The sequence below is a fragment of the Aplidium turbinatum genome, chromosome 15, assembly GCF_918807975.1.
Source record: "Aplidium turbinatum chromosome 15, kaAplTurb1.1, whole genome shotgun sequence".
NCBI lineage: Eukaryota > Metazoa > Chordata > Ascidiacea > Aplousobranchia > Polyclinidae > Aplidium > Aplidium turbinatum.
Genome location: NC_137486.1, coordinates 19,435,935 through 19,487,093, shown reverse-complemented (window position 1 = coordinate 19,487,093; position 51,159 = coordinate 19,435,935). Strand labels below are relative to the sequence as shown.

At 38.4% G+C, this 51,159-nt stretch overlaps 4 protein-coding genes across 4 annotated transcripts; 1 reads left to right on the top strand and 3 right to left on the bottom strand.

Annotated features, from left to right (window-relative positions):
* Nucleotides 1–2,363: 2,363 nt before the first annotated feature.
* Nucleotides 2,364–10,164, bottom strand: LOC145784045 (carbohydrate sulfotransferase 11-like). Its single transcript, XM_082595802.1, has 5 exons — nucleotides 9,516–10,164; nucleotides 4,320–4,471; nucleotides 3,893–4,112; nucleotides 2,881–3,046; nucleotides 2,364–2,562 (listed from the first exon to the last, which is right to left on the bottom strand). Exons 1-5 carry the CDS (start codon nucleotides 10,162–10,164, stop codon nucleotides 2,364–2,366), a joined length of 1,386 nt encoding a protein of 461 aa, XP_082451928.1.
* A 9,410-nt stretch (nucleotides 10,165–19,574) lies between these two features.
* On the bottom strand, nucleotides 19,575–26,319 carry LOC145784044 (uncharacterized). Its single transcript, XM_082595801.1, has 10 exons — nucleotides 26,250–26,319; nucleotides 23,983–24,076; nucleotides 22,832–22,929; nucleotides 21,957–22,028; nucleotides 21,630–21,779; nucleotides 21,399–21,491; nucleotides 20,938–21,031; nucleotides 20,266–20,507; nucleotides 19,989–20,164; nucleotides 19,575–19,703 (listed from the first exon to the last, which is right to left on the bottom strand). The coding sequence occupies exons 1-8, from the start codon at nucleotides 26,274–26,276 to the stop codon at nucleotides 20,470–20,472; spliced, it is 666 nt and encodes a 221-aa protein (XP_082451927.1). The 5' UTR covers nucleotides 26,277–26,319; the 3' UTR covers nucleotides 19,575–19,703; nucleotides 19,989–20,164; nucleotides 20,266–20,469.
* An 8,171-nt stretch (nucleotides 26,320–34,490) lies between these two features.
* LOC145784783 (peroxisome assembly protein 12-like) lies at nucleotides 34,491–38,327 on the top strand. Its single transcript, XM_082596634.1, has 4 exons — nucleotides 34,491–34,622; nucleotides 35,376–35,866; nucleotides 36,241–36,459; nucleotides 36,998–38,327. Exons 1-4 carry the CDS (start codon nucleotides 34,491–34,493, stop codon nucleotides 37,146–37,148), a joined length of 993 nt encoding a protein of 330 aa, XP_082452760.1. The 3' UTR covers nucleotides 37,149–38,327.
* A 5,222-nt stretch (nucleotides 38,328–43,549) lies between these two features.
* Nucleotides 43,550–49,205, bottom strand: LOC145784043 (uncharacterized). The gene is made up of 4 exons (XM_082595800.1): nucleotides 47,883–49,205; nucleotides 46,878–47,206; nucleotides 46,186–46,320; nucleotides 43,550–45,801 (listed from the first exon to the last, which is right to left on the bottom strand). The coding sequence occupies exons 1-4, from the start codon at nucleotides 49,181–49,183 to the stop codon at nucleotides 44,762–44,764; spliced, it is 2,805 nt and encodes a 934-aa protein (XP_082451926.1). The 5' UTR covers nucleotides 49,184–49,205; the 3' UTR covers nucleotides 43,550–44,761.
* Nucleotides 49,206–51,159: the final 1,954 nt, after the last annotated feature.

Sequence of the window (51,159 nt, the reverse complement as noted above, 5' to 3'; positions counted from 1 at the left end):
TAAGAGATATTCATGGACAATATTTCCAAAACCAGCATCTTACTCCATTGTAATTGCTTTTACCTGAGATGCCTTGCCAAAAAAACTCACCCAAATTTAAAAATCATTATTGCGCAATCTGTCTGGAATAACCCTATAGCCTAACTATTACCCTACCAGTAGGCCTACATAACAACTACAAAATTACAAGCAAGATAATTGTACAAAGTGACATATGAGAATCAAAACAAATTAAATATAGAAAGTTTAGGGTCTGGGATTACTCATTTGGAAAACCAAATGTAGCTTGCCTGGCAGAGTTTGCATTGATGAAGTCCCTTGATATATCGTTTACATTCAAGCTAGAGACTTCCTCTTTGTGTAGGGGCCTACATGCAAGAGCAATAAATTGTACAATCTGTCATGAGACATAGATGTTCTTCAGTGTTGTACGCGTCATTGAAATAATTTGACGGCGTCAGCGTCAGCGCGAATTGCCTAAAAACTTTACGGCGTAAAGGACTGCGTAAGCTCTTGAAGAAATTGACGGCGTCAGCGCTAATTTCTAGCGCTATTTTTTGCCAGCGTCTCATAAAACGAAAATATTTCAATCAAGTTCAGGCTAACAATAGCTATAAATAAAGAGCAGATATTATGTTTTGAGACTCTATTGTAATTAGCTGCTCAGCCTATTAGTTATTTCCTTGCAGAAAAACAAGCATTTCAAACCGTTTGTCTGACAATCTGCTGCGTTTAGGACGCATATTCAGGGGCGCCGGAGCGATTTTTGACTGGAGGGGCAAGAGTATGAAAAAAGGGCACTTTTGTTGCTGAAAGGCCAATTTGTTTTTAAGTTTTAAGATAAGATATAGCGATAATGCTCATCTATCAGCTCATTATCGAGTAATGATACAAGTGTCCGCTATACAAACAACAATGGCACGGAAGGGCATCATGCTATTTTATAATGATGTAATATAACTTACTGTGATGGAGAATTTTGTGTCGTGAATATTATTTTGAGGCAAAAATAGAACATTATAATTAGGCTAAAAGCGAATAGCATAAATTGTTATATTGCAAAGTGTGCAGTAGCTTACATGACCTTAAAAGGGCACCATTGCCCCCTCTTCCCTCCCCATCCACAGAAATTTGAGTGCAGGGGGGGCATCTTCTCCCCCCCCCCCCCGCTTCCGGCGCCCCTGCGCATATTGTCCTTTCCAAGTGAAAACATGCGTTCCACAGCAGCGCTGGTTGGTATTGGTGTGTTGTATTTCAAAAACAAGTTGAAAACGTTTAGTCGGAAAGATATCACTGTTCCAAACGTGCTGTGATAGTTTAGCATGTATAAATCTTTTAACGAGGTCCACTGCACCAACATCGCTCTTTTCAGGGGCATAGAGCTCTTGAAATAAAGTATATTCAACGTCCGCGATGCCATTCATGGATTTTTCGCTTTCTGTCTCTGATCCCTCGTTCTCAATACATGGGTGATCACCATTTGGCGAACTTCTTCCGCGTGTATTCCAGGGAGCCATTCCAACCAACGCCAAAGCCAGTAATTCGGATGAGTCGCGCTGGCCAGAATACATTGTGAAACTCTTATTGTGAAACGTGATTTTCCATGAAAACAAAAAATGACGCTTAGCGCTTGACGCTTAAAATCAGCAAAATATTTGACGGCGCCATCACTTCCGTCAACTGAAAAATAAATTGACGGCGCTAGCCTCAGCGTCAACAAAAAGTTGACGCCGTCAAATTGACGGCGTCAACGTACAACACTGATGTTCTTAAACAAGTTTTTAAACGCTTCATTGCTGAAAATGAACGCTCGCTGCAAGCATTAGTTGATGGTGCTAACAGAATCATTTTCACCAGTTTTTTGACTTTTCCCAACAGATTTGAAGAGCTTGAAGTTTGGCTAGTTTTTAGAAATGCCAATATGTCCGACAGTTTAGTATGCTCAATATCTAAATTTAAAAGGGGAGGGCTACTCAAAATAATTGTTGTTCAGTCATTTTATAAAGGGAAGAATTGAAGTAAACGTTTTAGCTCAGTCTACAATAATGTATCTCTTACTTTGAGCTTGAGGGGGCAATGCCCCCCCAAGCCCCCCGGCAATTACGGGCCTGCTTCTACCCCTTTCATAGGGCTACGGTCTTTCGCATTCTCATTAAATGTACACTGTATGTTTTTTTCATGTTCTGTGTACGTTTCGTTTCGCATCCAAACAAAAAATAAATGACCATTCATCCATCTATTGCCAGGCTACTTGCTGGTTTTGCCCCTGATTAAGCAAGTTAAGCTAGGAAACAATCGCTCTAGGCCGACATCTATTAAATTAAAGTGGAAAAAACTTTTATTATGTTAAAAACATTATCATATTACAATTGAGCTAAAACGTCTGAAACATTGTAATTAAATAGCATAAAATCGTCTTCATAAACTTGATACAATTTTAACAGATTTTCTTTCGGTCTTACGGTCCTGTAAAATTTCCGAACTAGTGCAGCGTCTGTAGGTAAATATTCTGCGCTGCTTAGTTTGACATCGTCAGGTGCATCAATCAACTTCAAAAGATATCTAAAAATAAAGTCGTAATAAAGTTTGTGCTGCTACGTAGAGCAACCTAACCAGTAGCCACTTTTCATGCACGATAAACCATGGCGATCGATTGAGTAACCTATCGTATAATTGTAAAAAAGTGAATTAAAAAGAAAAGTGAGTTTCGACAATTGGAAATTTTATTCTGTCAATCTCGATCGGCAATTCGCCAATGTATAAAGTTAGATGACCTATTGTTTCTTAAGTTTGAAGGCACCTCTAAAGCCCCTCTAAATCATGCCACTACGTGTGGGCTATAAACATTTTGTGAAGTTGCAATATTCTATTCACAATCACCTTGCGTCTTCATCGATTGTTTCGTGATGTCCAATGATATCATAATTGATGGCACAAGGCTGGCAAAGCGCTCTGTATTTTCGCCAATGAAGATTGAGTTTTCCCAAAGAAAACCGCTTATCAGTAATGTATGCAACGAATTCGCTGAAATTTGCGATTGCCTGAACTGTAAACCAAATACTTAATGATTTATTTTAAGCAGATAGGCTTAGTCTGTAAAGTTTCAGGAAGTCAGTTGGGATAAAGTATAAAACAAATATTAAAAAAACAAGTATTTTTATCCATAATTAATCACAACAAACAACATGGAAGTCTTTCAGCCACGTGAAAAATCTGTTTATCGGTTGAATCCAGCCCAAGGCAAAATTTAAGTGAATGAAGATGTTTTGCAACCGATTTACTTGGAAACAGATTTCAAAACGTAGGATAGTTTTTGATGGAATTTAAACTATAGGCTATTTCTTTGATACATCTTTGGTGCTTTTCTAAGGCTATTATTACACTCTCGTGTCTAATACCTAATTTGCTATCCTTTCTTAAAGCCCTAAAATTAATGAAATAAAATCCAGATTCTTTCATTGGGATTTCAAGAAGCTATGACAAAAATCAAACTGAATCGTAAAGTGGAAGAGGTATCTGTAACCGTTTCTGATTTTCTAAAGTTTTCTCCATAGTCAAATAACAAACTTTTCCACCTTGCTCCTAAGTTTTCAAGTAACCACGTTAATTTCCAACTCAGTTGTCTCCCTTTAAATTAAAGCCCCCTGGTTGCAGAGTTAGACCACGCAAAGCAATTGAAATAATCATACCATAGACTACTGTTTTATTTAGCCTACTACGACTTTGCTATGTACCAACTTGTATTTTAAAGTTCAAAGGAAAACAAGTTATGACCATCTGCTGGAAAACTAACCTCTACAAGTAGGCTATAGCAAAATCGTCAAAACGTACAAGACTCTTTTTGAGAGCAAAGATAGCCGCATCTTCAATTAATCAATCACCGAACACCTACCATTTTGTCCGGAATATTGCTGATGTATGAATTGCGACCAATTCATCAAGGTATCCCTCATGTTTTGAGAAAGTTTATCCCGGTAGGCAGAAAGCAGGCGTTCAAATGGTTCTCTCACCACCATCATTTTTAAAACGTCTTTTTTCATTACTTGGCTGATATTTTTCGCGCCATATCGAACTTTCATTTTATAAAAATTGAAGCGTTCTTTTTTGGGATTCTGCAGAATAAGTTCAAAAGTTACTATTATGAAACAAAAATATTAAAAGCTGAATATAGACAATATCTTCTTCTATTTTCAAAGGGAAAGATTCTGTGCATTACTGCCTTTGACCTTGGCCACAAAAACTCAAATAAAGTAGAGGAATAGATTCTCCATAACATCACAGGTCTGATTGACATATAAATTTTCGGCAATTTCACTCACAGAAGTATGGTTGTTGCGCAGACTAGTATCCACATCAAGAAGCATCTTATTCCAATGTTTGCTTCCAGTCTTGGGAACGTGGCAGAAATATACCTTCAAGCCTTCCAGATAGTAAGTATCTCGTCTGACTTTGTCTACGTGATCTGTAAGACCTAAGTTTAAAAATACAATTAATCGGCTACTTTTGTGTAGAAATTACTTACGAAACAATATAACAGAAGACCTATTGTTAGGCTTAATCAGTGTTTGAACGTCGGGCTTTTCCGCTCAAGTGGGCATCGGGTTTTTCTCGTCAACCATGCACCAATGGAGTATGGCCTCTTCCTCCTCCTGTGAATGTGGTGCCGAGGAACAGACTGCAGACCACATCATCAATGACTGTACCATCTTCAAGCCACCTAACGGAGTGGAATGTCTGCGTGTCATGGATGATGAAACCAAAGACTGGCTGCTCTTTAGTAGCCTTCCAGTGTAGTCCGGGAACATTGTGAATCTGGGATGGTAAAAAGGATAGACCCTCGGCCCCAGAGGCTCACACGACGACGACGAGTGTTTAAGCATTACTAAAACCATATCTTTAATATAAATAACACGGGGTTTTTCAATTTCGTTGCCCTAATAAACATTTATATGTGTTCATTATTCTATGACGCACATAGCACAGAGAATGAAACATTCAGAGACCGAAATATATTACAGTGAATTTTTCCAAAATGTAAATTTATCGGTGTTTTCATCAACAATAAATTGAAATGGGTCAGTTGATTTATTTCATTTTTTATTTCAGAAATATTTATCAAGTATCTTGGCAACTTAATGGAAGTAAGTAGTTAATAATAAAATACTTAGCTTTGTTTACTAGGTCGCGTCTTACTTACGAGATAAATGAGAGGGTGTGATATATACAAATGTCATTTCCATCATTTATCGTTGTTAATAGATCATAGTTACTGCCTCTTTTATATCGGGTCTATGCAGTTGCAAACTATGTTTAATCGCAACTTTTCAACGTTGACACATGATACGGCAATTTATGGTGAAACTCTCCCAGTAGAATGTTCAGACGTTTCATGATAAACTGGTAGATAAACATGATAAACTAGTTCAACGTCTGCAGATGTTGAGTCAATGTAAAAATAACGGATTTTTCTGTCTGGGAAGTTTGTCACCGGTAGTTGACGAAAACAGCGATTAACAATGACAGCGTCATCACAGTCATTGTTGCTGACCATTTGTTTGTCTTGTTCTTTATTGAGATTAATATTTGTAAACACAGAAACGTTGCCTGGGAAAGAAGATACAGAGGGCATAGGGAGGAACAACCACTGACGTAGGTAGGTACAAATAAAATTGTAGGAGTGCAAAACCAACTGTTGAGGGGGACAAACTATTGGGGGGAAACAAACTTCATTCAACATGAATTACAATGGTAATAAAACGTTACAACAGTATCAAAGCATATTTTTCAGAATGCAAGATAAAATTTTGAGGGGCGATTTCTCCCCCACCTCTAGCGTGGCTACGTCTTTGGGAACAACTATTCTGGAAAGCAATAATTGGGCCCACCTTACATAGCCCCAGTAGCTCTGTCAAACAATCGGCTTTGAGAACAAATAAAGAAGAAAATGAAGCAATTCTGGTTCAGTTCTTGCAGTGTGTCAATGGAACAACGCATGTTAGAGGTAACTCTTCATTCAGCGGCACCTAGCCTAGTTGATGAAAAGAATTCAAAGGCAACAATACTTCAACAGCAACGGATTCAAGTTTTTGAAGGAGGACTCCTTAAAAAAACGACAGTTGATTGCAATTCAAGAGCTCTCAACGATACTCCTGGAAAATCCGAATTCTTTTAGAAACACACAAATAGCAACGGAAAATTTAGGCTAGCCTACTCCTTTAATCTCGATGACCGGTTCATGCCAGTGGTACAAAGTTTCCATAATTATGCGAAACTTCATGGTACAAGCTTCCAAAGAAGCTTTCTCAGTTGAGGATAAAGTTTGCCACAATAAGTAAGTCAATAAATCAATAATTGCCCTTCCCTGGCTCAAGTTTATGGTCACACCATAAATTACGAGCCATCAAAGCCACAGCTTTCTTTGGTTTACGTTTACCGAGAACATTGTTTGTAAACATAACGTTGCTTGTAACGTTTGTTATGAAGAAAAACAGAATTAAATTAAGTTGCTTCACCTGTGACGATGCACAAGTCAACGAGGAAGTTTTACACTATAGGTTGATCAGGGGCGTAGTCAGGGGGGCAAAGAGGGCAATTTCCCTCACCTAAACTATTGCAAATAAACAATGTAACGCGTGTTACAGCATCTTTTGACAGAGTTTGCTATTGATTTAGACCAGTGGTTCCCAACCTTTTTTGGTGTCGGGGCCGAATTTCAAACTTCAGAGTACGTATGGAGCCGCATGAAAACACTCAAGTAATTAACGTGTGCTTTAGCGGATAGCCTATGAGTGCTTTAAGCGTGCTTTGTGCTAATTGGTATTGGTTGCAAATTATTGGGCTTGTCTTTGTGTTGATTTGCCTGTTTTGGGCTTGTTTCTTAGATTCACTTTCTTGTTTTCAAAAAAACAACCTGACATCACTGTGTAAGATGTAAAATGAAAATTTCACTGACAATGCAACCTCTACGACACAACGACAATACAGTTTGTAAACACTTTTGACTTCGCAAACAATTTTGACAAGTCATAAAATAATCGCCCTAGTTATTATAAATAGATTTTTTTTTTTTTGTGGGATTTTCAGGTCAACGAGAGCCGCAAGAAGGCTAGCTTGGAGCCGCATGCGGCTCTAAGAGCCGCGGTTGGGAATCACTGATTTAGACTAAAAGTAGCCTACTCTCAAAATGGGCAATTTTAACATATTTTTTTCAAAAGTGTCTGAGAAAGCTTCTCCAGACCCTCTCAGGGTGCTTCGCCTTTGCCGACTCGTTGCCGGGCTCACTGACATGTGCAATAATGCTGATTTGCCCTCCGCCCACGAAATTTTGCGCTGGCTACGCCCGTGGGGGATACTGAAAAGAATCATAAACAAGAATTTCAAATTCCGTTTTATCTATTCTGGTGTTTGGTTTATAGGCTGTGACTTTTCCGTAACTAATTTGCAACAATTAACTTTTGCACAACTTTTTTAATCGTAACAATTCCTGGTTGAATTCAAAATCTTTCTCCTTGTTTGTATAAAATTATTGAATCTAATGGAATATTTATGTCGTGAAACAAAAAAGCTGTAATTAGGCTACATTTAAATGTTTTCGATTAGACACTACCTTGTTGACTGTAAAGGCGTCTAATAAAAAAACGACCAGTAGGGAAATAAAAATTAGTATTAAATAGTGATAGACACACATTCGATAGTGACACCTTCTTTTCAAAATGGCAATTTTATTGTGGTTGACAATAAACATAAACTCTTTACCAAAACGTTCTAAATTATTTTTTTGTGCATTTTGCATATTCTTTTATTCCGTTCAGCTTGTAATAAACCATTTTTGTTGATTTCTGTCATATTTTAATCATTAATCATGTACAGAAGTTTTGTGACAACACGCCCTGTGCTCTGTGACAACACACCCAAAACACAAAATAAACTGGAAAAACTTTATCTGTTGCTAAAAGAAGTCGAATGATACCTCTTTCAATTGCACCATTTAACATCTCGATACCATTGGTACAGTAAGAGATACATGCTGATTTGTAAAAATTGTGACAACAAGCCCCGGTTTGCTCAACTTATAAGAGCATAAATGTATTAACTCGCACCTAAACAGTTCTATGCTATAAACAAACCAGGGCACAGTGTGCGAGATTTTGTTTCAAAATCTAGTTCTTTTCAACGTTGATCCAACGTTTGCAGACGCAGAGGATAAATCAATGAGAAAAATAACTGATGCTGAGAGGGCAACCATAAAAATACACGTCATAATGTGAGTGACAATAGAAACGTGACGTTGAATAAAATCAATAAACAACTTGTGTTGAACTGTTTTATTCGCAAGAGTACAAACAAACATAGCCAGGTCGAAGACATTAAGAAACCGGCCTGCCACACCCCGCGGCGGCGGGGAGCGGCGTGATTTATGGGGTGACGATGCACCCGGAGGGTTAAGTCCACCAGCTTAGGTCGCGAGGGCCAGGCTGGGGAGTCGAGGTACCTGTGGAGGGAGAGTGTGGATCGAAACACTATATGGCCCGTCCGCAAATTTAGAATGGCGGTGCGGGCCAGGGAGACAGGCTCTTTCTGCATCGCCCAGAATGAAGCCCTGCGACGGACCGGGCGACCCGTCGCGTGTGGACGCTGGAACCGGCAGTAATTGACCGCCGGGCAGCGCCCACGTCTCCTTCACGCGTCCTCGCGCAGGTACTTTGACTCTTATACCCGGTCTGCCAGTAGGCAGAGCGGATAAAATTGGGGTCTCCCACGAGGAAGAGATTCGAACCATTTAAGGATAATTTGGCTCTCGTGGCAGACTGCTCAAGTTTGAATTTATTTCACTTCACTTAAAATTACGAATTTCTGGTAATATACTGTACAATGTACATACTACATGTGGTCACATAAATACATTTTTGTTAAACTCATTCGTATTTTCGTTCCTCCAGTGACTACATGGGTGCTGTTTATGGAACTTTATGTGACCATATATAGGCTATATTACAAGAAATTCGTTTTGTTTGTCGTGTCGTTCGTTTCTCTGCAAACAGGCTCAAATGCGTTAGTTTTGATTATTGAACATTTTCTTAAAATTTAACAGCATCTTGTTCATCTAAGAATGCACGACAGAAACCTTGTTTCTGAACTTTTTTCAGTCTACAGTTGTTTTAAAAAAATCTACTGACAGATTACCTTAAATGTTGAGTGCATAGCATACCCCAATACAAGCTAACTATTATCCAAACAGTATTCATCGGTTGCATGCAATTTGAACAGGGCTTGCTCTTTTGTTGAGATATTTACCAACACAATAAATCTATAAATTCGAAGTTAAGAATGATCGTCTACTCTATTATTATTACTGGTATTATTTATTTGAATCAGACCAATATTAATTACAATACATACAAAAAGGCGAAAAACAAACAATTGAAGAATAATCACAATAACCCGTTTAACAGATAATGCTGTTGCGGAGAATTGTTAAAGAGAATTAATGCAAACCACAACGTATAAGAACCTACCTTGCTCTTGACAAACTCTTTTTATGTGCTCTCTCCTTGACTCCATCCTTGCCCTCATCGCTTCCATGAATTCTTTTTCTTCATCAAGGTTTTTTCTATCGTTAGGTGTTCTTTTAATGACGATTGCATCGTCTTCCTTCTTGGAGTCATATTTTTCCAGAGATGGCAACTGTGGTGTAGGCAATGAAGATGGTGGAGACTGTTGTAAGGATGCATTGTTTGGGAGCAACGCTTGTTCATTATTAACATTATCATTCTGTGTTGGAAAGTTGCTATGGAATGTTTCTGCAGAATGTGATAAATTATTTTGCAAAGTTCCTTTCTCTCCTTGTGCTTGTTTGTTGCTTGCAAGGCGACTATGCAACGTTGAACACTTTGTTCCATTCTTTGTATTTCTTAGAGTAGTTTTCAAGTCGTTGTTCATCAAAAGTCGATTGGATTTGAAGTTTTTGATTTCTGAAATCAGGATTGACTCCACGAAATCTCTCTGTTGATGAATATTGGTCTTCAAAGTCTGGCTAAATTGATAAGCGATCTGGCGTCGAAATGCGTCATCATCTGCTCGCATATAAATGATAACGAACGACAAACCACAAAGAGCCGTTACTAGAATCAGAATTTCAAAGACCTGTTTTACATTGAAGGCCATTTTACCATCTCTGAATCTGGTAGCCTACTTTACCAAAGAAAAGTTTTCAAGTCGACCAAGCTAGAGCTTCAAAACTCACCAGACTTACCTAATGATCTGAAATGATTTCGTCAAAGTATTAAACTACTTTCATCTTGTATGACCTTACTTTTGAATGGGTAGCCTGAAGCAAAAATAAAATGTTCAAGTGTTTGAAATGGGAAGCCAACCTAAAGATTAACGTATGGATTTGCGGTTTTTGTTATTGAATCTAGGCAGCGCGACAGTCTAATTATAAACAATTGTCAAAGAAGGTAATATAATGAAATAATTATAGTTATAGAAGAGCTAAATCTAGTTCTTGTCGTACGCTACAGTGCTTTTCTAAACTATTAAATGTAAACGTTCTAAACTCATAGACAAATGATCTTTGTAAAATATGCTTGGCTTAATAGTCAGGTCAGTTTATTTTGTTTTAACAAAGACATGAAGCCTATATATAAATCAAATCCATGGCTACAATAATAGGCTACGTTGCGTTTTAGAAGGCACAATCAAGATATTAATTTAGCGAAAGACCGTATGGGCGATCACACCAGTGACTGCGACTGTGTGAAGGTGTTGCAACCGTGCCAAATTTCTTTCAACTTAATAACTTACTTCCGTCACAAGTACGTTTTAACGTTCGCGTTTTGTCGCTTCCACCTTTTTCTCGACCTTTGCTAACTTATGTTGACGTGTAGGCTAGGCCTATTATTTTTTTGCTGTGATGGTCAGAAATAAAAACAACTGAACTGAACAGTGACGTAGGCTACACAGCATTTAAAAAAAAAATTGAATCGAAAACAAATTGAAAAAACGCCTATTTGCTGATAACAACTAAGTTAGTGCGGTAGCCTATTGTGTAAGATTAGCCAACCATGATAGCCTACTCAGCTTGCATTGACGATATTTTTTTTTGGTTTGCAGCAACTATAGTTTGCTCACTTGGATAGATTTTGTGTTGAAAACAAAAAATTGTGATAACACTCTTTACGACGCACCATAGGCTAATTTACAATGTTTTACGTAGGCGAGGTAGGCTAAGCTTACTCAACCCAATGAACCACGCGTATCGAAGGTAGGCTAACCCTACGTTCAGGCTATTCAGTGGCGTACGCAAAGTTCTCTTGCAGGGGAAAAGGACTATTCGATACAACTTGACATTTTTTTCTTATTTTTTTTTTTATCAAAAGTAGCCTAATGCTACTTTATAGTCTGACCAAGGTGTAAGGTAATCGAGGCTATCTGTTGGTGAAATATAAACTCTCACGGTCTTTACAGACAATGAAAGTTTAAATACCGGTATTGAATGCAATTTATCCTATTACTGTGGCTACTTTAAACAAAAATTATCGCACTCTGAACATAACTTAGCCTATATAGGTTAACGAAAAAGAGGGAATATTTAGAGAGGCGTGTGATCACCATGTCGCCCCCTCTCTCCGAAATTCACTAGTGGGCCTCTACTTTTTAGATGCAAGTTTTGGATTTCCTATGCCTAGGCTATGTTTAGGATCTTTTATTAGGCTACCATGTTTTGAATCTCTTATGACTGTATTGGATCTGTTATGTCCATGTTTTGGATCTCAAATAAACTTGTTTGGGACCCTCTATCCGCAAGTTGTGTCGAAACGGAGGAGTAGCGCAGCTGATAAGACACTCGCTTTCAAATTATGCAATGCTGGTTCGGCTCCCGACTTAAACTGGTTGTTGAAGCACACCGCTCACCTCTACCCATGGTGCCAATGGGCGATGACTATTAGGCAGTGACGATCGGTGAGGGAAAGCAAGGAAAGCAGTGCTTACCTGAGCGAAAACTATGCAAAATATAATGACTGAATTCTAGGTTTAACTTCTTATTATTTTTATCACGTCTATTTTAACTTGAAAATTACTGTATTCGTGACTAGAATTACTCGTAACGCTTGTGAGTAGTCTAAATCCTTACCAAACCGCATGTCTTGCCTATAAATGCCAATTAACGCAAACGCTTCTGTCAGAAACAATCACTGAGGCTCCAGGTAAGCAACTATCAAAGTTGCTTTCCCAGATTCAAAAATGTCAAAAAACGCCTTCGTTTTATCCAATCCTCACTCGTTTTGCAAAACGTCACCAGCTGCTTAGCCAATCAGATGTGTTATGGTTTTGGTATGGTTAGTTGTGCTTTCCCAGTGACGTCAATGCGAACATTCGCTAGAGCGGCTAGACCAGTGGTTCTTAACCTGGGCGCTACCGCCCCCTAGTGGGCGCTGTTAACTTTTAGAGAAGCGGAAATATTCAGGGGGCGTTATAGGGGGCGCTACATTCAGAAGGTGTAACGATATTTTCCTCACTGCAAATTTGCTTTAGTAGTTCTGCTGGGGGTACGAGAATCCACCGAGGATGAGGAGCTATATACAGTATAGAGATTGTGTTTAACAAGGGAAGTAGTGATTCTCTCTTAGAGCATTCTATGTTGGCCTATACAGCACAATGCACAACACCATCCGACAAGCGTGGACGTCGGATGGTGTTGTGCATGGCCTTTGTTGTTGATAATGGGCATTGTTTCCCTTTCCTTGTAGTAAGTAAATGGCATTTTGTGGTCAGCTTTTGGCAGGGACAGCGGGCAGGCAGTGCAAGCAAACCATAAGGACTGGTCATAATAATAGTCAGTCAATAATGGTTATTAGTGTAACTCTTACTAACTACTAAAAAGTCAGCAGAGATGTGCCTTAAGACTTTTAAGTTAAGAGCCTTAAGGCACATCTGTGCTGATTTTTTAGTATTAAAACTAACATCGGCTTAAACTAGTTTTTTCTTACTAACTAATAACTAATTACTACTGGCTGTAGGCTAGCCTTATAGTCTTGGAAGAAAATGTCATTAGTAGGCTACAGCCCTTATATTATGGTGGGCGCCAGACTATGGAAATCTCTGAAAAGGGGCGCTGGGGAAAAAAAGGTTAAGAACCACTGGGCTAGACTAACTCGTCTGAATGGTCTCTCGTCACGGTACAGAGCACAGCATCACAATGCTGAAATAATTGTTGCTGTTTTTTGATGTCTCCTCGCCATGTACTTTAGCCTACTAGCTTTCATAGTCATGCCTTTGCCCTTTTTACAGCGTTGATATAACGTTACTTCGCCAATGAACGTTCAGGTGCGGATGCAATATTTAGTTCGTTAAGCTTCTATACCCAGGAGGCAAACTTATCCAGCTTTTTGTACAAATTGCTTGCGGTTGTAATGTTTAGGCCTAAGTGTTAGTTTTTGTAGTGTAGGCCTAACTGAATATTTAGACAACTATTATTCCATGTCTAACACTGGATTTTGGTCCTGCAACGTTAAAATTAAGATTGTTTATGACTTCTAAACATTAAATCAGTGATTCTCAACGGGCGCGGTACCGTCCCCGGGGGGGGGCATTTTGATTTTGTAGGGGGGCGGTATGATTACCTCGGATTAAGGGGGGCGTTTTGATTATTAGGAGGCATTCTAGTTTAACCCATCTACCGCTCAGCGTAACGATTTCGTCAAAGAGCTTGTATCTTCGTGGTAGCATTTCATACCTGGTGGAAAAAAGAATTCAGCTGTGTTGTTCTGCTACATACCAAACAGCGAAACACACTTGACATATCCATAAAAGGGAGTCTTCGAATGTTTCTCATTGGCTTTACACCGGATGTGAAGAAACTGGCATTTTCTCACCAAGTCCAAGGTTCACATTGACTACCAGTAGGCGTATAGCCTACTGTTTTCATGCTCGCAAATATATATTTGCTTTTCATCAAATCTAGTTACTAGTCTTTAAAACCCTTACAGCCTGTTTCACCCTAAAAGAGGTATCATTCAAAAGGTCTTTATTTTAATAGAAATAAAATTCTATTTGAATAAGGACCTCTTGATGATCCCCCTTTTCGGGTAAAACAGGCTGTAAAGGTTTTAGAGACTGGTAACTAGCCTATATTTGATATAATTCGCTCTGCTTGGCTTTTTGCTTGGCATTGAGCACTTTTTGTAGTAGCCTATTAATAGTATTCATTGTTTTATATTCGCTTTTCGTAATTGGTCACAGCGGTAAACCATAATCTCTTCGTGGGAAAATTGTAAGATAAGATTCCCGGATCCGTTCGTCTGAATGCAATGACCGAAAAGAAACACTCTTCTTAAACGTCCTTTCAAGAATTGTATTTCTGTAAAATAGCCCACGGCTGTCGAAAATGGGGTGCAACGCGATACACCACTAAAAACTTGTCACTACAATCCAAACTACTTAGATAAAAGACGGAAATTTTGTCCAGCTAGCAGCACTAACCGAAACAGTTAAATTTGCGACTAACTTCAAGCAACAATTTTACGAATGATCAGAATACATGGCAATATCTCAAACTCACGTACGCAGTTATGTGACACAATAATCCATATGCATTGTGAAGTAATTCTCAACAGGTGTGATACAAAGTTTGTCTTACGAACGATGGTGCAATCTCTGCTCATGTTTTAGGAATTTCCATGACGTAAGATTCAGTAGACCTGAACGGTTATATATGACGTTTGATTTGTACAGAGATTGGCTGTAACAGTAATTAATCGTTTTTGTTGGGGGGGGGCGGAAAAAATTTTGCCAGTTCATGAAGGGGGCGTTGGAACAAAAAAGGTTGAGAAACACTGCATTAAATGGATGTATGATCACGACATAGGCGAAGCACAATTTGACAGATTTTTATTTTTAATTTGTTTTGGAAATGCTCTCAGAGCGCAGCAAATTGGAAGTGTTTTTCAAAAATTTCTGGGGGAGGCCCCCAGACCCCCCGCTGGAAGTGTTGCCTTCGGCAACACACCTTCGGGCTTCGCCCGACGGTTACCCCCTTCGTGCCTACTACCTTGCTGCAGCATATTTCCAAGTTGCTTTCCCCACGGTTTAAGCCACAGAACGTCACTGCTGTTAGGCTACTAGCCTAACCTAATGAGAACAAATTTGAGATCTTTTACGTCAATGTATTGTTTATACAGAAGATCTTCTATTCCTACGATCACTTGTACGCATTAGGTAACCTTTTTCTTGATGTGGGTGAAAAGTTCTTGTAGGGACAGTGGAATACCGGGACGACTCACTTTACTGATTTTTCTTGTGAAATGGACAGCTGGAGGGTCACTAAGAAGTTCAAAATTTAGCAGAACTGCACAACGTTTTTTTGCGTTTGCCTAAATTCCTTCTCATCAAATGAATTGCTATATTTGGTTAAAATTGTGGGTGTTAGAAAATCTGCAAAACCTTGCTGCAGCAGTGTGAGGCAACCTACCGTTACCGCTGTTGCGTGAAGTCTACCGCTGCATTACCATGACTTGAATACCTATTAAATAAACATTATATCACATATTTCTTACATTTGTTTTGGCGATACACTCTTTGTACACACGTGGGCAGATCATATAAACTGCACCTTGGTATGCAACATATGCCAGTAGACCTCAAGCTGTAGTTGCATCAAATTTTGTCATAACATTATGACCCTCCAGTTGTCCACCTTACTTTTGAGTGAGCAATCCCCTACTTCTACCATCCCTAAGTTCTTGACGAAAACGTTTAAATTTATGATGTTGTTATTCTGTTGGTGTATGGTAGGCCTACCGTCCTGTCCGTATTGTATTAATTTTGATTCCTTTTTGGGCTATGTTGTAAATTTATTGGCTAACTTAAGCTATATTTAACTCGTGCTATAGAGTAGGCTACAGCACTGTTTCTGCTTGTAAGTTTACACTAAGGATTGTAGATCATATCAGTGCTCCTTGTTTGTGCCTTCAGCTTACGTTTGTGCCTTCAGCCTTCCTTTCTCATATTTACAACGCCAGCGTTCTATTGTGTATTTGTCAGGAACAGGATTCGGATCTACCGTACTGATTATTATCAACGGATCCGGACCCAAAATTTTCATGATTTTTTTTTTAATTTTAAACACAAAAATATAAATTTTAAATAATCTTTTGGCAACCTTTAAAAAGTGGAAAGAGTTTTGATTTTTGAACCGATTTGTTTGGTAGGCACATTTACGTATTACACTGCCCGAAAAGGTAACCGCAACCATGCGTGACATACGACATCGCTGATGTTAGTAGCGCTATCATGCGTGACATGACTCAACACGTGATTAACTGGTCGTCTTTATCGAAAGATTTTGATACAAAGAAATTTAACTGAATGCATCGCCACAACCAACGTTGCCTAATGGTTAGGGCAGAGAAGTAGTAATTTCGATTGCATGGATTCGATTCCCACCCTCTGCTAATACTACTTTTTCTTCAACTGACCTGAGTGTAAGAAGAATCGCAGTGACTGCAAACAATGGAGTTTATGAGAAAAGTTGTGACTAAAACACCAGTAGTGTCATATACTATACGCATGGTTGCGGTTACCTCTTCGGGCAGTGTAATACGTAAAAGTGCCTACCGATTTGTTTGTTGCATTGATTGTAGTAATTAGTGATACAAGCCGCGCCGCGTACGCCGCCGCTTTTGACTTTTTCGCCGCGTGCCGCGCCGCGTAGAAGGTTGACATGACAGAGCCGTGCCGCGCCGCTTGCCGCGTAAAATTTCAAGAAATTAAACTTACGTAAAGGTCAACTTTCAACTTTTCATGAAAATCAGTTATGAAACTTCAAATTTAAATTGGAAACACGGATCAGTTTTTTTCCTTCGGAAGCCCTAAGCTGGCTGGAAAGCTATGCACTGATGCAAATGGTAGACACTTTAACGTAGGACAGTTTTCCTCACGAATCAGCTGATTCACAAATCGTGTTGCCAACATTTTTTCTGCAATTAAAGTTAATACAAAAAAGGGACATAAAAAAAGTAGGTATCCAGCGGCAAAAAAAGAAAAAAGTGTCTTCTGAGTATTAACATGTATCAAATGGCTGACATTTTAACCGATGAAAAATTTTCTTGTAACTCATGCACATTATGATTGTAGGTGCTAAAATGCGTAACAATCGAAAGCAAATTTTGAAGTATAAACCATCAGGCTGAGCTTTTACGGCATTATTGCACAGTTAAAACAACGAGATATAACACATATGTGTTATATCTCGTTGGTTAAAATAACAAGGTGATAAACTGTTTTATTTTGATCAACAACGCACGAGTACAAAATAATTGACACAGCGAAAAGAACACAATAAACATAGCCAGGTCAGAGGCTTTAAAGAATCGGCCTGCCACGCCCCGCGAAAATCCTCGGAATTTACTAAATCTTCAAAAAAACAAAGTTGCAGCATTTGGTTGTGTGCAGGGTCGCAGCCAGCACAAAATTTTGGGAGGGGGGAAAATGAGTATTAGCTATTGCACCTGTAAGTGAACCGACGGCGTAGCCTATCGCCGAAGGTGACACCCTTTTAGTTTGTGGGGGGCTCTTCCACAAAGTTTTGAAAAAATATCCCAAAATTGGGCATTCTGAGAGTACTTTCGGTCGAAATCAATGGCAAAACTCTGTCAGGTGATGCTGCAACAGAGGGTAAAACGTTTATTTAAATTACATAAAACACATTTGTAAGAGTAAATATAGGCTAGTGGTTGGTGCAATGGTAGACTTCAGTTTGTGAATGAATACCTTTCGCACAAAATACAGCACAGTAGCCTACGTACGCTATCTAATGTTCACATTAGGTCTGAGGTGTAGGCTTCGGGTTCTCTTGGGACTGCTGTTATGTTTATTTGCATCATCACGAGACCTGACAGTCTATCAATATCTATAAGCCAATAGCTTAAAAGTCGGTTGGTCAGTCGTATGTATAAAAATATTTCGGGGGAGCAATTGCCCCTGCTGACTACGCCCTTGGTTGTGTAGCCTATCTGAAATTTCACTGGATCTAACTCTCTGTGCTTAAAAGTAATGTGAGCATACAAGCTAGGTGATTCCCTAATTTAATCCATCTTGAATAGCTCAGTCTAACCTTAAAAAGCAGAAGACTGGTGGTTGTCTACACTCCACAACGTGCAAACCCTAGATTGGGCAAACACATCAAAGCTATGAAAAACTACTGTTTGTTTTGCGAGTCTGAGCATATTTTCACAATCAGTAGATCTTGTCTTTCTTTATTGTGCTTAGCTGCTTACGAGGGACACGCATAATGGTTTATGTGTTTATGCCAACATGCAGTGGCGGTCGACGGCCACACACCTAAATTTTCAACAACTGATTTGGTTGGTTAGAAGCAGTCGAAAAATTTTCAAAATCTTACCAGAAACATATTACCTAAGCTACTATTATTGCTATCTAATCCTAATGATTTTAACTCACGAGATTTGAGCAGAGTTAATAGCAGGACTGTATTGAAATGGCAGTAGATATATGGTAGATGGATATTTAATATGACGATTGATAATGGTAGATATTTACACAATCCACCTTCACTGACACATTGCATGCTGTGTTCACTGTTCATATAAGTATAAGTTTGGCTCCAGGTCCCCTGCGGTAACAAACACGTACATTAGCATTAAAAAGGGGGGTTTCACGGTTGCCAGTCGCTCATTGTCGCCTGGGTTGAAAGAAAGAACAAGCAAGCCTGTTCTATTCAGAGCATCTCCACTGCTATACACAGCTTAATTGAAAATTCCAAAAGGCTTACAGCGGAAAATGTTGACAATGCAAATGATAAGCACTTAAAAGGTTTGCTTCCTCATTTCATCTAAGGAAGACACTGCACACGCAGACTTCATCATATCTGCTTTCTCCCCATGACGATGCGCGTATGCATTAGGTTTTGTTCGCTTAGGCAATGGATCACGTGCAAACGCAATTCCAGGTTTGCGCTTCCGCACAACTTAAAGAAATTTCTTCACATCCTTTCGAATTGTTAATCCTGCAGGCTGCATCAGAATTGCAACGTGATGCAATATAATCTCTCATCGTGGACAATTGACCAAGTGCATTTGTCACGTCTGCGTCTTCTTCCACATTATACACCACATTGAACATTTCATTGACAACAGTCCGCATTTCCTTTATGGCGTTCAGTCTTGCGTTGCTTAAAATATTGCTTGGGCCGGGTACGTCTTGAAGAATCTGTTCCATGTGAGTGTCAGACGCAAAACAACTTGAGTCACACACTTCAGCAGAGTCTGGTGGGCGCTCACGCCCAGGCCTAACTGCTAAGCTGCCAACTACGCACGGGTCGAGAACAATGAAAGGAGAATTTGCGTACCAAGTAGGAAAAGTCTCCCAAGACACATGGGCAACGTGTTGAATAACCGCAAACATGTGCTTGCACGGAAGAAGATGCTTCTGGAAATCATCGCAGAAACAATTGGGGATGGTACTTTCTCCACCAAACGTTACGCGATAGATTAATTCCGACGAAGCACTTCTTACAAGAAATGCATCTCCAACTTGAGAAATGGAGGTGTATGGAATTTCATCCGATGAAGCAATTCTTCTCAGAAAGTCACCGATCACCTCTTTTGGTCTATTGTACAAATACTCTGGAATGGAGGAGTTGTACTGACGATAGAATTCCGAAGAAAAGATTTTGTTGTTCGTACCTGCAAAGCAAGCAAACAGTGCTCAAAAGCAACATCTTATAGCTTATAGGTCGGACTACAAAAGTAGCCCCGCAAAAGTACGGTCAGCCTTAATAATGTCATTATGGTTATTGTTTAGGACGGTATGTGCAGTTGTGCACGTTCATTCGAAAATGACATGACAGTTTAGGCATTCTTGAAATTTAATATCTAGCATTCTAACCCTTCAAGGCTTACAATAAATGGTAGTACCGTACTGTAATTGCAGTTGTACCACAATAACACAGCATGGTAATTCTCACTCACCGACGCTTGTTGTCAGGAAGGAATTCTTTACGAATTATCGCTACAAGAGCTGACAAAGATTTATCCCTCCGTGTTCGAATGTATGACTCCTTCAGTGTTCTGTTTTGACGTTCCACTCCATTGTTTGTGTGGAAGGTTACGCTCCACTTGTTGGCTCGATAAAACCACACCCAACGCTGCAAACATTTTTAGCTCAGTACATTGCAATTGTATCCAGCAGTGAACGTTGCAAAATTAATGCTGTGAATGCTTGCATTGAGTTACTCATTCAACGAACCTGCCTTTCTGGAAGCCAAGCATTTTCAATGTATCTTTGAAGCTTGGGGTTATTCATCCAGCACTTGCTGGTTTTGAAATCATTTCGTGCATCTGTGAAGGACTGCTCAGAAGCGGCTTTAGCCAATTCGCGCAAATGACCCATTACAGCTGGTTTGTTGTCACCAACACCATTGTCGCTTCTTCTAGTCCATCTTTCCCAAGCTTACTCTCTATGGAAATCGCACAGAAGCACTAAACAATCTGCAAAAGAAATACGAGAAAAAATTTAACTGCTTTTCGATTTGGTGAAAAAGTCCGTTTCGTGACCCACCCTACTACTTATGCTCCTCTTGATGAAAGATAGTTTGGTGACCCATGCAATAAAGTATCGATGTACGCTATATCTTTAATTTCACTTTTTTTAACTAACTGACATGTGGTTGTGTGAGTCTCTACTTTTCATTTCTTGCTTTATTGTCAACTCTACCATGCTGACATCCCCAGTAGTGAGTGCATGCAATGACAAAAGGAACTCCTGATGTTTCGTCCCACTGCAGTCTGCTCTTTAAACCACCTAATACATGAACAATGGACATATATGCAGAGATTATGATACAGCACACTTATCTCATATAAGCAATACATTCGTGCAACTTGAAGCCGAAGCCAAAACCTTACTGCATCACATTACCAGCTTTGTTTTTCTTTCCCTTTATAAATTTTGTTGTTGTTTCTTTTTCGAATTCTTCAACACTTTTAGTCGCACATTCCCATGAAGAAAACCACTGCAAACAATGTATTGATAGTATATAGAACAGGAGTCTACAAACACTTTTGGTACAATCCTAAAAACTAGTTGTATATCCTCCTTGGATAGCAATGCAATAACAACAAAGTATAGCAAACACCTTTACAGGTACAATAGTTTTATTCGTTGCTAGTTTAAATTGTTTTGCAACCCAAAGCTGAAAGTTGCGTGACCAAAGTTTAGGTTGCAACCCACTATTTACAGACCTTTCATTTACAAGACTGAAAAGGCAATCCGGTGTTTGCTGCGTTGTAAGATACATGAGTGGCAATCACTTCATTGAATGATCACAATATCTGGAACAATACAAGTTGGACCTTTTCGACGATAACAAATTTACTCACATTTACATCAAAATTTTGAGTGATGTCTTCACCATCTTCATTGTGTTGAAATGTTTCACCAACACTGTTCTCTTTTTGTTTTGCATCTTGTAACTATGAATACAATTTCAATTGTCTTTGAAACTTTTAGAGTTACACTTGTCATTGCAAAGGTTAACCATAAGTGTAAGTAACACATTTATAGTAGGCTAGAGAAAAAAGAATTGTTGAGCTGGTACGTATTGTAAGTACGCTACTACTGTAAGACCTTGTCAACTGCAGGGAACTTGACTCTATACTCATCTTCTTAGTCATCTGAAAAGAATTGGTGCCAGCACAACGTGCACGAAGAACAGGTTGTATCTTCAATTTCGCATCTTCTGAAAGAACCTCACTTGACACCTGCCAAATAAAGAGAAAGCTGCAGCACAACATTTCACCAAACTGTATGAAACTTGCATTCATTTTCATTCACGCAGAGCAATCCATAGTGAAACCTCACCGTTATGTCTTGTATGGATGTTTTTTCAACAAAACAATAATTCACATTCCCCGACAAATACAAACAATGATACTTACTTGAAAGTCAGGAAACTTAACCACTTTTGATAGGTGAATTGTTGTATACTTGCTAATTTTTCCAGTGCATTCCTGAAATACAGACAGGAATAAGAAAGTTAATACTGTACAATTTGGCCTACTTTAGATTGATGTTTCACAATAATGACAATATAGGGGAAGATGGGAACACTTCAAAGACATTTTCTAAATTTAACTGCTACATACAAGAATTAAAGGAAGTGTAAATAAACTTTTATTAAACTTATATTGTATTCCAAAGTTATTGCATAAAAAAGGTAGAAAATAGAAACGCCGCCTTTGCACAATTTTGGTTTGGTTGGCTGGTTTTTGAATGCTTATCCTCAGACTGACAAAGCCTTTGATAGGTTATTTCTAGTAGTTTTTCATTCTTGCAGAGGCTTCTGACGCAGGGGCAGTTACCGACATAGGCAGAGTGAACTTTTTGGATTGTTGTTGCTGGAAAATTAGTCGTGCCGCTGAATGGATAGCAGTCCTGAAATGTGTTGCTCAAGAGAACCGAACCAGCGCTGCTTGATCTTGAGTTGGGCGTGTTACCACTAAGCTAACAGGGCGGACGTTATTCAAACAAACAAACATTCTGTTTAAAGCAACGCCATCTAAAGTGTCCCCACTTTTCTGTACTACCAAAACTTCTTGGTGCAAAGAAGTAGAAGGCTTAGCAATCTCAAAACTAGTCAGACAGTGTAAAAACAGTATGATGACAATATCAAAATGTTTCCCATGTTAATACAAGGCTGTATAAAGTAAAACATGTTCTTTCTTAATAAAGCATGAACAGTGAAGATTTTATATATAATTAGGTGCTCATGTGCACTTAAATTCAAAAGAAAACAACAGACTTGGCTACTTACAGACCCAACTTTCGCTGATGAGACAAAGTCAGCTCTTTGGATAATGACATATGGTGTGTTTGTGGAATCCCAGAAAATGTTTCGACGTTTTGCCAAAGCTAATACAAATAAATCATTTTCATGCAAGTCAGTTTAGTGTTAGCCTATACAGTTAAAAATCAACTTCCATTTGCTAGGCCATCTTCAGTGGGTGCAACCTAGTTCGTACCCTGAACAGTTCGTACCCTGAAAAAATGGAGAAAAAATATTAAAAAAAGCTGAGGTCGCTGATCGCAGTTTAATAGCACAAAGCACGAAGTCGCTGATCGGAGTTTCCGCAAACAACCTCGAGAGTTAGGGTTAACGGAAACTGCGGAAAAATATTTGCAGAAACTGGGATCAGCGAGGGTTAGAGAGCATAGATTACTCGATGGTTAGAGTTAGGGTAAGCAGAAACTGTGGGAAAATGTTTGCGGAAACTGCGATCAGCGAGGCTTAGAGCATAGATTACTCGATGGTTAGAGTTAGGGTAAAGGTTAGCGGAAACTGCGGAAAAATGTTTGCGGAAACTGCGATCAGCGAGGGTTAGGGTTAGAGCATAGATTACTGAGTAATCATTACTCTATGGTTAGAGTTAGGGTAAAGGTTAGCGGAAACTGCGATCAGCGAGGGTTAGAGCATAGATTAGTCTATGGTTAGGGTTAGCGGAAACTGCGGAAAAATGTTCGCGGAAACTGCGATGAGCGAAGGTTAGCATTAGGGTAGAAGGGTTACGGTTAGCAGAAAATGCGATCAGCGACTTCGGCTTTGTGCTATCTTTCTCTCGATTTTTTTCAGGGGGAAAAATTTAAAAGGTTTGTGAAAACTGCAATCAGCGACCTCTGCTTTTTTAAATTTTTTCTCTCGATCTTTTCAGGGTACGAACTAGGTTGCATCCATCTTCAGTTAAGTTGACAGCAAACAACACACAATCAACCAAGACAATGTATCTCCTCTTGACTTTTCCCATTGTTCACTGAAAGAGTGAGTCAGTAATCACGTAAGCAATTCCAGTAATAGAGTTAGCACACACTGAAGGGCAGGAACATCTGCTGAAAAAGGCCGGAGTCTAGGTACCGGTATCATAGAAAGTTGTTTTTACAAAACTGAAGTAGAGCAAAAAGCCTACTTACGAAGTTCATTAAAATGTTTGTGCATAAATTTCCTTCCACTTTTCCGTCCAAACTCTTTGATAGCTTCAAGAGTATCCGCTTCACTTGTAAACCACTGCACAAAATAACATTACAATGCAGACGTTGCAAAATGCAACAATTAAAATGATGTACGGTAACAACCGAATTGTGCAGAATCACAAACGGACCCTGGGAGGCAAAGCCCAATGCCCCCATGCGTTCGCCACTGGCTACACTTGATCAAAGGAAATAGTGAGTCATTTGTACAACAGCTTAATTGAAGCAAAATACGAGACTAAAAGTCAAACACTGTAATTTACAATGAAATACCTTTTTAACTCTTACAACAATAGAGCGTACAACAGAATGGTGCGCAGTGCTTCCACTTTCACAAAGCTAGATTACCACTTGTATTACCACATTTGTCCTCAGATTACCACATTTTTTACTTTGATTTTCTTCCCGATTTTAACCGTATTTCGACTTACTTTTACATTAACAAAGTGGCTATTTTTACCCACTTGTTGCCATGGTTACAATCAGGTGTTGCCAGAGTTAGGATTAAAGTTAGGAAGGGTTAAGGTAATGGTTAGACTTAGGAATAAGGTTAGGGTTTGATCTATACCCAGAACTAAAAAAAAATTCCAAAATGAAAGTTTTTGTTTTCAACAGCTTTAAACTTTTCTCAAAATAGGACAGAATTCCTTATCTGGTACGCTATTATTTGGCTATATTTACTCTAGGTATGTAGTGTAAAATAAAGTCTAAAACAAATACTCAGTTTATTAACAGTACCGGTTATTAACAGTTATTAAAACATCCGAAATAAGTAAGCAAAGTACTGTACTTGACACCGCAGCTACAATCTGAAAGACATCTTGACTATGAATATGGTCACCCTACGTTCAAAGTCAAAAGTCAGGATGCATTCCAAAATCAAACCGAAAACAGTGAAACATGTTAGTCACATGCTATTATAAGCAGAGGTGGGCAAAGTTACTTTCAAAAGTAACTGAGTTACAGTTACTTGGCCAAAATAGTAACTGAGTTACCGTTACAGTTACCGATTTCAAAAATGTAACTAGTTACAGTTACTAGTTACTTTCAGTTACTCATAAATCTCAACATAAACGCTGTAAACCAAATTTAAACAAACAATTATTTGCGGGAGGCGCATCCATTCTCCTCAACATTTATTAGATGTATCACGCACCCTGTGGTGCAAATTCTTTTCTAGTTACGCAGTTGCCTTTTCCTAATGTAATTTGTTTTCCGTCTGTCTGTTTTCCACACTATTGCTTATAATCGCCAAACCATAAATATGAAGCCAAACGTCTTAAAAAATCGCCAGATTTCTGGATTTTGGCGATGAATTCGCCAATATGGCAATCCTGCTCCATAAGATCACAAAACAAGAGCGCCGCGCATGGGCAGTGCTGCTCCGAGTCCGATACAGCTGCGAGAAGAATGCATTATTGCGCGCAAACACGCATAAAGCATGACACAAACATGTGCAGAGAAATGGACGGCAATTAGAAACAGAAATTTCAATACAAAAGTAACTTGTAACTGTTGAAAAAGTGCTAAAATAGGAACTAGTTACCGCGTTTCGTTACTTTTGGAAAATAGTAACGAAGTTACCGTTACAGTTACTCGAAAAGTAACTAGTTCCAGTAACTAGTTACTTTTGTAACTAGTTACTGCCCACCTTTGATTATAAGTAGTTTTTTGCATATCTGTTCGATTTCGGAAGACAACAGTTTAAATGCTCTTATTTGTTGATAGTATCTTATGTCAAATTTTCAAAATTTATAATTTCCACATTTCGGCAACATTTTCACACAAAATTTCCATATTACCACAAAATCTTCATTACCACATTTTTACCACAAGCATGATGAAAATTCCACAATTGTGGTAATTATCACAAAAGTGGAAGCGCTGATGGTGCGGTATGCTTCCACGCAAAGCAATTAAACAAAAACAACAGATCTACTGCGCGATGACAAACTACCGTATGCCACCGTGCCACTAGGTCCGAGTGAATGAAAGAAAAGTAAGCAAACCTTTAGTCAAAGCACTAGACAAAACGCAAGGTGACCACCTCACTACACTGTTACCGTACTAACCACCAAAAAGTAAAATCCTCCACAGACCTACAAAGGCTACCCCAGGACACAAGTAAATCTACAAATTAAGTTAACTTACAACAGCAAGCCCACTTACTTGTTCAAGCAAATTAAGTTAACAATAGCAAGCCCACTTACTTTTTCAAGAATTCTTGCTTGAGTCATTGTGCTTGCCAATTGCCATGTCTTAGATTCACAGAATACACAGATAGATACAGTTGACTAGTTGTCTGACGTTTTTAGCGGGAAGTCAATACCAACGCATTTTCGGCGCCAACAATCATAATGGCGTGAGTCACATGACTGAAATCAGCTGATTCGTGAGGAAAACTGTCCTACGTTAAAGTGTCTACCGATGCAAATGGCTTGCAATCAGGGTTGCCAGAGAGAGAGAGAGAGAGATATTGTTTATTTGCCTTTCTAATACGACTCGATATAAAGAAACACAATTACATACAAATCAAAATATGGCAATAGAAAGGTCTGGCAGCACCGAACAACCTTGCGGTTAACCAGTCAAGGTGCTGCCTGTCATCAGTCATCTTACATTGCAGCATCAGACATTATAACTGTATCAATAAAATATAATGATGGATGGAACAGTAGCTTCGAAATCGAATTGTATATATAAGGTTTTGTAGAATATTGAATCAAGACCAGCTGGGAAAACATGAGCATATAATGAATCATATCGTTTAAGAACACAAATACGAGGTTACATGAGATAAAATAATTTAACTGAACGATTTTAACGATTTAATAAGAACTTAACAAGGTAATTTTATAAAGTTTTTTAAACAAAGCTAGGTGTTTGCTTTTAATACATTCATCCAATTCACTCCACAATTTAGTACCCCGATGTGTCAGAAGATTGTGTGCCACGGATTTGTTTATTTGTGGAAGAAAATACTTCATTTTATTTAGTTGTCGAGTGTTGTGCGAGTGAATATTATCAAGTTTTATAAAACGATCTTGCAATACAGGCGGTAGACTATTATTGGAAACTTTATGCATAAATTTTGCAATTTCGAGTTTGTAAATATCTTCACGTTGTAAATGGCTTTTTTTTAGGCCAAATTCCAGAAAACTGGCCTTTTTAAATTGCAGTTGGCCTAAAAAAATTGATGCAAATAAGGCCAGAAAATCTGGCCTTATTTGGCCCTTTTTATGGCTGCAAGTTTTGACCGGTTTAGAAAATATTATTTTAAGGAAATTCAATTTCAATTGTAATATAAAAGTATCACTTATCATCACTTAGAGCCTGACCTATATTCGTTTTAATTAGTGAGTAGAGACATAGGTAGAGAGTAGAGAATGTGTTAGCGGTGGACAGGGCGGTTCTATTAAGTTGCACCTGCCGTAAACCGTAAAGTATACACTTGCCTTGTTTGTTAATGTGATGTGTTTGCATTCCATTTGTGCAATGTATTTTGTTTGCTGCTAAATAATTTCAAAACCGAGTATTAGTTTTAGTTCTTATGACATCTTAAACGTATTGATTTCGTACTGGGTTGGTCTGTGAATAAGTTTATTACAAAAGCCTACGACAACACATTTCACTGATTGTTGAACACTCCACGTTTATTTCTGATCCGGTTTGCAATACGCAAAATGCTACAGAACGACAGGGAATCTTTGTATTCGTTTATTTTTGATTTTTTAGATTTGTGGTTTTAAACTTCTATACATCAAATAAGTTTTGATGTGAGTGAAGGCTATATTTTATATTGTTATTGCAAAATTGAATTTTATACATTCTTTAGTTGATACAAACAGTGTTTTATTTTAATAATTCTTCTGTAGTCATGTATAGCACTGAAAATAGTTTCCAATCCTGTAGTTATAGACATCTCTGGTACATATACTCAATAAGACAAGTTCATGCTTATTGCTTAGCTAGATGTTCCGAATACCACTGTTCATGAATTAAAGTAATAATGGTTTCTAGTTTATCTGCTACTACAGTAATTTTTCATTAATCAAATTATGCAAACGAACTGGTCATTATTCTCTGACAGTGCTAAATTATTATCTGTCAAAGTTGATCGTAAAATGAAATTTTCAAAAAATTATTTCAATTAAGTTGTTAGCGTTTATTTAGCCTTAGAAGAAAATAAAATAATTGGCCTTTTTTTGGCCTTATTTTATAATGGATTTGGCCTTACTATAGCTTGAGTATCTGGCAACCCTGCTTGCAATTGTCAGGGTTTTTGGCTTGTGAGGGAAGCTGTACCAATGTTTTTGGTTAATAGCCTAGCTGATAAGCTCAGTTACCAGGCTATAGGCCTAGCGCAACTACCGCATTAGTTACTATAACAGTTAGCCCAGTGGGTTCAGGCTATAAGTTTTACTCTTGTGAGTGTAGTTCATACAGCTACTGACACTAAAATTGCATTATTGCTTACAAAAAGTGCTCAAAAGTCCTGATAGGCTACTGGATCCAGGAACATTCTATTTGAAAAAGCATGATGTCTTAGAACTTAGATGCATTGCTGATAAGAGAATATGATCTAGTTAGCCCATAGCCCAGTCAATTAGTGCACAACTGTAGTGGTAGGTTACCAGTTATATGCCATGGGTGCTTTTTGTCACAATTGACTTTCTAAATCTAAACAATAACGCGTTAAAATATTTTTTGAAAATTTTGTAATTTGCGGTGTGCGGTGCAGTGCAGTGTCACAGTTCCAGATGAATTGCGGTGCGCAGTGCGGTGTGCAGATAGATGAGTCAGTTGCGGTGCGGTGTGCGGATAAAAATTTTGGGTCCACTGCATCTCTAGTAGTAATGCAGCAAGTGTAAAAACTTTTAAAAGTTAGAGAGGTAGATCAACATGCATGAATTACAGTAAATGCTATTAACACCTTGAATGCCAGCGTTTGGAGGAATTTTCCTCATTGCTCGTGTTGCCATGGTAATAAAAAAATATGTTGCCAAACAAACAATCGCACTTTGTAGTTTTGGTGCAAATCGGTGTTGCGACTGATCGGTGAAACTAACCATTGCATTTACAAGCTCATCGCTCCAGTCAGCAAAGCAGTTCTTTTTTACATAGAATCAACCTATTTAGACATGAAATCAACGTAAATAAAAACAATAGGCCAACTGGGTGATTCAATGTAGGCTATTCAGACGTTGAATCAATGTAAAAATGAACTGTTAGGCTAATGCAGGGGTCACCAAACTACGGCCCGCAGGCCAGAACCGGCCTGCAAACTGATTTCATCCGGCCCACCACGTGCTGCGGAAATTATAGCTGCACTACAATTCTGTAGCCTACATGTGCCCTTGGCATTAGCAGCCGTCTTTGGCTTTGCGTTTTTGTGTAATAGAGACGTCTTTGTTAAAATTGTTTGTTCTTACAAGTTAATTCGTTGTTTTATATTGAATTTTTACATTTTTCCACCAGGCAGCCTACATGTTGGTGTTCTGTTTTTATCATTAGGCCACCACAAATGGGGACAGCCTAGGCCAAATTTGGAAAGATGTGATGTTTTTTCAAGAGCACGATGCCCTGTAGTGTATCACAGCAGGAGATAACGTTTTCAGCAACCTTTCGATTTTCATCACAACTTTGCTATTGCACTGCTGACTTTGTTGTTTTTGTGCTCAAATCAAGTCAATGGAGATTCTAAATAGTTGTATATATATCTTTTCGCAATTTGCATCTGGCCCGCAGCTGTTAATCTCGCAGCAATCCGGCCCTCAGAGAAAAAAGTTTTGTGACCCCTGGGCTAATGGGTTCTTGGAACAAATCAAAGGGCTTCTGTGAATGTTTCTCAGTTTCAACGTATCCTAGTCAGCAAAAGTTCCCTTTTCTACACAATTTCAACGTTTAGCGACGTGGAAACGATGGAAAAACGGCAATTTCTGCTGGTAGAGATAACTAGGCTACGGTAACTAGGCTATGCTACCTGCTGATCCTAAACGACCACTAGCCTACATCTAACTAAAATTTAAAGTATTTATGATCTTACTAAACAAAGAAAAAACTTACACAGCAGCACTGTCAAGAATCATTACCTGAATGCAGTTCAGTTGTGAAGCCAAACAAGCCAGTAAAATAACCAGCCTAAGCTTCTGGTAATAGTAATAAAAGGTTTCTGCAGACTCTTAACCTCAGTTCTGGCTTCTCGATGTTATGGGAATTGCTAATCATCAATAGTTGTAGGATCCATGTGAGAGGATTCAACCAAACGTATAATAATCAATAAAAAATCAACCAGGTTTGGTAACTACAAAAATTTATTGGTAGAGCTTTCGCCGCCGTAAAGGCGGCTTCATCAGTACTCTTATTCAAATAGAATCATTCAATTTGAATAAGAGTACTGATTCTATTTGAATAAGAGTACTGATGAAGCCGCCTTTACAGCGGCGAAAGCTCTACCAATAAATTTTTGTAGTTACCAAACCTGGTTGATTTTTTATTGACTAAGCTTCTGGACCAGAAATTTTCAGTTTTGCATAGTAACAGCAAGAAACTCTGCAGCTCTTCTGGCGGATAATTTGTATTTTCACTTTTTAAAGGGGATCAATAGGTATAAAATTGTTTTTGGGGTTAAAAAATAAAACAAACTGTCAAACCCCAAGACTGGCAACACAGCATGCCCTTTTGGGGCATTGTGACATCATGGGGCTTCACAATGCTACGTTATTTCGCGGAATGGCCCGTTTCGGCTAGTCCGATTCGGCTAGTCCAATTTGGCTAGTCCGATTCGGCTAGTTCCCTATTCGGCTACAGTCCGATTCGGCTACAGTTTGAATTGTATTTTGTATTTTATTCCACAATATCGTTTCTTTTGCATTCCGACAAAGAAAAATAAATTGAAATGAAATTTAGCACAAAATGTTTGAACTATTAAATTGAAATGTTTGCTCACATAAAATTGACATGTATCCTACGTCACCGTCTGTATACAAACTTAGAATATATTAGAATCCTCAACTATTACAAAATTCCAAATCCAACGATGCCTTCTGTTTATTTAGAGAATGTTGTATTTTATTCCACAATATTGTTTATTTTATAGTTGAAATTATCAAAGCATTAGATGAGTGGGGTTTAGACCTAACCACTGAGATCTTAAATCATATTTATGACACCGGAAACATCCCTAGTGATATGGTACGTTCCATATTCAAAACTTTACCAAAGAAAACTGGAGCAACAGAATGCTCACTCCACAGAACAATTAGCCTTGTGAATCCGAATCATGATGATGAGATTGAGACTAAAACTAAAATCGGAAATTTCAACAACAGTTTGGATTTGTTCCAGATAAAGGGACCACAAAAGGGATTTTTACACGAAAAATGATAACAGAGAGATGTATGTCCGATTCTTCTGTTTATTTAGAGGATTTTGTATTTTATTCCACAATATCGTTTCTTTTGCATTCTTGCATTTTATCCAGTGTTACCTTTGAGTGCCTTCCCAGACGGCAAAATCCGTCATTTTTACATTGATTCAACGCCTGCAGACGTTGAACCAATGAAAAAATGACGAATTTTGTTGTCTGGGTTCGTTTAAAATAAGTGTTTTACCTCAAAACAACATTTTTCGTGATTAACAATAGAGGCTAATGAGATAAAGTTTCAGCGAAAACGTGTCAACGAAAAAAATACAGTTGCCAAATAGCGTTTGACATAAAAGATGAAGTTAAAACCTAAGTGGCAGTTTAGAATAAACCTGGGTTTCGGCGCTACATGACCTGGAGTTCCTTTGGTTACTTCCTTCGTTAGAAATTATGAACATAGAACGTACCCTATCACTTGGGATGTTTCCGGTGTCATAAATATGATTTAAGCTCTCAGTGGTTAGGTCTAAACCCCACTCATCTAAAGCTTCGATAATTTCAACTATAAAAGAATATTGTGGAATAAAATACAACATTCTCTAAATAAACAGAAGGCGTCGTTGGATTTAGAATTTTGTAATAGTTGACGATTCTAATACATATTCTAAGTTTGCATGCAGACGGCGACGCAGGATACATGTCAATTTTATCTGAGCAAACATTAATAGTTCAAAAATAAATTTAATTCGCTTTTTAGTTTTAAGATCTCAGTGGTTAGGTCTAAACCCCACTCATCTAAAGCTTCGATAATTTCAACTATAAAAGAAACGATATTGTGGAATAAAATACAACATTCTCTAAATAAACAGAATGCAAAAGTCGTAAATGTCGGAATGTCAAAATTGTCGGAATGCAAAAGAAACGATATTGTGGAATAAAATACAAAATACAATTCAAAACTGTAGCCGAATAGGGAACTAGCAGAATTGGACTAGCCGAATCGGACTAGCCGAATCGGACTGTAGCCAAATAGGGAACTAGCCGAATCGGACTAGCCGAATCGGAATAGTCGAATAGTAGCAGACCTTTATTTCGCGTAGTCGGCCCTGGTAGTGCCTTACTATAATACTATAAATCAAATTCAGTTAGGCCTATTGTTTTTTAAGGCATTGGTTATTTGACCGGCACCAGTCTTTTAATCTAACACACTATTTGACCGATCATGACATATTTTTTAGAACTTATATAGACACTTTTTTCTTTCACCCTCTCTTACAAAGCAAAAGACGAAAGTAGTACAAAAGAAAAAAAGTGCCTATATAAGTTCTAAATTCAACACTTTTATTCAACTGAATCAGCGGCGCGTACGATATTTGTCAGGCTGGTATTCCCTAAGATATGAGTTCTATACTACCCAGAAGTGTTTCATTTTAAACTAAAATGCCAGCTAAAAAACACTGCCTAAAAGTAAACTGAACATTGATAAAACCATTTTTTTGGAGCTGGTATACACTATACAAGTCCCCCTCCCCCCTGGTAACTCATGACAAAGACAGGACTCGACCAAACATATAGGGTGAAACTACGTTACGGTACCTTTGCTTTACTGTTCACACACTTCAATCCACATGTTTTGGTCAATTCCTCTTTGTCATGAGTTACGGTACCAGGGGGGGGGGGGGGGACATGTATACCAGCTCTATTTTTTTTTAAAGAAGTTATGTAACTTTTTACAGCCACCAAACTAACTTGTTAAAGAGCAAAATGTAATGCGTCGTTCGGCAAACATAGTCGGGTGCAACCTAGTTTGTACCCTAAACAGTTTGTATCCTCAGTTCGTACCCTGAAAGGATCGAGAGAAAAAATTAAAAAAGCCGAAGTCGCTGATTGCAGTTTTTGCAATTATTTTAAAATTTTCCTCCTGAAAAGATCGAGAGAAAAACGCAGTTTCCGCAAACAAACAAACTCTAGTGAAAAAAAATAGAACAAAGCCGAAGTTGCTGAACGGAGTTTCCGTTTTTTTGCAAACGTTTTAAAATTTCCTGTAATGATCCTAAGAGTTTGCCGAAGTCGCTGATCGCAGTTTCCGCAAACATTTTGAAAGGGTTAGGGTTGATCAGAGTTTCCGCGAACATTTTAAAATTTCTGGTAATGATCCTGAGAGTTTTTGTTTGTTTGCGGAAACTGCAATTCAGCAACTTCGCCTTTTTTAATTTTTTCTCTCGACCTTTTCAAGGTACGAACTGAGGGTACGAACTGTTCAGGGTACGAACTAGGTTGCATCCAACATAGTCACGTCCTCTTATGAAAAACGAAACTTACCCATAGAAATTCTCAAATTCCAGCAAATTAAAAAAACCCTAACTTTATTACTCATGTTTGAAAAGACATAAAAAATTGGGCTGTAGGACAGTGTAGGCTACTCAAATTAAAAATTGACCACAAAAGTGCAGCACTGCAGCAGCCTATCGATTGAGTCACTTTGGGTCAAAATTTAGTTACAAAAAAGAACGCTTCCGGGTAGTATCGAACTCATTCCCTCAGGAACACCAGCCTGAGAAAGATCGCACGCGCCACTGACTCAGTTGAATAAAATTGTTGAATTCAGAAGTTATATAGGCACTTTTTTCTTCTCTCGTCTTTTGCTTTAGAAGAGAAAAAGAATACGTCATGACCGGTCAAATAGTGTTTCAGATTAAAAGACGGAGCCAGTCAAATAACCACTGCCTTTAAAAAAAGCCCTTCCGGGTAGTATCAAACTCACATCCTAGGGAATACCAGCCTGGCAAATATCGTACACGCCACTGATTCAGTTGAAAAAAATCGTTCAATTTTAAACTTATATATATATATATATGCACTTTTTTCATTTGTTCTGTCGTCTTTTGCTTTGACAGAGAAGGTGAAAGAAAAAATATGTCATGGCGGCCAAATAGTGTTTTAGATTAAAAGATCGGTGCCGGTCAAATAGCCAAGTGCTGCCATTAAATAACTGTGCCAATGTTTTTAACCTGGCATATATTTTTTTTTCTTTTGCTAAAGTATCATATTTAGGCAATCTCATTTAATAGATGAAAACATAGTGATGGCTGAGTTTGGGGATCCATTATCTACCGCCATAACAGCACAACATGAAGGAACTCCATCGATATTTGAAACTATGGCTCAAGACAATCTCAATAATTCAATTCGACCTGCTTTGAATCATGTTGTTAAGGTCTCTTTAAATACTTTTTTTTGCTACAAAATAACATATTTAGCATCAGGATAATATGTTTCTTGTCAGCCAATTGTAGCAAGAATTGACAGCCAGCTGCCTAAAAACATATGGTTGATTGGATGGTCTAAATGGCTAGCGTGGAAGGTAAATCGTTATGGCTAGCAAATCGCAACTGCTCTCTGTACTAGTGAGTGCTCACTGCTCAGCCTTATGCTAATAGCCAGGAAGAATGCTCCCTTCTTCACAATCAGGATAATATATGTAGTTTTTTTGTCTTATTCATGTAGTCTTATAAACTGTCTTTATAAAAAGGTGCAATTAAACCTATGTCGCTAAACAAAAGTTTACTACCGGTATAAATACTTTTTCTGACATATTTCCGCACACGATTCCAGCATCTCATAACGAAATCTTGTATGAAGCGTGCAGTTGAGAGTTTTTAGCTTGACATGTATTGGGTCTTGGTTGATATTTTCTTCAATAACTAAGTTTATTGCAGATTCATTAACATCATCCTCAATATGAGGCCGCAATATTTGTTCATGGACCACGTGACTTGCACCAGTGATTCAATGGGTATTTTATATGATATATTCTGGTAGAATAGCTGTAGGTACTATTCCTCAAAGGCTTTTCAAGATTGCTATTGGAATGGTTTGTGGAAATATATAAATGTTCTTGTTAACAACTTTTCATATTGTGCTGTTTTTTTATTATCTATCAAAGTAATTTATAATATTTGTTTTGCAGATTTTGGTGCAAAAGTTTCCACACAAATTTAGCTGGACTTACCGTTGGTATGATGAGCTATATACTGTGCTTGAATGCATTATTCAACATCACTTTCTATCCAACAAACTGGCATCCTTTGCTGAGTATTATTATGACATGCAGAGAAAACCTGTCAATTTAAAAGGAACAACAAAACCTTTTTCCCAAAAAAGCCGCCATCATTTGCTTTCAATTATGGCTTTGACTATTTTCCCTTATTTACAATTGAAGTTAGCAAACATGCATGCAGCAATCCAGGAACAAAGCAAATTCAAAGGTACCCAGTCTCTTTCAGTTTGCCAAGCTGCCATCAATCATTGCTATCCTGTCATCCACATGCTTTGGAATATCTATGTACTTTATTATAATTTTATGTATGCAATTGGTTATTCGGGTTTTCATTCTCCTCTATACAAAGCGTTGAAAATAAAGTTAATATCTGCCAATCCTTTACAAGCCACTCCTGACATGTAAGTAACCGTGATATTTATGATGCAAGAACTGATTTGCAATAAGTTATAATGTAAATATTTTAACACTGTAGCCTACATATTTTGTGTGATTCCATAACAATACAAAATTTCAATATTTAAAAATTTATGGAAATAAAAGTGTATTTTTTTTTAAGTTTTGTATTTGTATAACTATTGTTTTTTTTCAGCATGTTTGTCAGTATCTATATGATCTTGTAATAAGATAATTCAACATGTTCAAAACTAAAAGTCATTTTGTTTTTATGCATTTAATTGCAAAAAATATGTAGATATTCTCTTTGAAATGGTGCAATAGATTGTTTTAAATCTTTACTAAGAATTTGTTTGTGTAAAGTTGTGCATTTTTATAGAACAAGCCACTTCCTCTCAAAATTGTTCACAAAATTACTAACAACTGGAGTTGAAATAGGAGTTTTTGGTGTTCAGTTTCTTGACTGGTGGTTTGATGATACAAATGAAAATTCAGTAAAGGAGGTTATGAAACAAGCGGTTCCAGAACCCCCATTGCAATGTTTGAAAAAACCTAACATTGTTGTTCCAAGAAAAGGCATATGTCCGCTGTGTAACAGGTACTACATGCAGATATGTTCTATTTAATAATTTCTGATTTATCCATTTTATTTTCTTTGCAATAGATCATCATCATTCACTCATCTAATTCTGTTTATCGCATCTTCCTCTTTCTGTCCGACTTTTCTTCAGCTGTTCTTTCCATGTTTTCATTTTCGAAGTCCACGTTTCCTCTTCCGTTCTACCTTCTAATTCAGTGTCTTTTGAAGAAAACTTCCTTTCTTGTGCAATAGATACAGTATTCCAACTTTCAAACCAATGGAAAAGGAAGTTTTCAGACTGTTTTATAGAAAGAAATCGAACTGAATATTGTGGGATTGTTCATGTGTGTTGCGATTGCACTGTGTTTTGAAGTATTGACTCTATATCGAATTGTGACCTGCTAGTACAAACTACGAAACAATAGAGGAAAAAAATAGGTCGTCAACAACATCCAATTTCGGTTTGTACACCGCTGGTGGCGGTGGCCGTTTTCATCTATGCAGCAATTGTCTTCATCGCCTTTCTCTATTTCAACCTGTGCATATTTGCATTCAGGCATCGCAAGAACGATACAGCACTGCAGACTTCAGGCTACGTTTTCTGCTACGTGTGCATCTACAAGTTCGTGAAAGCCAACAATCGCTGTCCAGTTACAGGATATAGAACAGAACCCAGTCATTTAATCAAGATATATCCACCTTCATAAGGTCTTGAAAGGGCTATAATGTTTCCAATGCGTTTATTTAGCGAAACTAAATTCTTTACCAAGAAGCTGAGTTCCAGGTGGACATATCCAAATCCAAGAATTTTGCTAAAAATGGATTTTCGTTTTGACTTCGAAGTATTTTTGCTTCTCATTGCGCTAATTTTTTTCTCTATAATTTTTACAACGTTTTACTATGAATCATCCCCTTAAGTTTGAATCTGGTCGATTGTTAACCTAATTATTTCACGTGCAATATTAATTTATATGATTGCAATAAAAACCCACAACCATCATATTCGTTACGCTTTACCAATTACATGGGTCCCACTCGGCATAAAATCATAAAAAATCATAAAATTTATCATTTTTTGAAAAAAACATAAAATAGTCATAAAATTTTACCTCAGTCATAAAAAATCATAAAAATTGCAGCTCATTTGATTTGGTGATTTAAAAAAGGTTAATTTTTTATGTGGACAGTTTTCAAAAGCAGAAGTGGTCTTGGATACCTACTGGTACCTAAAAGTAAAACTTGTTCATCTAGGATCGAATCCCCGTGCTTCAGCCGGACAGAATAGTGAAGCTGCCCATCCAGCGAGTCGTAAGACGCGACTGATGGTACTCCGCAATAGTGGCCGCCTGTTCGGTGCTGGGGTACCCACTCTCGAGTTGTGTAGAAATGGTCACTGCTCTTCCCGGGCTCTCTAGCACATTGCTGGAGTTCCGTGTCATAACATAATAATATGTGACGCTTTTCGCTTCTTTAATTAAATATCACATGTTGTGCCGTTATCAGTTTTGTTGCGTAATCAATTCTCTAGCAGTTCTTACTTCATTGTAGTTGTTCCAGACGGTTGTTCGCCTGGTCAAACGTCATGTAGAAACCGTTCGGGTCTACTGAATATTACGTCATGGAAATTCCTAAAACATGAGCCAAAATTGCACCATCGTCCGTAAGACTCGTGTCAAACCTGTTGAAACCGGTTTAAACATTGTGCCTTTGAGTTATCACAAATTTTTCTGATTCATTCTCGAAGTTGTTTGTTGGAAGTCGGTCGCACATTTAACTAGTTTATTTGGTGCTTGCTAGCTGGACAAATTCTCCGTCTTTTATCCAAGTAATCTGTATCGTAGTGACAGTTTTGAGGTGTAAGGCGTTGCACCAGTCATTTCGATAACCGCGGGCTAATTTTACAGAAATACACTGTTTGAAAAGAAGTTCAAGTGTGTGTTTCTTCGGTCATTATATACAGACAAACGGATTCGGGAATCTTATGTTACAATTTTCCCACGAAGAGATTATGGTTTACCGCTGTGACCATAAAAAATAAAAGACGAGTTCTTGTCAGTTGGTAGGTCAAGAAGAAATTAAAGCAAAAAATAAAAATAAACGACGTGTTTGTTGTCAGCTAGTGCAGAAGAACTAATTAGAAGTACAAGAAATAATAAAAGAAGATTTGTTGGTTGGTAGTCTACACTCTTACAGAAGCAAAGAAAAGTAAAGACATTTCTTCTCAGTTTGGTACTGAAGAAAAATAACTTTGACAATCATTGGCAAGAAAGAAGATTAAAAGACAATCCATCTGTGCTTGTAGATTCAAGTGGAAGAATCCAAGCAAGTTTTGTGGACTTTAGGACTTCATACTTGTACAGCTACGGTATCGTGCATTTAAATTCTTTTTTGTATTTTTACTGTCTTTGCAGTTAAGTTTTTTATAACTACTGTAGCCTAATAATTTTGTGTGTTTGTGTAACTTAATTTTTTTAATTGTTAAATTTAGCCCCAACATTTAATATGTCTACACTCGGTGGCGACAAGGACTCGACCGCCGTAGACTCGACTGAGTTTAAGCCTGATGATGTTCTTTGCGGTCGGGCAGGCCATTCTGGGAAGGGACCCATTAACGATGAGGCTAAGTCAGTTCGAGAGGCCCGGCATCTTAGACGGGATATTTTGACTCAAATTGGGAAACTTTCTGTAGCCCTAGGTTCTTTGAGTGATAAGCAGGAACTGTTAATTTTTAGATCTAAATTATCTACTTTAGAAGAGGAATTACGGCATTTCCATGCTCATTTGACTAAAATCTTTAACTCTGCGATCTTGGCAGAACTTCGTGATAGGGTAGACCCCGAATTTAACTCGTTAAAAAATAACTTTGAACAAAAAGAAAGTGAGTTCTCAGATATGTTGGATGCTGACATACATCCTGAGGATAGCGCCTCAAATGTAAGCACTAGGATGTCTATGACTTCGTCTCGGATAGTGGCACAAATTAACCTGCAGCTAAGACGAGAGGAGCTCCAGATACAAGCTGAGGCCGAAGCGAGAGTTGAGGCCATTCGAGCTGAGGCTGCCGCGAGAGCTGCTGAGGTCATTCGAGCTGAGGCTGCCGCGAGAGCTGAGGCCGAAGCGAGAGCTGCTGAGGCCATTCGAGCTGAGGCCGAAGCGAGAGCAGCTGAGGCCGCCGCGAGAGCTGCTGAGTTCGCACTCAAAGACGCTCAGTTGAGGGCTGAACAACGTAAAGAGGTAGTTTTAGCTGAATATCGATCAGAGGTGGGCTCTCGGCGTAGCTCTAAGAAGAGCTCTTCTAGGCATTCCAGAAATGAACATCAATCGCAGTTTAATTTACATAACCTTTTCCAAACGCCCGTTCAACCTGTGAGTGGACCAGGGCAATCCACACGTTTTCCAGCTGTTTCAGGAGGTCTCGGGGCCGCGGCTAAGGGTCTTCCGAATGCTGTAGAGCCAAGGTCTGCGAATTACAACCGAACTCCTCCCCCAGAGCGTACAGGTCACGGGGCCGCCATTAGTAGTAATGCTTTGCCCCCTTCACAGTTTTCTGCGCCGCTAGGTTTTGATCGCCCAGCTACACGTAATTTGGGTGGTTGTGAGAGGCGTATCGCGTCTCCTGATTTTAACGTGTGTGAGGATCGTGGTCGGGCTGTGCATGTGACTGAGCCCACTCAGCCCCTTAAGGGATATAGCTTGTCTTCTCCCGCTAAATCGAGTTCTCAACAGCAGGATTGCTTTTTTGAATACCAAAATAGTAGGACGTTTTTCGATAAGGCGGCCTTGATTGGTTACGATGGTAATAATATGCCATTTATCTTCTTTAAAAATCGTGTTACGGCCTTAATGGCAGCTTCGCCCTTTAAGGGGACTTGTTTGACTTTGTTACAAGCAGCTTGTGTTAGAACAGCTGCGCAAACGATTGCTAATTTGGTTTCTGACACCCCTGGCTTGTCAGAGGAAGACAGGATAGAAATGTCGTTAGCTCGCTTGTCCCAGCGTTTTGGGGTTCGTGGAGGTCTTTTTGCAGAACCGGAAATTAGAAAGTATCGCTATGGTAGCAAATTGACTTCGACCTCTTCCAGTGATCTGAAAGAGTTTAAAGATGAATTATCGCAGTGTTTGCTTTACGCGCAAGCTTATGGTCAGCGTGACAAATTGGAAGGACGTTTTGTTTTGGATTTGGCTAAGCGACTCCCGTTTGACGCTAAGCAGCGTTATCTTGACTTTTTAGGTGATCAGTATGGTGGCACTAATGAGCCTACTTTTCAGAGTTTGTTCGATTTTGTTGTACGAGAGGAAACGCGTAAGTCGACTGATTTTAGCATTATGCTAATGGGCGATTCTGGTGAGTCGCAGCATTTTAAAAAGTTTGGCAAAGGAAAATTGCCTTCATGTCCGGTTAGGCAGACGTCCGTAAAACCCCACGATGATGTGATGTCAGGGAGTTCGCAGTACTCGACTGTTGTTGGCGCACCGCGCGGTGGTGAAGCCAGACGTAAAAACCTACCGGCATGCATTTGTTGTTCGTCACGTGGTCAAGTTGAATATCATTTTTTGTCTAATTGTAAAGAATTTTTGCGCTTGACACCTAAAGATCGGAGAGATGTCATTGTGAAAGCTGGCAAATGCTTGAATTGTTTGCGCCAGCATATGGTTAGGGATTGCGTTCATGCAAATAACTGTCGTAAGTGTGGGCCTAACAACGATAGGAAACACTATTTTCTTCTGCATGATTTTTATGTGACGTCACGTGATTCTCTGGATTCGGTTGGGAAAGATGATGCTCGTGCCAGAGTTCCTGTGCGTAATGTTAAGATTGGAAATGTTAAAGCAGCCTTTAACCGCGTTACTGCTGCTCGTGTTTTGAATCCAATGACTGGCAAATCGAAGTTGGTGTATTGTCAGCATGATCCTGGTTCGCAGTTGACGTTTGTTTCGAGTGACTTGGTGTGTGAACTTGATCTTAAACCGTACGATAAAGCGTCGTTTAAAATGGATACTCTGGCTGGTCAGAAACCTACTTGTGCTAACCTTGTAAAACTCAACATCCAGTCGTTAGAGACAGATGAACTGTTTTGTGATATAACTTCGGTGGTTAACCCAGCTTGGGCTGATGATGTTAAAACTTTACCGCATAAACAAGATTTAAATGGTTTCCGTCATTTTCATGACGTGAATATGTTTCATTTGAATGATTGTAGTACTGTAGATGTACTGATTGGCAACGACAACGCTTATTTGATGTGGGCAAAAGAAGAACGTGTTGGTGAAAATCGTAGTGAACCGCATGCTTTACTCACTCCTCTCGGTTGGTTGGCTTGTGGTGGTAAGTCACCCTTAGAGGAAAGCGTTGCTAAAGTGTGCAGAGTGCAGACGTCTTCAGAGTCGGATGTCATCTCTGGCTTTCAGCGTAAAATTGAGTCTCGTGATATGGAAATAGCAGACCTGAATAAAGTCATTCAGGATTTGACGTTGCAAAATGAAACCTGTGAATTGTCTCGCAATGATAAGTTGGCTAGAGAACTTGTTGAACCGAATATTGAGTTGAAAGATGGTCGATTTGAGATACCTGTTCCGTTGAAGGAAGATATTGATCTACCTAACAATTTTGTGTTGGCGTCAGATAGAGTTGCTGCTTTAATGAAGAAAGCTTTAAAACAACCTGAACTTCGTGATTTCCTTACTGACACCAGGGATACCTAAACATTCAGGGATGCGAAACTACAAATACGAGGCGCCAACTGAAGGTACGACGTTGTCGCAATAAAAGCCATTGCTTTTCTAAGCTATTTGCAAAGCCTGCAGTTACCATATAAGCACAATGATGATTAACGTTTTGCAATATACAAGTGACTGACATCTTCTCTGTTTTATTTCCAACGTTTCGCATGTGTAAACGACTTGCATCTTCAGTTACGTTGTTAAAAAACAATTGTAAAATCAAGAAATATGTAAAGTTCTATGATAAAATAACGCCAGCACATTAAATACAACGCATATCGACCAAATAAATTAGTTATTTCTAACGTTATGCAAATTTAAACGATTTCTATCTTTTCAAGTACTTTGTCAAAATTAATTGCAAACAACAAGGAATAAGTAGGAGCTTGCTAGTGTAATGTTACACAGACTTCGACAACTACAACATGACTCCGACACTAAGTCGATTGAACTTATAATTATAATAACGTAATAAATGTCAGAATGTAAAAAGAATGGTGCAACACTGTCAAGGAAGCCTAAAGGCGACCAATTATGACGTCATGAAAAGCGCGCAAAGTAAAATGCGAGACACTGGTAAGGGCGAATTCCCACACACAATTATGAGTGCAACGGTGCGGTTCCAATACATTACATTCCCCTTTGTCTGAAGAAAGAAAGGAACTATCTATCGATACACAAACAGATTAAAATTATGGAGTGGAGTACACTATTAACTGCAGATGCAATAACGATGTCACGTTTACTACACAATTTTCCAGTGACTCAAAGTGAACAGCAAGCATTAAACTTATAGTTCGTATACTCTCGTTGTGCAAACTCCGATAACAGCACAAGTCTACATTGTATGCATGATGCACAACACGAAATCTCCACGTATCACTATACATACAAAACGATTCAAGTTACACAAACACCATATCTATCAGGCGGCTTCACTATCCGGCCAGAACGGGTAGTACACGGTGCTGGCATATTATTTTTACATGGCACATTGGGCTCGTCGTTAAAATCATCTACAGCAACGTTTTCATCAGCATTCAGCAATAACGTTTTCATCAGCAGCAACGCTTTTATCAGCAATAACACTTTTATCAGCAGCAACGCTTTCATCAGCAATAGCGTTTTCATCAGCAGCAACAAGTAGCTGCATTCTTCTAGATTTGACTGCGGGTATAATGGCCTAGACGTTCGGTGATTAGTTTTCCTACTATCACAAAAATTCGCAAATTTGAACGTTAACTCGACCATCTGCCTCCACTTTTTAAAATTATCTGCAACATTTCCTTGTTGGAAATTCATCTCTGACTTTGTTGCTTGCATCGAATCCATCTCTGACACCATGTAATGTTGCACAGACTTCGACAACTACAACATGACTCCGACACTAAGTCGATTGAACTTATAATTGTAATAATGTAATAAATGTCAGAATGTAAGAAGAAATAGCACAACACTGTCAAGAAAGCCTAAAGGCGACCAATTATGACGTCATGAAAAGGGGTCCACGTCTTTTAGGCGCAGACAGTTAGGCGTCTGGATATTTAGGTGCGGAGCACTGTGGCGCCCGTTCATTTAGGTGCTATTCCTAGTAAAGTTTGCAGATTGTATCAGCTTGGCATGTAGGGCAATGCTTTTCACATATAATGTTACATTGGTTAGAAACATATGTTGTTTTGTTAATGCGCGTGTGGAGATGAGGTGCCAGACAACGCTCTACTACTCTTGGTGTTAGCACATCTCCACAGGACATTTGCAATGCATCCTGAACACAGGTTGCAGCCAGATGGAACTTTACTTAATCTGTTATCTTTCGCAATTACTTTTACTCGGGATGGATTGGTCGACTGGTCGTATTGCGAGTAGGCTACGTATGAGACAACGCTTTACAACATGAATAATAATACATTTCCATAGAGCATTATGAACCCTGCCTACAAGTTGCAAGCATAATGGTGCGACTTTGCTCGTTATTAAACCTAGTCGGGGTTTTGATGGAAAACTAAGTTAGGCTACTCTTCACTCAAGCCTACCACCCGCTTGAATATAGACTACGGTATATTTTTTACTGATGTTTAGTGTACCGGTAGTTATTATTTGACTCACTAAAAGTGAACTCAGTTATGTTCGCAAACTTGAATAATTTATTGATAAAGCTTTCGCCGCCGCAAACCTGGACTAACAACAAATAAGTGCCGAACACGCGCATTAAAAAACATTATGTTTTTCTGTTCAATACAACATTTTGTGTGAAAAGCATTGCCCTACATGCCAAGCTGATACAATCTGCAGACTTTACTAGGAATAGCACCTAAATGAACGGGCGCCACAGTGCTCCGCACCTAAATATCCAGACGCCACAGACCACAGTGTGCGCGCCTATTTGACTGGCGCCTAACTGTCTGCGCCTAAAAGACTTGCTCTCATGAAAAGCGCGTAAAGCAAAACGCGGGACACTGGCAAGGGCGAATTCCCACACAAAATTAAGAGTGCAACGGTGCGGTTCCAATACATTACAACTAGTACCGGTAAAATAACCATAGACGTGGCAGGGGGGCTAAAGGGTCCGTGGCTTTCCTAAATTTCTAATTAATGTAAGTCATGATGCAGTTTTTGTACCACTGCCACTGGTAAGTTTTCGTACTTTCCGGGCCGTTTTCTCTGGTTCCTCACGTCCAGGTGCATTAAAACGTTTCAACTCATTTTTAGCAAAACAATTAAATGCTGTTTGAAGAATAAGTTCGAAATTTGAGTGGCCTGCAGAACACATCTGTTTGAATGCACCTCTGTAAACGTTCGACGCCTCCACTATCTTTTTCAGGGCTCGTATAAACACGGAGCGCTGGTTTGGTGCAGTCCACAACTTCTCTTTTGCATTATAATCAGATATCACTGCACTGTAATAGTGAACAGCCAATGTTGTTGCAGAAAAACAAAATTCTGTTGGGACAGACAGACCACCTCGATTGGCAATTTCAAACAATTTCACATGCTCTTCAGATTCACATGTTGGGGCTGGGCAGTCATCACTTTTTACCAACAGAACTTTACAGGGCGAACACCGTCGTCTTCGGGATATACTTCTTGCAATGTAGCCACTCACAAAATATGCCACATTTGCATCTGTCTCCGACAAATCATCAAGTGTTACCTCTGAGAAAAACCTTTCGAGCCAAGAAACAATGGAGCTGTCTGCATTAATAAGCTTTCCGCTTCCCAGAGAAATAGAGTCAAGCGAACATAATTTGGATGCAGCCAGTATGCCATGTTGTTGAAGCAAACTCAACTTGCGTATTTTCTTTTCTGCCTCAAGCAGTTGCTTTATGGACATAAAAAAGTTTCCTCCACTAACCTGGCGGTACCACCCGAAACGGCCTTCGATTGGATCAGAGGTAAATTTTCCCGGTAACACATACTTCAATCCAATCTTGTCGTGCAAGTATTGAGCAAGTTCAGGCATTGCAGACATGGTTTGAATGCATGCTAGGAATGTTTGGTCTGTAAGCCCAGAAGTGCCGGATTGCTGCCATTTCACTAAAATATCCTTTGCTGACTTAAGAAAGCGTAAATTTGCAGGTTTTTCTTCTTCCGTTGAAGTGAACTTCATTGGCATGCACATCTCATCATTTTTTGCCATGCCTGAAATATATATATAAAAGTTGTTAAAAATAGTGAAGGCTGGTTAGAGTTCTAAAGTAAAGGTTCCCTGTATACCAAGTGCAAGGCCGTGTGCATTTTTGCATCTTTTAGTCTCAAAATTCAAAACATAATCAGATTGATTTTTCAATGAGCTTCTAAACTTACTCTGTAAGTAACAACTAGGTCATTTGTACAAAAAAGTAATAAAATTCTAGGAAAAAATCCAAATGTTTTACTTCAATTGCAAAAAATCTTTGTGCAGCTTTCTAAAAAGTTGTGCATAAACTGTACAGAAAATATGCCCAGAGAAAACTAGTAACCTGTGCCGACGTGCCGTAACGACTGGCTATATTTAAAAATATTAATCACACTTGGAAAATATACCTTTGAATGGTGTTTTGACAGACATCACCTTCCAAACATTGCAGATGAATTGGAGAAATTTGGCAGTTTCCTTAAAGCCCGGATTGGTGTCAGCATACATAAGAAGTCCATTTACGGTGGATTCACTAAACACACCTGCAAGTGAAAAACCAAAATTATATATATATATGAATTGCAACTGCTGCAATCAATTTCTGGATTATATATATATGATACAATAAATCAAATATAGTTATTATTATTTGAAGCCTTTACAAATTGTTTCACCTATCGGATCATCAGAAGGTCTTATTCAAATAGAATCTATTTGAATAAGACCTTCTGATGATCCGATAGGTGAAACAATTTGTAAAGGCTTCAAATAATAATAACTATATTTGATTTAATTCGCTCTGCTTTGCCTTTTTGCTTGGCATTGAGCACTTTTTGTAGTATTAATAGTTTTCATTGTTTTATGATACAATAAATATATAATGTAATTTTCTTATACAAACTAAAACAAGTTAGATGACTAAATAATGTGAAAATGTAGCCTGCATAGGGTTGAAGGATCAACTGAAGATCCCGTGACCATTTTCTGGGGGAGAGGGAAGTTAAGTTTGAGTCAACCTTTGTAGGGGCGATCATCATCACTCCAAAGGACCGGGGAGGATCTTCATTTGAGCCCTGCTTACAAAAGCTACTGTACTTACTTAAAGCGTGTAGAGGTGAGGTGCGGGCAATATTGCTTAGGTTAAGTGATGCCTTCTTCAGTGCAAATGCTACTTTCAGAGGTTTATGCTCTTCAAGAGTGTACAAGCGCTTTATATGTGCAAATTCAGCTGTGCATTGCTCTCCCAAAATATGTTCAGCACCAGAAATATGAGGAATGTGGAATCGCTTCTTATTCACAAAATTGTTAAAAATGTTTTTAAAGTTGTGGGTGAAGTCAAACAAGAGAAATAAACGCTCTCCATTCCTTGAAGGGTGTGCAATGCTGTTTGAGAGCTTATTGCTTCCACATAAATCCATAAACAACTTCCTGAAAATGCATAACCCATTATAAATCACACATAAATTTTAGCATGTAATATTAAACCAGTTTCATTCAATAGACAAGATGTTTCAAAAAACGTGACACCACTTCTTTCAATCGAGGTTGTTTCAGTTTTGTCAGCCAAAAAAAAAAACTGGCGAAAAACAGTTTGCAATAAACTTGTAACTTTTCTCCATATTGGGACTTTAGTGCAGAAATTGTTTGTATAAAAACTATTACATTTTAACCATTTGCAGTCCAATTTTTTTGCAAAAAATTTTCAGATATCATAAAACCGGTTGGACTTTGATTGAATGTGAAAACAATAGCCTAATGCTTTAGCATGTTATTATAAAATGATAATCAAGGTTTAACAACAATTCTGAACAGCATTTCTTCTATTTTCACATTTTTAAAAATTCTGTTTTATGGACGGGTTGTGAAAAACAATATTGAAATAGGATTAAAATATAATACGTGACAGGGTGTTTAAAAAAATCTGACACCATTTACCTTTGAAATGTATTGAAATCATTGTTGTAAAAAAACCCATAAACATAGGATTTTTCACAACCTTGATTTTAATACATATTAAAGGTTAATGGTGTTAAATTTTTGAAACACCCTGTAATCCTATTAAATTTGCTATAGATAGTTGTCATCAAGCATATTATAAGCTTACCTATTGCACACATGATTGTCAACAGATATAGCAACAACAAAGAAAATTTCATCTAGAGATTGCATCACTTTGTTAAAGAAGGTTCGAAGCAGCTGTGTACTTATCTTTTCAATTGGCACCAGGCACACAACATCTTTATATTTTTTACATACTGATTGCACCATAAATGTCAACACGGTTTTCGCTCGTTGGCCTTCCTCTGTTAATCCAATGAAAGCACCATTGCAATATTCAACCCTTTGTGCAGTGTATACCTCATCAATAAGCAAGGTTACCATTTTTTCTCCTTCAGATAAGTCGACAGTTCGTTGCTTCAGGTATTGCAAATCTATAGATTTAGTCTCTACATTACAATCACTCGAAACTTGCTGAAGTCTTCTGACTGATGGCAGTATAAAAAACTCACTAAGCTTTTTGTATAGTGAGTTGCTAGTGAGCTGCCACAGAAACGACATGGTTAGTAACCTGGGTGAATACCGTCGGCCATTTTTATCTATGTACAACAACTGAAGTTGCTCGGACACAAATTGAATTAGGGGTAAACCTTCATCTTGGCTTTCGTTTTCTTCCAGGTTTGCTTTGCATTGCTCAAGGGCTGCAACAGCCGACTTGGCAAAAGTCTTACTATTGTTACCACTTGGTGATTCTATAAGGTTTTTGCAGAATGCCAGAATATTGCAAAGCTCTGATACTTTGCTTAATGAATCGGAGCTCATCAGATGCTGAAATGTTTCTTGTGGCACAGAAATAGAACATACAAATGCATGCACATCTAAAGTTTCCCCTACCACCAAAGATGCCATTAACTGAGGAGAAATGTGGCTGCCATTGTTATATGTTATAAAGTGGAATTCCAAAGAAGATTCTTTTAACAATTTGATATATCCAGAAGGAATAACCACTTCATTGAGTTTATCTTTTAAAGAACCCAAATCACAACAAGAGTCTTGCAACAGAAATTCTTCATTTTGATCTTGAAGTTTAGCTTTGTCTTTTTTCAGTCTTTCTGAGGCAGTTGCAGCAGAAGTTGAGCGCTTTACTGGAGCCGGTTTTGTCAGATAGTGAGGCAGGCCAGCAAAAATGCGAGGCACAGCTGATGGCTTCAACCGTGGCTGATTAAGTTTCGCAGACTCTCTGCGTTGTTGGCGATCTAAGCGGCTATCGATTGATGTTGTTTCAAAATCATCTCCGTAGAAATGCTTACCACAAATTCTTGTGTGTGGTGTCACAGTTAAATTTTCCCTGGATATAGCTCTAATCCAAGCCTTACGCAATTCAGGATCTGCTGGAAATCGAAACATTGAAACTTTTTCCCCAGTTCTTTTAAACGCACGATTACCAACTTTGCACCCTGGAGCACAACAACCCTGGAGCACAACAGTATCCCATATTGCATAAAAAATCTTATAATACTGGAGCAGAATTTCACCTTGAACTGTAATATTGTACAAGTAGAAAAGCTATAAATAAACAGAATTACTGTTTTAGGGAGTTACCGTACCGTACAATAGGGTAAGCAAAATTGTAATGTTGCAAAATTGTATGTTTTGGTTAATAAATAGCATTAATAATTTCTATTCTACAGCACATAACATAAATGTGTTTTGCAAACAATGCAACCTATTTCGTCCCTGAACAACTCGTACTCTGATTTCGTCCTCTGAAATCGGGGTACGAAGTGTTCAAGGGACGAAATAGGTTGCACCCTTTTGCAAAGCTCTATATTTGGTTAGTTAGGCTATAGTATATAGGCCTACAGTATTACATAATGATTAAAATACAGTAGGCAATCATTTTTTAATACCAGATTAACCTCAATGTCTCTTTGCAAAATTGGACAGTTAGGCCTGACACCACTACACATCTGTTTTCATGTGCCACTTATCAGTAACTTTTAGAAAGGGTTAGGCTTCATGCATAAAATAGTCAGTTAGAGTCAGGTAATCTACTCCTTCTTGAATAATACTGATTTTAACACTAACCACACAGTGAACACCCTTAGTTATAAACCAATTGTAACATTAAAATATATTTCTACTCACGGGCTGCAATGTCTCTGTAAATTGGCCTTACAATTTAACTAAAATATACAGTAGCCCACAGATCAGGTTAATCACCGATAACCGTAGACTATTGATTTCCTGTGGTCACTGACTGCTAGTGCTGAGTGCTGAGTACTGTGCAAATGTGCCATCACTGATCACTCATCACTGCCATGTGTGAGTGTACCGTCAGTTGGCGTCAAAAATGATCACTAGGGGCGTAGTTGCGCATCCCGTACTGTTTTGGTATCCCTGACTGACACCATGAAAGATCTTAAATCAAATGGCTATATTGAGCGTACTGGTGAAGCAGGAAATGTCAAGGGATTTGAATGGTATTTACCGTACTTTGTTACGTCACAATTAAAAAAAACGCATTGTTTACGATGGCAAGTCTGAATTTCGAGGAACTTGTGTTAATGATGTAATGTTTTCGGGTCATGACTTGTTAAACCCTCTGGTAGATGTCTTGGCTAGATTTCGGCTTGGTAGATTTGGTCTCATGGCTGATGTGACTAAATGCTTCTTTCAAATAAAGTTACCTGAGTCGCAAAGGGATTTGTTTCGTATATTGTGGTTTGAAGATGATGACCTTGAAAATGGTAGGATGGTACCATTTCGTTTTTGTGTACACCCTTGGGGAATAAAGAGTAGCCCGTATATCGCTTGCTTGGCTATAAAGAAAATGATCGAGCAGAATCCCAGCAGTGCTGGTGAATTGACTCTCTGCAATATTGCAAATAATATGTACATGGATGATTTTATATTTTCGGCTGATAGCTTAGAGCAGTGGTTCTCAAACTTTTTTTTGTTGCGACGCCTCTACAAAAGTTTTCTGGACTTGCGACGCACCAGCAAATAAAAGTAAATGAAGAAACTTATGATTAAAGTTTTGTTTATTGACACAACACTAAAAAGCAATGCATATTATTTAATGTGACGTGTGGGCTTGTTTGTTTTCACAAAGTTCATTGAATCTTGGGAGAATTTTTGAAATTGCCACCCGCATTTCTCTTACACTGTTTATTCGTGATCGATATTTGGTTTTATCACCGCCAAGGCAGAAAATTTTGCTTCACATAAATACGACGTGGCGAATGGGATAATAATTCGCAGTGCTTTCTTTCACCAAACCTGGATAATCGTCATTCATTGAATCCAAAAATTTGCCGGATTTCCTGCTACGAAAGGATCACGAATCCATTCGTAGTTTGAATAATTTTTCCGGGAAGTAT

Coding starts and splice junctions, on each gene's coding strand:
- LOC145784045 (XM_082595802.1), bottom strand. CDS start 10,164: ATGGCCTTCAATGTAAAACAGGTCTTTGAAATTCTGATTCTAGTAACG. Junction 4,113..4,319: donor TGCGCAACAACCATACTTCT/GTGAGTGAAATT, acceptor CTTATTCTGCAG/AATCCCAAAAAAGAACGCTT. Junction 3,047..3,892: donor GCAATATTCCGGACAAAATG/GTAGGTGTTCGG, acceptor TTTGGTTTACAG/TTCAGGCAATCGCAAATTTC.
- LOC145784043 (XM_082595800.1), bottom strand. CDS start 49,183: ATGTTTCGATTTCCAGCAGATCCTGAATTGCGTAAGGCTTGGATTAGA. Junction 47,207..47,882: donor GACAATCATGTGTGCAATAG/GTAAGCTTATAA, acceptor ATGCATTTTCAG/GAAGTTGTTTATGGATTTAT. Junction 45,802..46,185: donor TGTCAAAACACCATTCAAAG/GTATATTTTCCA, acceptor TATATATTTCAG/GCATGGCAAAAAATGATGAG.
- LOC145784783 (XM_082596634.1), top strand. CDS start 34,491: ATGGCTGAGTTTGGGGATCCATTATCTACCGCCATAACAGCACAACAT. Junction 34,623..35,375: donor CTTTGAATCATGTTGTTAAG/GTCTCTTTAAAT, acceptor TTTGTTTTGCAG/ATTTTGGTGCAAAAGTTTCC. Junction 36,460..36,997: donor ATATGTCCGCTGTGTAACAG/GTACTACATGCA, acceptor ATTTGCATTCAG/GCATCGCAAGAACGATACAG.
- LOC145784044 (XM_082595801.1), bottom strand. CDS start 26,276: ATGACTCAAGCAAGAATTCTTGAAAAA. Junction 22,029..22,831: donor CATCAGCGAAAGTTGGGTCT/GTAAGTAGCCAA, acceptor TCTGTATTTCAG/GAATGCACTGGAAAAATTAG. Junction 21,492..21,629: donor CAAGGTCTTACAGTAGTAGC/GTACTTACAATA, acceptor TTGTATTCATAG/TTACAAGATGCAAAACAAAA.